A 70,757-nucleotide genomic window follows, 5' to 3' on the forward strand; every position below is an offset into this window, starting at 1 on the left:
TTCAATCATTTGGCACCTACAGGGCTATTTTCAGATGTAAATACTCCTAGAAATCATAAGCAACCTTTGGAGGGTGGTAGCCTACCATGTGCCCAAGATGGTGGCAAGGCCACTCCACATAAATGAGGGTGTCACAAACTCTATCTGTTAGCATTTTACCCAAGGAAGGAGGTATAATCCAAACAGCTAGAAACCTGAATGAGACATGACGAGAAGGGGCCAATGGACAGACAGTGCATTAAAGTACAGAAGACAGTGGGTAGATGTAATCAGGCTTCCTGCAAGGAGAGATGCTTGGTCCTATCTTGAAGGATAGAGAGGAATTGGAATGCCCCAAATGATAGTTATTTTCCCTTCTTGAGTAGATTAAATGTAGACTTGGGGGGAGAGGAAAGGGAGCTTGAAGGACATGAAAGCCTGCTACCCTAACCTCCCCCTGCCCCCAATAGCAACAGACGAGTTTGCCGAAAGGGTTGGATCATGAATTTGGTACTAAATTCTATGGCCCTAGCATTTCTAATTTGCAACTTTTCCATTTTGATCTGTGCTGTTATGCCCATTAAGCCTGCAGAGAATAAGTTGTTGTTGTTCATTTCCTAAGTCATGTCTAACTCTTTGCGACCCCACGGACTGCAGCAAGCCAGACCTCCATGTCCCTCACCATCTTCCAGAGTTGACCCAAGTTCACGTGCATTAAACTGGTGATGCCACCCAACCATCTCATCCTGTTTGCCAAAATTAGTAACGGAGAACAAACAGGAACTAACAGGTGACTGAACCTATCCAAACTCACTGGGCAACTTGATGATGAATGAATATGCAGACCCCATTCTCCAAACACCTCTGCACTTGAGTTTACGGAAGTTTATCTGTGTCAGGGGACAAAGATGTGCTTCAGGGAAGGGGTCTGGTGGGCAATAGAGTTAGAGAGGGGCACTGTGCAGAAAAAGCATTAAGTGAGATGCATGATGGAGGACAGGTCCTCAATGTTTTCCTGGACAAGCAGGGGGTGATTGCCTTAGGACAAAACCAATGAACTAGTCACTGTTGAGTGATTAGAGAAAAAGAAAGTTGAGAAAAATCTCTGGAATCACTTGTCAGAGAGAAGACTCTCATTTCCCCAGGGGTGTGCTAGGAACACACTGAAACAGCCTTTGCACCTGGTTATCTAGCTTCAAAGTGTGGAGTCAACCCACTCTGGAAATGGGTGGTGATTGCTACTCAAAGATGTGTACTGAGAGCCCCCCAGGGGATCTCATTTTGGCTTTACTGGGAGGATTGGTTCTAAGTAAACTGGCCTGCCATGGTTGATCAAGCATGATTGATCAGCAGCAGACAGTTTTAACATCCTTCTCTCAGTAACTGATAAAATAGGATGATATGTCTGCTCCCTCCTCCACAAAATCAGCAAAGAGACAGAATATTTGAGCAACATAAAGTGACTATTCGACTTATATCAAAAAGAATTCAGGACTTCCTTGGTGGTCCAGTGGTTAAGAATCCTCCTGCCAATGCAGGGAACATGAGTTCAATCCCTGGTCTAGGAAGATTCCACATGCTTCAGGGTAATTAAGTCCATGTGCCACAACTACTGAAGCCCCTGCACCTAGAGCCCGGGCTCTTCAACAAGAGAAGCCACCACAGTGAGAAGCCTGCTCAACACAACCAGAGGGGAGTCCCCACTCTCTGCAACTAGAGAAAGCCCCAGTGCAGCAACAAAGACCGAGTGCAGCCAAAAATAAATAAGTAAATAACAAAGAATTCAGCATTTCTGTGGAATATACTTTTTCCCCCCAGAGCACGCGCATGTGTACTCAGTCCCTTCAGTCATGTCCGACTCTTTGCGACCCTGCGGACTGTAGCCCACCAGGCTCCTCAGTCCATGGGACTTTCCAGGTAAGAGTACTGGAGTGAGTTGCCATGTCCTCCTCCAGGGGCTCTTGCCAACCCAGGGACTGGACCCGCCTCTACTGTGTCTATGGCATTGCAAGCAAGGTTCTTTACCACTGAGCCACCAGGAAAGCCACATGGGAACGTTAAAGGATGTCTCAGTGAATGTCAATAAATTGCAATCAAACTGACTACGGTGGAAATTCAAAGTGACCACTGTGGAAATAAACTAGAAAATAAAATGAAATAGCTAGAAAACTATCCATACATAATTAAAAATAAGGCAATTCTAAGGAACCATGGGTCAAAATGAAATCATGTTAGGAAATAGAAAATATTTTGAACTGAAAAATGAAAATATGACAGATCAAAACATATGGATACAGAATGATGTCAATAAAACAATGACCTAGGAGACCCCAGTCTCTGTCCTCCTACAAAGGACAATACTTAGACAGCTATCTGTGAACAAAAACAGCTCTGGGGGAGGGTTGGAGCCCACTTACAAAATCTGGGCAAGAAAACCTGAGCAACACATGGAATACCACCCGAGAGAACCACCTAAGAGGAGAAGAGAACTGTGAGCTTGTTTCCGTTTTGTGAATAAGCTCATTTGTGCCATATTTTAGATTCCATGTATAAGTGGTGCCATACATATAAACATGGATAAAACGGAGTCACGTTGCTGCACACCAGAAACTAACAGGACACTGTAAATGGACTATTCGTTGTTTCGTCTCTAACTCGTGTCTGACTCTTTGCGACCCTATGGTCTATAGCCCGTCAGGCTCCTCTGTCCATGGGATTTCCCAGGCACGAATACTGGAGTGGGTTGCCATTTCCTTCTGCAGGGGATCTTCCTGATCCAGGGATCAAACAGGAATCAAACCCAGTCTCTTGTGTCTCCTGCCTTGGCAGGCAGATTTTTTTTTTTTTTTTTTTTTTTACCACTGAGTCATGAGAGGAGCCCAATACTTCAACAAAAAAACAGAAAAAAAAATTTTTTTTTAAAGGAGAAGGGAGAATGGTTGCATTTTGCTTACAGCATCCCATCCCTGAAAGAATAATTGCTTAGGCATTGCTCAGTCCCCAGTATCGAGACGAATTTTTCCAGGTAGAAAGAATTCTCCTCCCTAGGAAAGAAAGGATTTTCCTAAGAATGAAAGAATTCTCCCCTAGGAAAGAAAGGAAACATGTCAGAACTTTGGTTATCATCCCTGAGGCTCTGTATACCTTTTTCAATATATTTTTCTCTGTTGTTCAAATTGGATCATTTCTATTGCTCTGTCTTCAAGTTCACTGCTCTTTTCTCTGTCATCTACATTCTGATATTAAGCCCATCTAGTGAGTTTTTTATTTCAGTTATCATATTCTTCTCTTAAAAAGTTTCTATTTCAGTCTTCTTTATCTCATCTATTTCTTTGCTGAGGCTTTTTACTTTTCCATCAGTTTCAAGGGTGTTCATAACTGCTTGCTGCAGAATTTCTATAGTAGCTGCTTTCAAGTCTTCATCAGTGACCTAAATGGGAAGCAAATCTAAAAAGGAGTGGATATATGCGTATATAACTGACTCACTTTGCTGTACAGCAGAAACTAACACAACTTTGTAAAATAACTATACTCCAGTGAAAAAATCAGAGAAGGCAATGACACCCCACTCCAGTACTCTTGCCTGGAAAATCCCATGGACGGAGGAGCCTGGTAGGCTGCAGTCCATGGGGTCGCTAAGAGTCGGACATGACTGAGCGACTTCACTTTCACTTTTCACTTTCATGCATTGGGGAAGGAAATGGCAACCCCTCCAGTGTTCTTGCCTGGAGAATCCCAGGGACGGGGGAGCCTGGTGGGCTGCTGTCTGTGGGGTCTCACAGAGTCGGACATGACTGAAGCAACTTAGCAGCAGTGAAAATATATTTTTAAAAAAGATAACAACAACAAAATCCCTCAATCATAATTATCTTGCCTCTCCCAACTTTATAGAAGAGGAAACAACTCTTATTGTAAGACCTTTGTCATTCAATACAAAGTAAGTTACAGAAATAGGAAAGATTAGGATGCCTATTACAAGCTGTTCATCAACTAAGAATGGATGTTTTTGGAACAGTTAAGGTGTGGTCAAGGTTTAAAAATTTTGAAAAAATATTAAATGATTTATTTACAGAGAGAAGTTTTTAGATGCATAGAGTAATCTTGGATCTTTACTATGTGAATCAACAGAATGCAAGAAAACTTCCACTCGTGTTTTTGCTCTTCTTCAAGAACATCAGTGAATTTGTGGAGAAAATATCACTGGTACGTCCATGTATACATGTGCATACTAAGTATTTTATATTTTTATTACTTGCTATCTTATGAAAAAATACCAAAGAAATGTAAAAAGAAAAAAGTCTTTGTCAGATAATTCCAACATTTATTTCATCTTAGAATTGGAGTCTCTGGATAGTCTTTTCCCTTATGAGTTGTTATTTTCCTTTTCCTTCATCCAATTTCTAGTTCACTCACTCAGTCATGTCCAACTTTTTGTGATCCCATGGACTGCAGCACTCCAGGCTTCCCTGTCCATCACCAACTCCTGGAGCCTGCTCAAACTCATGTCCATTGAATCGGTGATGCCATCCAACCATCTCATCCTCTGTGGTCTTCTCCTCCCGCATTCAGTCTTTACCAGCATCAGGGTTTTTTCCAATGAGTCAGATCTTCACATCAGGTGGCCAAAGTATTGGAGCTTTCAGCTTCAGCATCAGTCCTTCCAATGAATGTTCAGGACTGATTTCCTTTAGGACTGACTGGTTTGATCCCCTTGCAGTTCAAGGGACTCTCAAGAGTCTTCTCCAACACCACAGTTCAAAAGCATCAATTCTTTGTTGCTCAGCTTTCTTTATAGTCCAATTCTCACATCCATACATGACTACTGGACAAACCATAGCTTTGACTAGATGAGCCTTTGTTGGCAAAGTAACATCTCTGCTTTTTAATATGCTGTCTAGGTTGGTCATAACTTTCTTTCCAAGAAGCAAGCATCTTTTAATTTCATGGCTGCAGTCACCATCTGCAGTGATTTTGGAGCCCAAGAAAATAAAGTCTGTCACTGTTTCCATTGTTTCCCATCTATTTGCCAGGAAGGGATGGGACTGCATGCCATGATCTTTGTTTTTTGAATGTTGAGTTTTAAGCCAGCTTTTTTCACTCTCCTCTTGCACTTTCATCAAGAGGCTATTCGGTTGCTCTTCACTTTCTGCCATAAGGATGGTGTCATCTGCATATCTGAGGTTGTTTATATTTCTCCTGGCAATCTTAATTCCAGCTTGTGCTTCATCCAACGTGGCATTTTGCATGATGTACTCTGTGTAGAAGTTAAACAAGTAGGGTGACAATAAACAGCCTTGATGTACTCCTTTTCCAATTTGGATCCAGTCCTTGTTCCATGTCTGGTTTAACTGTTGCTTCTTGACCTGCATACAGATTTCTCAGGAGGCAGGTAAGGTGGTCTGGTATTCCCATCTCTTTCAGAATTTTCCATAGTTTGTTGTGATCTACACAGTCAAAGGCTTTGGTGTAATCAATAAAGTAGAAGTAGATGTTTTTTCTGGAATTTTCTTGCTTTTTCTATGATCCAACAGATGTTGGCAATTTGATCTCTGGTTCCTCTGCCTTTTCTAAATCCAGCTTGAACATCTGGAAGTTCATGGTTAATGAATTGTTGAAACCTGGCTAGGAGAATTTCGAACATTACTTTGCTAGTGTGTGAGATGCCAAATAATTTTGGATTATATACTGGGCATTTTGAATATTGTATTATGGAACTCTTGGGTCTTGTTTAAATCCACCAGAAAAAGCTGATATTTTGTTTTTAAAAGTCATTGAAATGGTTAGGTTCAGGTTTAAAAGTTCCATCTGTCTTCTGCGGGTGGTGGTTCCAATGTCAGTACGATTTCTAAAGCTTTGCAGTTCATTCAGTAACTTCCCTGCCTGTGTACCACCTAGTGGCTAGTCTGGGACCTAGACAATGTTTTTGTTCATTTCTCAAGGCAATGGCACCCCACTCCAATACTCTTGCCTGGAAAATCCCATGGACGGAGGAGCCTGGTGGGCTGCAGTCCATGGGGTCGCTGAGTCGGATACGACTGAGCGACTTCACTTTCACATTTCACTTCCATGCATTGGAGAAGGAAATGGCAACCCACTCCAGTGTTCTTGCCTGGAGAATCCCAGGGACGGGGGAGCCTGGTGGGCTGCCGTCTGTGGGGTTGCACAGAATTGGACACGACTGAAGCGACTTAGCAGCAGCAGCAGCAGGGTATGTTAAATAGGCTTCCATACATGCTTGGAGGTGAGCCTAGGAGTAACCAAGTAACTTTCTGAGTTATTTTCCCTGTGATCTCCCCAGTATCTTGTGTTTCTTCAAAACACCTAAAAGCATGGGCTTTGGTTACCCTGCTCCTCTAGGCACTTCCACAACTGCATCCATACTCAGGGCAAGTGGCAGAAGAACAAAGACAGAAGTGGAGGATGGCAGGGGCCCACCCACTCTCAAAAGTACAGTTGTACCCCATGAGGAAGATTTCCCTTCTTTCAGGGTCTTGGTTCCTTCTAATTCCTGTACTAACTGCAGTCGTCACCAGCATAGAATTTCTTAGGGGCCAGGGTGAAAAAGAACAAAAAAAAAAGAAAGGAAAAAATAAAAACAAAAAACCTGCACCGATGCTGAACATTGCAAGTTCCCTTTCACATGCATCAAGCCAAAATTAGAAGGTTTCTTCTGAAGCTCTGTCTCTCTGCACCTTAGTGCTTATTTCCTGGTTAACCAGGAATATTTGATGGAGGAAAAAAATGCCAGTAAACTCATGATTGGTAGTGTGGCCCTTGCAGTCTTTCCCAGTCTGCCGGCTATTACTTATTTTACAGCTTTTATACTCTATTCAGTGGGAGACACAAGGAACCAGAACCAGTAAGTAGCTTTTCTTACCCCTGGAAATAGGCTCACCTTTCCTTCTACTAGACTTTGAGTTTGTGTGAATCTATTTCAGAGCAGGGCTGCGTTTGGGGTGACTGGTTGATGGTTGCTGTGGTTGCCCTTGAGTGCACCGTGGATTTTAAATTTCATCCTCAAAACAGAAATAGTGTCTGTGTTTAGGGTGGAGCTGGGTTTATCAGGTTTTTCCACCCCCAACAACTGCTCTGATTTCAGCTTCGGGCTGGCTCTGAGAATGACACTCTTGCAAGTTGCTTATTATTCAGTGTTTTTAGCCAGGTGAGGCGGGAGGAGGTGTGGTTGGGGTCCATTCTCTGTCATTCTGGTTAAGCCTCAGTCTTAGGTAGATGCACTGTCCTGAGTCTCAGGGGAGTGGTCTTAGTGATCTTACCCTTCCCCCCACCCTCAGGGACAAAGTTCTGAAGCTGGCCAGTATTTGGACCCCTCCTCCGGCTGCACAGAGATTTCACTGGTATCCTTAGGGCAACAGTATTGCTTCATTCTCTCTAAATGAAAAGTCCCTTTGGAGGAAGGACAGGAAAGCTTTCAGGTGGAATTTCTTGCCTTTCCATAGTGGGGGCTGCCTTGTCTCCCCTCCCCAGTGTTGCCCTCCAAGAGACTTTATCAGAACTGTAAATTTTTTTCTATGAGGGCCCCGTGGGATTCCTGAGAGAAGGAGTGTGTGGACTTCCCGCTGTATTTGCAGCCTCAGGGACTGCGCTATCTTGCCAGTGCCCACTCAGCCTCCAGCCATTTGCCAGCCCTGGAGGTGTACTCCTTTTACCCGTCCTGCATGGTGACTGCTGCACGTCTCCAGGTAATCCAGCTCACAGTGTGTCTCTCTGAACAGGTGCCCATCTTTCTCTAGATCCTGGACGGGTTGATTGGTGAGTTCAAGAAAAGCTGTCCAGCTTTTTTTCAAGGTAAGTTTGGGAGGTTTATTCAGCTCTCTGCATCTCTGAGCATAAAGCAAGAGTCTCTTTCCTTTTATTATTAAAATTATTTGCAATTGTGGTAAAATATGCATATATAAAGTAGACATACACCTGTGTGTTAGTTGCTCGGTCTTATCCAACTCTTTGCGGCCTCATGGACAGGGGCCCCCCAGGTTCCTCCTCTGTCCATGGAATTTTCCAGGCAAGAATACTGGAGTGGGTGGCCAGTTCCTTCTTCAGAGGATCTTCCTGACCCAGGGATTGAACCTGGGTCTCCTGCATTGCAGGCAGACTCTTTACCATCTGAACCACCAGGGAAGCCCAACTACACAGTTCAATGGTTTTTTTTTTTTTTTTAGAATTTTTATTTTTTTATTTTTTAACTTTACAATATTGTATTGGTTTTGCCATATATCAACATGAATCCGCCACAGGCATACACGTGTTACATTCATCTTGTTGTGCAACCATCATCATCACCCATATCTATTACTTTTTCTGTTATTTATTTTCCATTATGGTTTATTAAGTCAAGTCGCTCGCTCAGTCGTGTCCGACTCTTTGCGACCCCGTGGACTGTAGCCCACCAGGCTTCTCCGTCTATGGGATTCTCCAAGCAAGAATACTGGAGTGGGGTGCCAGTTCCTTCTCCAGCTTCCATTAAATATAGGAGCTCACATACAAACACACATAGACATACATATTCACAACATAGGTTAGAAAACAAGAAAAGATGGGGGGGAAAGAGTAAAGAGAAACAACAGAGAACATGTTAAAACAAAGATTAGAACATTTATTCACACCACATACAAAAATAAACTCAAAATGGAATAAAGATCTAAATGCAAGATCTTAAACCATAAAACTCCTAGAAAGAGAATGTTGGCAGGACACTCTTTGGCATAACTCATAGCAATGCCTTTTCCTTTTTTTGGATCTGTGTCCTATGGGCATAAGAAATAGAACCAAAAATAAACAAATGGGACCTAATTAAACTTAAAAGATTTTGCACAGCAAAGGAAACCAGCAACAAAATAAAAAGGCAACCTATGGACTGGGAGAAAATATTTGCAAATAATATGACCAACAAGAGGTTACTATCAAAAATAAATAAACAGCTCACACAAATCAATGTCAGACAAACAAACAACAACCCAATAAAATATTGGGTTCAAGGCCTGAATAGACATTCTTCCAGAGAAGAAATACTTATGGCCAACAGGCACACAGAAACAAGCTTAGCATTGCTTATTACTAGGGAAGTGCAGATTAAAACAACTATGAGGTGTCATTTCACATCCGTCAGAAAGGCTATCATAAAGAAGTATACAAATCACAAATGCTGGAGAGGATGTGGAGAAAAGGGAACACCTGTGTGCTGTTGGTGGGAATGTACATTGGTGTAGCCACTGTGGAAAACAGTATGAAGGTTCCTCAAAAACTAAAATTAGCATACCATATGATCCAGCAATCCCGCTCTTGGACATAGAGCTGGAAAAAATGAAAACACTAATTTGAAAAGATACATGCACTCCAATGTTCATCAGATCAGATTAGTCGCTCAGTCGTGTCTGACTCTTTGCAACCCCATGAATCGCAGCACTCCAGGCCTCCCTGTCCATCACCAACTCCCAGAGTTCACTGAGACTCACGTCCATCAAGTCAGTGATGCCATTCAGCCATCTCATCCTCTGTCGTCCCCTTCTCCTCCTGCCCCCAATCCCTCCCAGCATCAGAGTCTTTTCCAATGAGTCAACTCTTCGCATGAGGTGGCCAAAGTACTGGAGTTTCAGCTTTAGCATCATTCCTTCCAAAGAAATCCCAGGGCTGATCTCCTTCAGAATGGACTGGTTGGATCTCCTTGCAGTCCAAGGGACTCTCAAGAGTCTTCTCCAACACCATAGTTCAAAAGCATCAATTCTTCGGTGCTCAGCCTTCTTCACAGTCCAACTCTCACATCCATACATGACCACAGGAAAAACCATAGCCTTGACTAGATGGACCTTTGTTGGCAAAGTAATGTCTCTGCTTTTGAATATGCTATCTAGGTTGGTCATAACTTTCCTTCCAAGGAGTAAGTGTCTTTTAATTTCATGGCTGCAGTCACCATCTGTAGTGATTTTGGAGCCCAGAAAAATAAAGTCTGACACTGTTTCCCATCTATTTCCCACGAAGTGGTGGGACCGGATGCCATGATCTTTGTTTTCTGAATGTTGAGCTTTAAGCCAACTTTTTCACTCTCCACTTTCACTTTCATCAAGAGGCTTTTTAGTTCCTCTTCACTTTCTGCCATAAGGGTGGTGTCATCTGCATATCTGAGGTTATTGATATTTCTCCCGGCAATCTTGATTCCAGCTTGTGTTTCTTCCAGTCCAGCATTTCTCATGATGCACTCTGCATATAAGTTAAATAAACAGGGTGACAATATACAGCCTTGACGAACTCCTTTTCCTATTTGGAACCAGTCTCTTGTTCCATGTCCAGTTCTAACTGTTGCTTCCTGACCTGCATACAAATTTCTCAAGAGGCAGATCAGGTGGTCTGGTATTCCCATCTCTTTCAGAATTTTCCACAGTTTATTGTGATCCACACAGTCAAAGGCTTTGGCATAGTAAATAAAGCAGAAATAGATGTTTTTCTGGAACTCTCTTGCTTTTTCCATGATCCAGTGGATGTTGGCAATTTGATCTCTGGTTCCTCTGCCTTTTCTAAAACCAGCTTGAACATCAGGAAGTTCACGGTTCACGTATTGCTGAAGCCTGGCTTGGAGAATTTTGAGCATTACTTTACCAGCGTGTGAGATGAGTGCAATTGTGCGGTAGTTTGAGCATTCTTTGGCATTGCCTTTCTTTGGGATTGGAATGAAAACTGACCTTTTCCAGTCCTGTGGCCACTGCTGAGTTTTCCAAATTTGCTGGCATATTGAGTGCAGCACTTTCACAGCATCATCTTTCAGGATTTGGAATAGCTCAACTGGAATTCCATCACCTCCACTAGCTTTGTTCGTAGTGATGCTTTCTAAGGCCCACTTGACTTCACATTCCAGGATGTCTTGCTCTAGGTCAGTGATCACACCATTGTGATTATCTGGGTCATAGATGTTCATAGCAGTATTATGTTCATAGCAGTATTATTTATAACTTCTAAGATGTGGAAGCAACCCATGTATCCATCAACAGATGAATGGATAAAGAGATGTGATATATATATGAATATTAGCCATAAAAAAGAATGAAATTCTGCCATTTGCAGAATGGATCTAGAGAATACTATGTTCAGTGAAGTAAGTCAGACAGAGAAAGACAAGTACTGTATGATATCACTTATGTGGAATCTTTAAAAAGTCAAACTAGTAAGTATAACACAAAAAAGACTCACTTGGGGAATTCCGTGGTGGTCCAGTTGATTAGGATTCAGCACGTTCACTGCTGTGGGCCAGGGTTTGATCTCTGGTCACGGACTAAGGTCCCATAAGCTGTGTGGTTGGGCCAAAACAAACAACAAAAGGCAGATATAGAGAACTAGTGGTAACCAGTGAGGAGAGGAAAGTGGTGGGGGTGGGGGGGAGCAGGCAAAATAGGGGTAGAGGATTAAGAGTTAGAAACTAATAGGTATAAAATAAATAAGCTACAAGGATATATTGTGCAGCACAGGGAATATAGCCAATATTTTATAACTATAAATGGAGCATAATCTATAAAAATTTGAATCACTATGTTGTACACTTGAAATTAATATAAAACATATAAGTAAATCAACTATACTTCAATTAAAAAAACACCTAAGTGCCTTGAAAGGTTGAAAGCAAGAAGATGGAAAAAAGTCATCTTCTGTGTCTGTGCTCAGTTGCTCAGGCGTGTCCAACTGTTTGCAATCCCATGGACTGTAGCCTGCTAGGCTCCTCTGCCCATGGAATTTTCCAGACAAGAATAGTGGAGTGGGTTTCCATTTCCTCTTCCAGGGTATCTTCCTGCCCCAGGGATTGAACCCGAGTTTCCTGCGGCTCCTGCATTGGCATGCAGATTCTTTACCACTGAGCTACCTGAGAAGCCCCAAAGTCTAGATAACTGTGAACAAAAGAAATGGTATAGTTTGGTTAATATCAGACAATCAAGAACTCTAAGGTGAACATTTATTTTAGCGATAGAGGGTAGGTCACTATATAATGACAGAAGATACAATTCACAAGGAATGCACTGTTTCCCTGGTGGGTCAGAGGTAAAGAATCCCCCTGCAGGTTCAGTTCCTGAGTCAGCAAGATCCCTGGAGAAGGGAACGGCAACTGACTCCAGTTTTCTCACCTGGAAAATGCCATGGACAAACGAGCCTGGCGGGCTACAGTCCATGGGGTTGCAAAGAGTCAAACACGACTAAGCGATTAAAACAGCAACAGCAACAATAAGTATATAGAATCAGGATATATTAAACAAACATTAGTGGAATTACAGGCATAAACTGAGACGCCTATGGCTATATTGATAGCCCTCAACACATCTTTTCCAATTACTGATAGGTTAAAGATCTTAACTGTGTTAAGGATCTTAACACAGTTTGGAGACACAAAGTGCTCTGCATTCCACCCTTAGAGACTGCCTTTCGTCAGTATCAGAGTGTAGATTGCTAAGTAGGTGTTATTTAGAAGGCTGTATCTTTGGAAGAGGCATCTACTTACTCTACCTGAGCTTAGGGCATGCTGTGTGTGTGCTCAGTTGCTTCAGTTGTGTCCAACTCTTTGTGATTCTATGGACTGTAGCCCTCCAGGCTCCTCTGACCGTGGGGATTCTCCAGGCAAGAATACTGGAGTGGGTTGCCATGCCCTTCTCTAGGGGATCTTCCTGACCCAGGGATCAAACCCACATCTCTTACATCTCCTGCATTGGCAGGTGGGTTCTTTACCACTAGCACTACCTGGGAAGCCCATCCACAGAGCTAACTGTCCTCCTCAAGGTCTCCTGCCCAGGGACGGAGGCTCAAGGCACATTACTGGTTGAGCCACACTACACCAGAAGAAGATGTGAGCAAGGAGCTCTCAGCCATGGAAACAGGGCTGGGTTTGCTCCCAGTAGGGGAGTTAGAACGTGGTGGGACATAGTGGAGACAAGGTGGAGCCTTTACCTGTGGTTCCAAAGGTTGTAACCTGGAAATTCACATGTTCCCCCAGCTCCTGGTCATCTGTAGACCTTTCAGTTGCAACATGTTCCTCAGTCTACTGCCAAGAGTAACCTCGGCCACGCGGGGAAGCTGGGCAAAGAGGTAGGTTCAATGACGAGGCTCTGGGGACACTCCTGACCAAGCAGGCTCAGGAACCAAGGAGGATGCTGGGCTTGAAAGTGCCCTAAGGAAAGTTGGAAAATAGGAGAAATCTCCCCGTCATCTTTCTCAGTGGCTTAGATTCTTAGGGTTCTAGAAATTTAAGCCAACTACTTTAATCTCTTAAAATGTTTTTCAGTCTTACCACTATGCATCTATGAGAATGATTAAAATAAAAGCATTTACATTAATACATATACATTACTGTATATATGATAGATACCCAACAAAGACCTACTGTATAGCATAGGGAAGGATACTCAATATTGTGTCCTAAACCACATATCTATATCTATATATCTGAATCACTGACTGTACACCTGAAACTGACATGGCATTGTAAATCAACTATACTTCAATTAAAAAGCAAAAAAATATTTACAATACTAAGTTCTAGCAATCATGTGGAGCAGGTGGAACTCTCATCGAATCCTTGTGGAAATGCAAAATAGTACGGCCATTTCGAAAAACATTTTGGTAGTTTCTTATAAATGTGTGTGCATGTGTCTCAGTCGTGTCCGACTCTTTGTGAACCCATGGATGACAGCCCCCCAGGCTCTTCTGCCCATGGGATTTGTCAGGCAAAAATACTGGACTGGGTTGCCATTTCCTACTGCAGGGAATCTTCCAGACCCAGGGATCGAATCTAGCAGGTTTGATCAACTTCAGTACTGACAGGCGGATTCTTTACCAATGAGCCACCAGGGAAGTAAAAAGATACCTTACATTCATGCAAAATCTTATATGCAAATGTTTGTAGGGAGTTTATTCATAATTGTCCCAAACTGGAAAAATCCAAATATCCTTTAGTGAATGGATAAACAACCTGTGAGACATCCATATAGTGGATTTAGGACTCATCAATAAAATGGTACAAACAACACACAGAAACATGAATGAATCTCAAATGCGTTATGCAAACATGTTGTAAACTTTATTTGGCCATGCCATGAGGCTTGTGGGATTTTAGTTTGCTGATGAGGGATTAGACCCTGTCTCTCAGCAGAGATAGCATGGTGTACCAACCACTGGACTGCCAGGGAATTCTCTGTTGTAAATATTAATACTTTACAAAAACCCTGCTACATAACAAATGAATCAGTTGGGGCCAAAATACCATAATAACTTGATATACAGCATCATTCATTTAAAAAATATGTGAAAAGCACTTGAAGAGTTGGAAAATTTAAAACACTTCTCCTTGAACTTCTCTTTCCATTGCTCTTACCCCACAGACTTTTAATCTGATGAAATACAATCTTACGCTCAAAAGCCTTTTATTCATGACTTTTTCATATTGCTATGCAGCAAGAACATGAGTTTAAATTAAAATTTAGCCTTTTCATTTACAGTGATCATAAGACTATAGGAATAAAATGTTTTCCTTTGGATTGATTTTCACTCCATTTGTTATTTAAATAACATAATAATAGTAATGACTATATAAGTAAATATATTGAAATTATTGATAAATAAAATTTTATTGATACATTCCATAGGTAATGCAACTCAATGATATGTAAGTTCATGGGAACAAATGGAGTTCGGTTATAGGTATGTCACTCGGTTCTTTGAACTTCTAGCAAGTTGCCCCCTAGTCACATAATTCTGTATAATAAAAATGTATTTTAATGATCTAGTTAAATGTTTAAGAAAGTTTTATTAAGCCCTCTTTCAATTTTTATTTAGACATACAATTGGAAAACCTACCCTTGAAAATAATTTGTTTCCAGTAGTTAGAATACTGATCACAAATCACAAGTGATTTTCTTAATTTCTGGAAAGTTTACCAAAAAGGTTTTAAGAGTATTTGCCAAATGATCAAAGATGTTTGATTACATCCATTACTCTTTTACTTAGACACCTTACATAATCTTATATGTTCTGTAAATGTTGGAAAGCTTAACCTGATTGAACTTTGATAGCATATTTTCATAAAATGCATTAATCTTATTGAAGTCCTTTAGTACATTTAAAAAAATCTTTGATGCTACAGATTTTCAGTTCAGTTCACTCACTCAGTCATGTCTGACTCTTTGCGACCCCATGAACCACAGCACGCCAGGCCTCCCTGTCCATCACCAACTCCTGGAGTCCACCCAAACCCCTGTCCATTGAGTCGGTGATGCCATCCAACCATCTCATCCTCTGTCATCCCCTTCTCCTCCTGCCCTCAGTCTTTCCCAGCATCAGGGTCTTTTCCAATGAGTCAGCTCTTCTCATCAGGTGGCCAAAGTATTGGAGTTTCAGCTTCAGCATCAGTCCTTCCAATGAATATTTAGGACTGATTTCCTTTAGGATGGACTGGTTGGATCTCCTTGCAGTCCAAGGGACTCTCAAGAGTCTTCTCAACACCATGGTTCAAAAGCATCAATTCCTTGGTGCTCAATTTTCTTTATAGTCCAACTCTCACATCCATACGTGACCACTGGAAAAACCATAGCCTTGACTGGGTGGACCTTTGTTGACAAAGTAACATCTCTGCTTTTGAATATGTTGACTAAGTTGGTCATAACTTTCCTTCCAAGGAGTAAGCATCTGTTAATTTCATGGCTGTAATCACCATCTGCAGTGATTTTGGAGCTCAGAAAAATAAAGTCAGCCACTGTTTCCACTGTTTCCCCATCTATTTGCCATGAAGTGATGGGACCGGATGCCATGATCTTAGTTTTCTGAATGTTGAGATTTAAGCAAACTTTTTCACTCTCCTCTTTAACTTTCATCAAGAGGCTCTTTAGTTCCTCTTCACTTTCTGCCATACGGGTGTTGTCATCTGCATATCTGAGGTTATTGATATTTCTCCCAGCAATCTTGATTCCAGCTTGTGCTTCTTCCAACCCAGCGTTTCTCATGATGTACTCTGGATATAAGTTAAACAAATAGGGTGACAATATACAGCCTTGACATACTCCTCTTTATTTGGAACCAGTCTGTTGTTCCATGTCCAGTTCTAACTGTTGCTTCCTGACCTGCATACAGATTTCTCAAGAGGTAGGTTATGCACTATATTTGTGGAAAAATGTTAACCAAATTGTCTAATTGGCAAAGTCAGTCCTCAGTCAACCAAATCAAATGACTTTCTTCCATAAAAAGATTGAATTAATTGTTCAATTTAAATGTTTTAATACACATTCCTGTAGCAACTATCATTCTTCTGAATTCTAATTCTATTGCCCAAACAAGTCCCCTTCCAATCAAAATGAATTGATTCTGTTTTAAAGTTTCCAGATTTAACAAGTACAAACACGTGATGACCAATTCAATTTGGGGGGTTCTTTTGGCTGTGCTATACAGCTGAGGGCCGAAGAATTGATGCTTTTGAATTGTGGTGTTGGAGAAGACTCTTGAGAGTCCCTTGGACTGCAAGGAGATCCAACCAGTCCATCCTAAAGGAAATCAGTCCTAAATATTCATTGGAAGGACTGATGCTGAAGCTGAAACTCCAATACTTTGGCCACCTGATGAGAAGAGCTGACTCATTGGAAAAGACCCTGATGCTGGGAAAGACTGAGGGCAGGAGGAGAAGGGGATGACAGAGGATGAGATGGTTGGATGGCATCACCGACTCAATGGACATGAGTTTGAGTAAACTTGAGGAGTTGGTGATGGGCAGGGAAGCCTGGCGTGCTGCAGTCCATGGAGTTGCAAAAAGTCAGATATAACTGAGCGACTGAACTGATTGACACAGCATGCAGGATCTTAGATCCCCAACCAGGGATGGAAACCATGCCCTCTGCAGTGGAAGTGCAGAGTCTTAGCCCTTTGACCTCCAGGGAAGTCCCAACCAACTCAGTTTGAATGAATAATTTTTGGTGTAACTACAGTCCTTACATTGCATGGGATATGCTTATACTAAAAATGATAACTGGACATCCTATATTATATTTGGTAATCTTATTTATCCGTATCCTTCCCTTTACCCCTTTTCAGGCGTTCTGCTTCCTACTAACTGACTATAGGCTAATCCGATCAACTAAATTTCAAGAGTTAATAGATGTTACTTCCCTGGTGGCTCAGTGGTAAAGAATCCACTTGCCAACTCAGGAGACTTGGGTTCGATCCCTGGGTTGGGAAGATTCTCTGGAGAAGGAGATGGCAACTCACTCCAGTATTCTTGCCTGGAAAATTTCAAGGACAAAGGAGCCTGGCAGGCTACAGTCCATGGAGTCACGAAAGAGTCAGACCTGACTTAGCAACTCAGCAACAACAACACACTTTGGCATAAAAACTTTCTTTCTTCCCTACCCTCTTCCTTTCTGTCTTCCTCCCTTTCTTCTTGCCTCCTTCTCTTGCTATTTTTGAAATTTACTCCGAGAGGCAATACAGTAAGACATTATCAGTTCTTCACATTATTAAAAAAAAAATAGATAAAGGCCAGGAAAATACATAGAAAATGGAGACTTAAGTGGGGGAAGATGTCCATTTATCTGGTTGTCTGGACATATCATAAGCTCCTAGGCTTGGATAACATCAGAAGGAATAAGAGGGATCCCTTTGTTAACCTCAGGCTTCCTTTGTGGCTCAGCTGGTAAAGAATCCGCCTGCAGTGTAGGATACCTGGGTTTGACCTCTGGGTTGAGAAGATCCCCTGGAGAAGGGAAAGACTACCACTCTAGTATTCTGGCCTGGAGAATTCCATGGACTGTATAGTCCATGGGGTCGCAAAGAGTCAGACATGACTGAGCAACTTTCACTTCACTTTGTTAACCTCAGATCAACTGGCATCTTTTTGGCTCTTGGGGCACTAAAACCCAGCAGGATATGGCCAGGCCTCCCTGCAAATCTCATATCATCATCAGTTTCTTGTTCGGTGGAGCAAAGAAAAGATTCTCAGTAGTGTCTGGGGTTGCCCCAGGACTGATTGTGGGCAAATCAACTTGGTGTTCCAGACAGATCCCTGTGATCACTCATGTGTGGCCTCTAGCCTGGGAGCAAGACAATGGGCAAGTGTCTGGGTAGGTAACGTACAATCCACAGCAGAGCGTGGGGCCCCTGGGAGGGTGTTGGGACTGAGAGACCTGCCCTGCTTGCCACGTGACTGACCTCACGTGATGCGCCTTGGTTTTCTGCTCTGTGAACTCAGGGAATTGGTGGGTCAGCTCCAAGGTTCATCTGCAGATGCTTGCATCTCTCTGGCTTGTGCCTAATCCCTGCCCTCTTCTCTTCCCCTTCCACAGGCATCTTCCTCTCCACAGCTCCACCTTCTCCTGGAGAAATGTTGCCCTCCTGCTGCTTCTCTCCCTCTCTTTGGAGCAGACATCTGCCTCGCCAAGCTACAGAGTCAAAAGTGGGTTCAGAAAAGCTGCAGCTGCTCTTCTTTAGAAGGAGATCTTGGGGACTGAGGATTAGACACGAGGACTTATGTCAGAGGAGGCCACTGCGATGGTGGCTTCAGAGAACTAGCCCCACTCACCTGTCCTGAGCCCTTTATATCCTCCCCTCACCTTCCTCCCCCCAAATTATTCCCCAACTTTTCCTGATACATGTCTTTTCCAAGTTTAATTTTTGAAAATTTGTCAGTTGCTAGGCAGGACTCTGAGGGCAGAAGACCGATGAGGAGCCTGGTGCAGTAGTTGAGGGGGGAGATGGGAGAAGGTTGGGCTTCCCTAGCAGCGAGAGTGGTGAAGAATCCACCTCCCAAAGCAGGAGGTGCAAGAGACACAGGTTCAATCCCTGGGTTGGGAAGATGCCCTGGAATAGGAAATGGCAGTCCACTCCAATTTTTTTGCCTGGAAGATTCCATGGACAGAGGAACCTGGCAGGCTCTAGTCCATGGGGTCGCAAAGTGCTAGACATGACTTGGTGACTGAGCACACAAAGCACGCCTGGGAGGAGGTCAGCTGCTGCCCTGAGGAAGTGGAGCAAAGAGGAAGAAGAGATGGGATTTAGAGAGCTGAACTGACCCAAGTCTATGACTGGTAAAATGCTGGGGTGGTGGCGAGCGAGGGAATTGAATCTCAGGATTCTAATAACAGATCAGGGGACTGTTGATGCCAAACATCAAGACGGAAACAGAGAGAAGGTGCTGTTTGGACGTGGGGAGATGCTAGCTCCATTGTCTTCTTCTTATTCTTTTAACTGAAGTATAGTTGATTTACAAAATTGTGCTGATCTCTGCTGTGCGGCAAGATGACTCATATATATACACACATATATACATTTTTAAATATTCTTTTCCATTATGGTTTATCCCAGCGTACTGAATATAGATCCCTGCGCTATATATCAGGATTTTGCTGTTTATCCACTCTAACCCCGCACTCCCGTCCATCTCCCTCGCTCCTCTCTCTTCCTTAGCAACCACGGGTCTGTCCTCTATGCCTGAGTCTGTTTCTGTTTTGTAGATAAGTTCATTTGTGCTGTATTTTAGATTCCATGTGTAAGTGATTAGTTCCATTTTAAACATGTTGGAGCAGAGGTGTTTATTAAATGCCCAAATGGTGTTTTCCATTGGCTATAAAGTGTCTTAGCTTGGAAGAGAGGCTAGGTCTGAAGGGAGCTATAGGAACCACAGTTGGGATTGTGGGAATGGATGTGATCTCCTGGGAAGTATGAGCCAAGGAATGACAGGAGAGGGCTGATACCATCTTCTTTTCTCAGCTTTAGGCCATCCTTGGAGAGTGCATTAAGGATAGCATGAAGAGGGGGCATCCCTGGTGGTCCAGTGGTTAAGACTTTGCACTTCTGATGCAGGGGGCACAGGTTTGATCCCTGTTAGGGGAGCTGAGATCCCACATGCTTTGAGGCTTGGCCAAGAAAATAATAAATAAATAAATAAATGTTTTTAAAAAGGGTAGTATGAAGGGCAAGAAATATATTTGGAAAGCACTAGAAATCTCAGTGGCCAGTCCTCACCAAAGAAGCGGGTCTTCTGGAAAAAGCCATGGACTGGAAGTCCCAGACCTGCCCCCAATTCACTATATTATTCTACGTGACCTCGCTCTTTCTTATTTTAACCTATTAGATTAAGAAGTTGATACCAATGATAAATATGTTTTTTTCTAATTCGAAACTTCTGTAATTTCAAGATTCAGTAGTATCCAAAAGAGTCACGTCTCTCCGGTCAGATTCCACCAGAGAGATGCTCAGTTTTGAGACGTGGAGCCACAATAAATATTGTATCAGTTATCTTGCTGTGTGACAAATTACCTGTAGGTTGGAAGTCTGGCATGGAGTGTTGAGGTTCTCTGCTCAGGTTCTCACCAGACTGAAATCAAGGTGTCCATCAAGGCCGCCATTCTTATATGGGCTCAAGGGTCTCCTCCTATCTCATTGGTTGTTAGCAGAATCATTCCTGGCAGCTGTAGCACTGAGGTTTCCTTACTGGTTGTCAACTTTTAGCAGCCACCCTCATTCCTAGGCAATTAGCTTCTTCCATCTTCAAAGCCACAAATAGCAGGCCAGATTCTTTTTTTAATATCTCTGACCTCTTCTCTACCAATCTGGAAAAAACCTTCTTTTAAAAAGACTTAACAGATTGGGCTGAACTCCAGTTACTCCTTGCCTCTCTGGGAGGCTCTCTACAATCAGCAGGGGGTTCTGACCTTGGCTCCTTTCAAATCACTGCTTCTGTCCTGGGTCCCAGAGCAGGTGAGATTTTGTGTGTGTCCTTCAACAGTGGAATCTTTTTCACAGCCCTCTGCCTCTCCTGAAAGTAAGCCCCTCTGGCCTTTGAAGTCAAGCATTCTGGGTCTTGTCTTCCTGATATAGGACTCCTGTGTTGGGGAGCCCAATGTGGGACTCAGACCCCCTCACTTCCTGGTGATAATCTCTTCAAATTGTAATTATCCTTCTGTTTGTGGGTTTCCCACCTGGGGTATAGGTCTTGAGTAGACATCTCTGCCCCTCCTACCCATCTTATTGTGGTTCCTTCTTTGTATCTTTCATTGTAAAAGATCTTTTCTGCTAGTCTTCTGGTCTTTCTCCTGCAGAGTTGCTCCATGAAGATTTGTAATTTTGGTGTGCCTATGGGAGGAGGTGAGCTCAGAGTCTTCCTACTCTGCTATCTTAATCTTTCTGAAGAGCCTATAGAGATTGTAATTCTCATTTCATAGATGGGAAATTTATAACTCAGACAAAGGAAGACATTTCCCCCAAGATTATTTAGCTGTTGTGTAGAGTCAAGCACCTAAGCCAGAGTTGTCTTATTTATAGTGATTCTTCCACTCCACCATTTCTTCCCCCTTAGAGACAACTGCAGAGTCATAGAGTGGAACTCAGATTGGTCTTGAATTCACAAGGAGTCAGGAACCAAAATCAGGGCTCCTGACTCCTATGTCCATGATATTTCCACCACTCCTCACTAATTAACTTCCCTTATCAACTAAGATACAGGAGGCAGAGGAATTAGGCATTAAAATAATTAGTTTTGAGAGGAGAAAGGAGATCCTGAATTTAAGACTAGGGTCTTGATCCCTATAAAACCCTCTGCCCTGGAATCTGAATGGGTAAAGAAAATGTGGTATATATTACTATTACTTGGCCATAAAAAGAATGAAATAATGCCATTTGTGGCAACATGGACAGACCTAGAGATGATCATGCTCTGTGAAGTAAGTCAGAGAAAGACAGATATGATTTCACTTATATGTGGAATCTAATTAAAAATAATGTAATGAACTTAGTCATGAAACAGAAACGGACTCACAGATTTTGAAAGCAAACTTATGGTTACTAAGATGCTTCCCCTTTGGTTCTACCTGGGTACAAATTCCTGATTCAGATCTACCTAAATGTGTGAAGAGTGGTGAGAGGTAGACCCTGAATACAGCAGAGTGACAGTTAAGAATTGAAGGTAGAGTATAGGACTGAAGGAATCTCACTATCCACTTTTTTCCATGGGCTGATAAGAGCTGAAACTCTCAAAAGATGTGAATTTGGACATTTTTTTCTTACAGTGAAGCCAGGAAAGTGCCCCCAGGAAAGGATCACCTGTAGTTCTAAAGCCCCAGACTTATGCAAAACAGATTTCAATTGCGGTGAATACCTCAAGTGCTGCCCTTTTGCCTGTGGGAAGAAGTGCATGGACCCGTATGAAGGTAGGGCCATCCAGGCTGAGAGCAAGGGTGTCTGTGAGGTGTCCTGCTTCCTGCTCTGTCAAGACCTGCTGGAATGACCCCCTTGAACGTTGGGATAGGGAGGCCAGGGTTCAAGCTTTTCGCCTTCTCTAATGAGCCTCCCAACCCTCAAGTACAAACAATGAGTCTAGGCATGGTGGACATCAATGGATACTCTTGATGTTATTTTTCTTTGGTCCAACATCCAATCGCTCCCAGTAACTAAAGCTTGCTGCTTGTTCACTGTGCGTCAAGAAACTATTGTTGGCACTGTGGCAAGTAGCAACCTCAGTTCAGAGGCTGGACTTGCTCTCTGATTCTTTGCCCTTCGAGGAGGTTTTCTGGTAATTCAAAGTATCTAATAGTAGGGAACTGTGCATTTTGTATAGATTCACTCTTCATTCATTCATTCCTTCAACAAATAAGTAGTGTCAATGCCCTTGGTTAAAGACCACCAGGAACAGATCTGCAGTTGAACAAGTTGAGCTTATCACTTGCTGCAGCGAGGGAGAAAGTTCACCGCAGACAATTTGAAGTGTCTCGAGAAGAAACTGTTAGGAAGTATCTACTACAGGATGAAGGCTTTGATTGGGGAATTTGGGGGAAGATCTAAGGAAGTGGGAATTCACCCTAGATTGGGTGCTGTCAGAAAGTGGGGGGAGTTGTATAACTATCCTGGTAAGTCTCTTCAATAGAGTGGGAAGGCTAGGAGGAGGGTAAAGCTGTAATTGGTAGAGAAGCATACATCACTCATAGGTGTTTGGTATTTTGTAGGTTTCACAGTGATCTTTTTTTTTGGTCCCACTCTATCACCTCAGAGTAACTTTGTTTGATGTGGATGTCCTATGGGATTAAGTCCAACAGGAGAACAATATGGCTTAGCTGTGAGCATCAGATCAATTTCCAGACAGAGAGGGACTGCTCTTTTTCTGTCTCAGTACCTCATTCTTTCTATGTGCCAGGTGCTTTGATAGGCAGTTTGGATACAGTTCTTGAACAAGTCTTTCCCTCTGAAAACTCAAAGCGGTGAAGAAGTAAGATCAGCTCTGAATCTTTCTTATATGCTCTTTGTGACCACCTTTGCAAGGTAGGAAGAATGCTCAGGGATGTTAAAGAGTGACCATATAGAGCTAGGACCGGAACTTTTATTGATCATGGCTCTTTCTACAACTTGGATAATAACACCTGGAGCTATACAAAAGCTGAGGGCCTAACCCCTATCTTTTTTGCTACTCTTATGTTCTTCCCTCTCTGTCTCCTGTCTCAGAACCCTGCTTGTTACCCTTAGACCAAGGACACTGCAAGAATACAGTTCAGCAGTGGTATTTTAACACCAAAGAGCGTGTATGCAAACCCTTTTTATATGGAGGCTGCCTTGGGAATGCCAACAACTTCTCCAAGAAGGAGGACTGCATGCAGGCTTGCTTATCAGCTGGTAAGACTCATACCCTTGGCAATCTGTGAGCCTAGTCTGATGAGAAATAGTATACCGTCCCAGTTGCAGATTCAGGCTTTGAGGTGAAATTGCCTTGGTTTAAATCTCTGCTGTGTCATTCACTGGCTGGGTAGTCTTAGTTTTGTGTCTTTCATGGGCTTTAGTTCTCCTGTCTATAAAATGGGAATAATAATAGTCTTTACCTAAAGGAGTTGTGCCAAAAAATGAGGTAGTGCATATCAATTGTTGGTAAACTTTGGCCAGTGGGACCTGAGAGTCATGTCTACACTTTGGAAACAGGTTATTTTCTCATGACATTGACCTGCTGAATATTACCTAAGGATTCACCCAAAAATGAAGCATAGACAGGTCAGCTCTGGAATCCCATGGAATAGGGATGGAGCAGGGAGAAGGTGAAGAGTAGAGCAAGGAAAGGGTTTCCCTGGTGGCTCAGAGGAATGGCAACCCACTCCAGTATTCTTGCCTGGAGAATTCCATGGACAGAGGAGCCCAGGGGGCTACAGTTCATGGGGTCAGAAAGAGGTGGGCATGACTTTCACTTTCAGAGTGGGCTAAAGGTAAAGTCTGTGGATTAATTCCTGTGCAATGACCAGTAAGGATACAGCAGGACAGCGTGATACAGAGCTTAGGAGTCAAAATACTGGCTAGAAATCTGTCTTTCTCACTGCAAATTTCTTCGCTTCTTTGAGTTTCAGTTCCTCCCCTTGTAATACTGGAATAATAGTATTGGAATACTGGAATAGTACCTCACTGAATTGTTGACAGGGTTATGTATTATCAAGGACACAAAGATTTGACAAGGTTACGGGGTCACTAAGGAGGAGGAGGAGGAGAGCAAGAAGGAGAATGACAGGGACAAGGAGAAAAAAACATTTCTTGCTGTCAGGGAATTTACAATCAGATGAGGGCAAACAGAGACATGCACATGCATCCTTGATATCTGTCTTTCTCAATCAACATCCTTTGTTAAGAAGTCATTTTAGACTTACCTGGAAAATAGATCCAGAATCAGATCAGTTCTTACCACAACCACAGCTGCCACCCTAACCTGAGGTGCCATCTTCTCATCTAGATTAATCGCAATGACCTCCTAACAGATCTCCTTGCTTCTCTCCTTCCCTTCTTACAAGTCTGTTATGAACACAGTAGCCACAATGATTCTTTCAAAATTGAGTCAGATCACATCACTCCTCCTGCAAAGTAAAGCACGTCCCCTAAAATAGCTTACATGGACTTGTGTGGATGTCACATAATTAATCCTACCTTGTAGAGAAGGAAACTGGAGTCATTCATTAACTGGCAGGACGGGGACTTTACCTTGGGCCTTCAAACACCAAGTTTAACTCTCTTCTATTGTATCTCCTGATACAGCGGAGCATTTCATCACTCCACAGCCTACTAGAGGTGCCCGTGGACAGGGTAGAATGAACCACATCCCAGAAAGAGATACTAGTTTTAAAGAAAAGGAGAAGCTGTTTGAAGGGTGATGGGAGAGGATGGGGTTTGAAGGAACTCACATCTGCTCTCATTTCAGTCAAGGATGGACAGTGCCCACTCTTCCCTTTTAAGAACCGTATGGAGTGTTCAGCTTCGTGTAAGAGTGACTACGATTGCCCCTTAAATGAAAAATGTTGCGAATCCATGTGTGGCTTTGATTGTGCCATGGCCTGGACAGGTAAGGACTGGGGATATACTTCCCAAAGTCTACTGGGCAAACCCTGAGAATGCCAAGCTGTCCCAGAGTGGTGGATGCCCCTTTGTTTAACTCAGAAGTCTCTCGGGAAATTTCCCTCACTTAATGGCCAACCAGGGCTCTCATGTTGCCTTCTTGACCTTGGGAGACTGTTGTGCTATTCTTCCAAGCCAATCTTGCATGGTAACCCTCTTCATATTTCTCAATGAAAATGTATTTATTTCAAGTCTCATTCTTCAGTGTCCTACAAGGTGACTGTATCCACTTATTCATATAGAAAATTCATAACCATTCATAGGTGTAATTCAGATGAATCCTATGTCTGCACAGAACTTCATGTAAAGTATGCAGGGGAAAAGATGGGTAGCAAAGTGCTGTTGGAGTAGAAGCGAACTCTTCCTCTATAGATGCTATTCATTCCCTCATGCAGTGCTAAGATACTGTGGTCTTGTCCCAGGGATTGTCAGTGTTTTGAGGAACAACATGGTATGGCGGAAGGAGTCAAAGGCTTTTCAACTGACTTCAACTTTCCTGCTTGTTTTCTGTGTGACCTTAGGCAACTCAATTCCCCCTTTATGGTCCTTAGTATCTACGGTTTATAAAACAAGGAAGTTCTTCGTGTTCTCTAACACTCCTACTTCTGGTACTCTGGGATTAGATAACCCAAATCTATTAATTTTGTAGAGTCAATAAGGAATCCTATCAGATTTTATAAATCAGAGATGGCAAAACTTTGTTTTCTGCCCATTAAAAAAATATTTATTTTTAAATGAAGGATAATTGCTCTACAGTATTGTATTCATATCTGCCAAACGTTAACATGAATCAGCCATAGGTATGCATATGTTCCCTACCTCTTGGCAAGACTTTCTGATTCTCCTCAAATAATTATTAAAATTATTTATCACATAGAAGTTGATACCCCACCTATTCCACCTTATTGTTACTCTAGGGGGGAGGGTAAGAAGCTTAATTAGAGGAAAACCTTATTTAAGGTTCCCAAGATTCCCCTAATTTGTCTCAAAGTATGGTCAAGTATTTCAAGGTCAAGTGTCTTGCTTTACCTCATAAAGTCAAAGCAGGTTTTTGCCCAAACAAGCCGCCAATATGTTCCACGATTGATAGACCCAAGTGCCTGCAGGATAATGATTGCCCATTGACAACGAAGTGCTGTTCACGCTGTGGACTAAAGTGCCTGGAATCCCTGAAATGAATAGTAAGTTTAAAATGTTATCATCAAAGTAATTAATGATGAGCAGTATAATAAAAGGGCTTCCCTTGTGGCTCATGTGGTAAAGAATCCACCTGCAATGTGGGAGACCTGGGTTCTATCCTTGGGTTGGGAAGATCCCCTAGAGAAGGGAAAGGCTACCCACTTCAATATTCTGGCCTGGAGAATTCCATGGACTGTATAGTCCATGGGGTTGCAAAGAGCTGGACACGATTGAGTGACTTTCACTTTCGGTATAATAAAGAGCTATCAATTTTGTCTTGCATCCGACTAGTTTGCTAAATGGCCTTATTAAGTATAACAATATTTATTGGGGTTACTTTGATTTTATATACAATCATATAATCTGAAAATGATGATAAATTTGACTCTTTTTTCCCCCAACTTTATGACTTACTTTTTAAAAATTTCAGGGCTTTTTATATTATATAGAACCTCTGAAATAATGTTGAGAATAAATTCAATAAGCTCTAGCCCTGTCCAGTTCTTTATTTTAAAGTCAGTGTCTCTGGCTGTATAAAATGACATTTGTTTTTGGGTTTGGGACATATAGGTTTTATTGCCCTTGGGTCATTTTCTCTTTAATCCATTTATAGCTGCTGCAGAAAATTACTACTAAATTTTGTCATATATTTTTTCAGCATCTAGTGATGCAATTATTTTTTTCTTCTAATTTGTTGGTATAAAAACGTATACAATTTTTTTCAATACCTTTAGACCATGAAATTTCTGCACCTGGTCTTATGCCTCTGGATATGTTCCAGTGTCTCCTACCTTATAGTCTATGGGAACTTAAATAGAATTTGTATCCTACTGTTGTGTGAAAATTGTATAAATCTTAATTACATCAAGTTGGTTCATAATGTTTTTCAGATCTACTATCTTCATCTACCGGAGAAGGCAGTGGCACCCCACTCCAGTACTCTTGCCTGGAAAATCCCATGGGTGGAGGAGCCTGGTAGGCTGCAGTCCATGGGGTCGCTAAGAGTCGGACATGACTGAGCGACTTAACTTTCACTTTTCACTTTTATGCACTGGAGAAGGAAATGGCAACCCACTCCAGTGTTCTTGCCTGGAGAATCCCAGGGACAGGGGAGCCTGGTGGGCTGCCGTCTATGGGGTCACACAGGGTCGGACACGACTGAAGCAAGTTAGCAGCAGCAGCAGCAGCAGCATCTTCATCTACTTTTCTGTACATTCATTTTATTAATTTCCAAGAGTTTGATATTGAAACTACAACTAAAAATCTTAATTTATCTACTTAAACAATGGTAAAATACAGTGGAATTACATGTAACTTTGTTCTGTATTTTCCAAGTCTCCTGTAAATGTGTTATCATATTTTCATAATTTAGAAAATAAAAAAGAAAGACAAAAAAACTTACACAAATTTTCATATGTTGAACCATCCTCATATTCCTAGAATGACTTTAATCATGTTGAAGGTATAATTGAATTAATACATTGTTGGTTCTTTTAGCAGATAGTTTATTTAGAATTCCCATATCTATAGTTAAAAGAAAAAACTAGGCCTATGATTTTTGAGTGCTTTGCTATTTGAGTCATATTACCTCAGAAAACTAGCTTGGAAGACTATTTGGGAAACTTGCCTATTTTCGGCTCCTTCTATAATAGTGTGTGTGTGTGTATATATATATATATTTTTTTAGGTTAGATAGGATTTTTTTCAATTGAGGTATATAATTGATTCACAATTTTAGTTTCAGTGATTCAGTTATATGTACATACACATGTAAATATCATAATGGTATATTTTTACTTATTTTTTGATACTTCATCTTAGGGTTTGTATAGGCTTTCTACTTCATCTGTAAATTTTGGCCTATTTTGCTAAAATTGATAAATTTTCTCCCTATTTATAAATGTATGACTTTATAGTAATATAAATTATTCTGTATACAGTCCCTTTCTTTTCTTCAACTTTAGTTAATATTTTCATTCATGTTTCCACCCCCACCTACCTATCCATCAACCATTCAGTCCATTTATTCACCCATCCATCCACTCACTTTGCCCTCCGTTGACACACGTTTCGACTAATTTATCTTTGCACCCATTCTTTCACCCATACATCCATCCAACTTACCCTTCTCACTCATCTTCCTTCTGCCTGTTCAGCTGCCCAATTTATATCCAATCTTTCATCCATCTACCTAGTTATCTACCTACTTATCTTTCACACTCACACACTTCTCTCATATCCATCAATGTACTTCTCCATCATTTCTACATCCGTCTTTCTTCCTTACACCCACCAATAACTCATATGCTTTCCATTCAAACAGCTTTCATCAATAGACCCATTCATTGCATCACTAACCTATCCATACTTTTATCCAAAGCAATTTACTTCTTGGCCCAGCCATTCATCCACCCATCCATATCCATGCATTCATGCACTTAAATATTCATGCTACCCTCACTCTTTCTTCTTCCTACTAATCCAACCACCTTCCCACTTATCACACCTTGGTCCATCTATCCATCCACATGTCCACTTACCAATCCTGCACCTCCATAGCTCATTCAACAGAATGTACTGAATATTTATTCTGGGCTTATTCATGTTCTAAATTTGAGGTTCTACAACAAGGACATACTGAATAGCACAGAGAACTCTACTCAATACACTCTAATGACCTAAATGGGAAAAAAATGTGAAAAAGAATAGATACATGCATATGTACTAGGAATCACTTTGCTATACACCTGAAATTGATACAACATTGTTAATCAACTATACTCTGATATAAAATAAAATTTAAAAAAATGTAAATCTCAGACTTCCCTGGAGGCACAGTGCATAAGACTGCCTACCAATGCAGGGGACATGGTTTAATCCCTGGTCTGGGAAGATTCCGCATGTTGTGGAGCAGGTAAGCCTGTGACCACAACTACTGAGCCCTCGGAGCTGCAACTACTGAAGCCCATGTGTCCAGACCCTGCACTCCCCAACAAGAGAAACCACCACAGTGAGAAGCCTGCATGCCACAGTGAAGAGTAGCCCCCACTCACCACAACCAGAGAAAAGCCCATGAGCAGCAATGAAGACCCAGTGCAACCAGAAATAAGATAAATAAATAAGATTGAAAAATGTCAACACCAGGATCTAGACACAGACCTGCTCAGGGAGCTCAGAGTCTCTTTGGGAAACCAACATGGCACTCAGTGGTTAAGTCAGAGGCACAGGAAACAATGCAGAAAGCCAGGGACTGGAAGTCAGCATGTGATACGTCCTGGTCTAGTGAAGAAGCCGAAGTTTCCAGGTAGAGGCCATCTACCTTGGTGTCCTTTGGAGTCCCTCATTCTGAGCCCAAGATTGGCCCTAGGACAGAAGTGTGGCTAAGGCAGAGGTAGGGCACACTGACCGTTGGGGAGATGCCAGAGGGAAGGAGGGACAAAAATCCAGGTGGATCCTTACTCAGCCTTCTCCGAGAAATTAGATGAAGGAATGGTCCCCAAGCAACATTAATCCAAGGCCCCCAAAATGTAAATTTCATTTCACCTGCTTCTAAAGTGGCTGAAAATTTAACAAGATAGAATGGGATAGAGCAACCAGAAATTCTGAGATTTCATTTAAGAAAATTTACAGAAAAATTCAGTCTTATTTGGGAACCCTGGGAACCACTTGGACACTTACAGACTCTGTTGGCCTTTAGTTTCTCTGTGTGTTTGCTCAGCCGCTCAGTCATGTCCGACTCTTTGCAGCCCTGTGACTGTAGTCCGCCAAGCTCGTCTGTCCATGGGATTCTCCAGGCAAGAATACTGGAGTGGGTTGCCATTCACTTTTGCAGGGGATCTTCCTGAACCTGCATCTCTTGCACCTCCCGAGTTGGCAGCAGATTCTTTACCGTTGCACTATTTGGGAAGCCCTGGTCTTTAGCCTGTGTTGCCTAAAATATCATTTTCTTCCTCTTTGAACTCACCATTCCTCTCTACCTTCAACTCTCTACTAAAATAGTATATCCACACCAATGCAGAAGATTCTCTCATGACCTCTGGCAAGGGCTTAGGAACCCAACTCCCTCCTAACTTTATTTCTGACACTCACTTGCTAGGTGAAGTTGGGTCAGCATCTTCACTTCTCTGGACCATATGATCTCTAGCTGTAATTTGAGGAAATGGGACTAGATGGGCCCCCAGAGTTTTTCCACTTAAGTATTTCAGCTTTCTATTCCCCACGGGCTGAGTTTGGGAGAATGCAAGTAGTAGAATAAGAAGGACGCTACTGCTTAAGACATCTTGGCAGTTCATTAAAAATTCTGTTCCCTAGTTTCTTTGTGGGATCTGGTGAGATCATGTAGTTGGTGGGAAAGTATTCTGTAGTGCCTGATGTTAAGCTTTTGATTGTCGGGACATCCATTTTGACGACATCCCTCTTGAGTAAGCATATTGCCAGTTATTTGACACAGCGAAACAACTTGGCAAGGAACCAGGCTGCCCCCATCTGTGAAGTTTCCCTCTTAGAAAGCCCAAGTACTGAAACTGTGTTCAAGCCCCTGTGTCCTTGTCTTTTGAAGTAAAATATTGACTCAAGAGTTAATAGTTGGGAAATGTGAAGATGCAGAAACAAAGAATAGCTGTTGACTGGGGAGCTGGTAACATTATCGACTATAATTCTGTCACATAGCAGAACTCCCGAATTCCTAGTTCCCTGAAAGATACAGATGAAGGCCTGGCACAAGTTCCTAAGTTGTTTTTACAGGAAGAAGACTCCCTTCAGATGAAAACTGCTCACTGCAAGAATATAGACCCTGCTGCTACTGCTAAGTCACTTTCAGTCGTGTCCGACTCTGTGACCCCACAGATGTCAGCCCACCAGGCTCCCCTGCCCCTGGGATTCTCCAGACAAGAACACTGGAGTGGGTTACCATTTCCTTCTCCAATGCAGGAAATTGAAAAGTGAAAGTGAAGTCGCTCAGTTGTGTCCGACTGTTAGCCACCCCCTGGACTGCAGCCTGCCAGGCTCCTCCGTCCATGGGATTTTCCAGGCAAGAGTACTGGAGTGGGGTGCCACTGCCTCTCTGAATATAGACCCTAAACTGGTTGAAATCAGGACATTGAAGATGCTTGAAACTTCACCTGGATGCCAGTCAATCTGAGAATTGTCCACAAGCTGATGAGGCCCTGCTCCTTGAACACTAGAGAGCTCCTGTCTAGCTCGCCCAGGGTGGGTTACACAATCTTGAGGGCATTAGCCCCCTGTGGACTCCTTCCCCTGGCAAAGCACTAAAAGCTACTTTTTCCTATTTTACCCCAAACTCTTGTCTCTGCCTTTTTATTTGGCACTGGTGAACAGAGGCTGAGTTTTGGCAACATAACCTAGATGACTAACCACTGGGTGACCCGGTTTCTCCCTTCCATGCCCTCATTCCTGCTTTCATGCTTTAAACTCATCAATAAAGAGTGAAGTCTTAGGATTTTCCTGTGGTCCAGTGGTTAAGAATCCACCTTCCAATGTAGGGGATGTGGGTTCAATCCCTGGCTGGGGAGCTAAGATTCCACATGCCATGGGGCAACTAAGCCCAATGCCACAACTAGAGAGCCCACTCGCTCTAGAATCCATGCTCCACAAGAGATTCCCAGCTACTGAGCCCGTGCAACGCAGAAAAGACCCAGCGTAGCAAAAAAAAAAAAAAAAAAAGGGTGGAGGGGAGAGGGGCAGAAATTGTTTCAAAAAAAAAAAAAGTGAAACCTTAGACACTCCATCTTGAACCCTAATAAAGGCAGAGCTCCAGGTCTACACTTTCTTCATCTTTCTCTGCTTGTGATCTTAACTATGTGGCCCTCGGGCCTGTCATGTACCCTCCAGAACTTGTGAGTAATAAAAACCTTGTTCTGCAAAGTTCCACTAAAAAAATACAATTCAACTGAGTAAATTTGAAGGTCAAACTGGCTTTCTTAGGTGACTGATGAATTGAGTAGCATCCATCGAACTGCTAGAAGGTGCTCCAATGGGTTGTACAAAACGGAGGGTTTTTATAGGAAGAGCTATGAGACAAGGGAGCTATAAGCAAAAGAAAAGAAAGGATTACTTTTAGACTGGGCTATGCTTTTGGAGGGAAGAGAATCACGGGTCCTTATCACACAGATTGCCTGTTCTTGGGGAGTGGGACGCATGGAGATGGCCCACACGACAGATTGCCTCATTGGTGCTGACCCAGGAATTCCAGACTGAGTAATGCTACATTTCTGGTGAAGGTCAAAACTGCAGTTAGGTTAGGTATTAAATCTAGGCTTGGTATCATAGACTTGAGCATAAATGATGCCATTTGTGGCCTGTGGTTTTTCCCTTTAACAGTTCCTTGAGGATTTTGCAGAGATGTGTCCTGCAACCACCCGAAGAACCACAAAGGTTAGTCCAGACCCAACCTCGGCCCTGGTGATGATGGAAGGAATGTCTGTGGGGCTCTACAAGAGTAAATACAGGCTGTCTGAGTGCCTCAGGCAGTCTTGGCCAAGAACATCACCATCAGTAGGCTCAGACCCACATGATAGATTCCATAGGGACTTTGTCATGATCCTAGATTTTGTGACCATAGAGTCAGTCATGGATAATAAGGTTGGTTTTTGTCTGGCTTCTCCAGCAGATAAGACAGTTGGAAAATAAAGCTATGCCCAAATGTGCAACATCTATTTAGGGAAGAAAACAGGGACCCTACTGATGACATTTGTCTCTTCCTCTACCAGGACTGATTGACGGGCTGGGGTTCTGGGTTCCGTAGCTGAAGGAAAGCTGACAAGTCCTACAGCACCACCCCCCACTCTCTCCCACAGCCTGTCTGTTAGTTAGAAGTCCGTTAATTAGTTAGAAACCAGAAACTCTGCTGTGTTATTGACATTTACTGAATTGTGGTCTCAGGCACGTCTCTTCCCTTCACAGTTCCCCATCAGACAACAGGGAGTTTGCACCAGATGGTAGATGGTCTGTACAAGCTCCAACCTTCCTGACCCTCCCTCCTGCTCTCAGGACAATGCAATCTGGACAAACGTTATCTGCAAACTCTGCTATCAGCCTGCTTCCTCCTCCCCACATCACTCTGGGGCAACATCTTTACTCTTTGGTCTTAGTCAGAGTTTGAGTGGAGTGAGCCAAAGAGAAAAAGGACGATAGGAGGCCAGTGTGGGAGAGGGAGCAAAGAAACATAGGGACCATGGGAGACTTACAGAAACAAAGAGATACTAAGAGCTTAATAGATGCACATGGATCAAACAAAACAAGAAGGGGTGTGCCAGTTGAAATGGAAAGTGAAAAGAGAATGAGGTCCTCCTACAACTCTCAAAGTTATCAAGATGAAGACCTCCGATGGTGGCATTCACTCCTAATCTAGCCTGGAAAATGAGAGCAGCTTTGCCCACTTTCTCTGGTTGACCAGAAGACCCACTGCAGTTGAGGGGGCTAACAATCAAGAGCCACCCGTAAGAGACCCTTGCCCAGGGCTGTGGGATGTGGATGCCAGCTAGTCACGTTGATGACCTCAGGAACCCAGTGTTCCCACCAGGAAAGGAGGTGGTTGGCTTGACTCCAGCTCTCAAGTATCCAAGACACTGACCACTGAAAGATTAGGCTGGACAAAGGCAGCCAGACATTTTTATGGTCTGGAACAACCAGCAGGACAGCTTTCCTTCAGAATGGAGTCTTCTGTTCTTCTGAGCCTCTTGGTGCTATCCCTCCTTCTGGTGAATGTCCAGGGACCTGCTCTGACTGATTGGTTCTTTCCCCGTAAGTACTGGGGCCTCAGCCCTTGCCCTGGAGAGAAAGAATATGGCTGGGAGGAAGAAACAAGCTTTCCACCACCTTAGCCCTGGGCCTGGGCTAGAGATGAGGGAGATACTTGGGTTATTTCTTCCCTTTTTCTTTTCTATGGAAGATCTCTTCAGTGAATGCAAGAATCCAGACCTGGGCAATTCGTATTTTCAGCCCCTTTGAAAGGGAAGGTCTTTTTGAGTTGAGGTGGGGTGGTGGGGTGTGTATCACAAAATCTAGCATTTAGGGGAGGGGCTGTAAGGATCTGGGATGCGTAAGGGACTTTTCCCTCACCCCATGACAAAAATAGCCCCCTTTCTTGAAACGCCACCTCTATTAACTCCTGAGTCTTTCAAATGTAGTTCTAGAAAGTGTTCCCACCTCCCCAGGGGTTCCTTGACTTTTTGAAATTCCTTTGAATTTAAGACAGTAATACTCCATGCCTGGCATGCTGCAGTCCATGGGGTCGCAAAGAGTCGGACACGACTGAGCGACTGAATAACGACAAATAGAGTAATATTGATAATTGCTACCATTTACTGAAAAATCTGAAAGTAGGGATTTAAAGAGAGGGAGTCAGACTTGGTGGGTACAAATTCTGCTTAAATTCCCTGTGCTTCAGTTTCCTCATCTGAAAAGTGGGGAATATTAATAGAATTAGCTTCATATAACAATTATGGCGATTATGTGAGATAACCTCTTTACAATGGTTGGAAGAGTGCTAGGCTTATGGTTAACTTAACCAGTGTTAGTTAATATTACTGGGCATCTGTGACGATGATTATAGCTTTACACGCTTTGTCTTAATTCTTCGTCACCTCTCTGTAAGGCTAAAAGGATTTTATAAATGAAGAAACCAAAGTTCAGAGACAGTAAGTGGTAAACCAAGGATGAGAATTAAAAAACCCAGCTGTCTGACTACCAGGGTGAACAATATTGCTGCACAATAGCGCCCCCCAGAGGAACTCCCAAACACTGTTTTCTCAACCAGCCCAAAGCGACTAGATTGGCTTAGTTACACCAGGGGCTTTCAATGGGCTATTTTGCCTTCCAGGGAACACTGACAATGTCTAGAGGCTTTTTTGGTTGTCACAACCCGGGAGTGCTACCGGCAGTCTAGTGGGTAGGGGCCAGGGGTGCTGCCAAACGTCCTACAGTGGACGCTCTACAAAAGGACAACCCTCCTCTACCCATCAAATAATTATCTGGCCCAAATGCCTCCAGTGCCTAGGTTGAGAAATCTTGCCTTAGCGGGCGGGGCTAGGGGAAAGGAGGCAGAGAGTGAGGGGTGGTCAGGAGAAAGGTCGCTGCAGGCAGCCCTGGGAAATAAATGAAAGTCCCCCAGGAAAAGGACCCCTGGGGATGAGCAAAGTGAAAGCAAACTCCCCTGACTCCCCAGAATTGCCTTGGGTCTGGACAAGTGTGGGCACTGTGACTGTAAGACTCATGGTTGTCGGTCCTTCCCTAGAGAGATGCCCCAGAATCCAGGGTAATTGTGAATTCAAAGAAAGGGATGAATGTTCGAAGAACAAAAAGTGCCCGAAGCATGAGAAGTGTTGCTTCTTCAGCTGCGGAAGAAAATGCTTAAACCTCCAACAAGGTAAACACATATTGAGAGCCTCAATAACCAACCCCTCTACCTGTATCCTCCCCTTCTGCTCCTCTGGGCTGGCCCTGTCCCTTGTTCACCAAGGGCTGGTCTCTGAGCAAGACTGCTGGACTTGGGAAACTTGAAATTTAGATATATCACCGCCCCTATTTTGATGTTTGACATTAGGGAGTATCTTTATCCTGTTGGGCTTCAGGTTCCGCAAGCAAAATCTAGGTATAAGGTTGGGATTGAACCACAAAGTCTCTTGGCTCCTTTCCACTCTTATTATTTTCTTACTATTTTTTTTTTAACCCTTATGATTTTCTTAGTCCCCAGGGGGCCTGGCAACCCACTCCAGTGTTCTTGCCTGGAGAATCCCATGGGCGGAGAAGCCTGGTAGGCTGCAGTCCATGGGGTCGCACAGAGTCGGACACGACTGAAGCGACGCGGCAACAGCAGCAAGGGGGCCACTATTGGTTCACTATATATCAACATTGTTGCTGCAAATGATAATTAAGATGTTTGTATTTCTTAAAAATACAAAAAAATAGCTTTTTGCTCCAGATTCACTGCCTGCCTATACAAATCCACTTTAGCATTAGGAAATCTTTGCTGACCACTCCAGACCAGAGGGCCTATCCTTGCTGATGTAGTCTTAACTCCATGCCCATCTACCTCAGCTCCAGAAAGACTATCAACAAATTTTTTTTAATTAAAGTGTAATGTATATGTATTACATTATACGTAGGGTCCCTTCGCTGTTCACCTGAAATTACCATAACATTGTTAATCGACTGTACTCCAATACAAAATAAAAAAGTTTAAATTTTGAAAAAAAAAAAAAGACAAAAGTTAAAGTATAGTTCCTTACAATGTTTCAGGTGTACAACAAAGTGATTCATATATATATATATTCTTTTCAATTTCCTTTCCATTGTTAATCATTACAAGATGCTGAATGTAGTTCTATATGTGCTATACAGTAGGTTTTTGTTGGTTATCTATTTTATATATAGTAGGATGTATCTATTAGTCCCAAACTCCTAATTTATCCCTTCTCCTTCCTTTCCCTTTTGGTGACCATAAGTTTGTTTTCTATGTCTGTTGAATCTATTAAGACTATCAGAGATTCTTTATTCACTCATTTAAGAAATGTTTGTTGAGTGTCTCTGAGACGTATAATAGGATTTGACCTATTATAAAGAGGTTGAGGAAGCCTTCCCTGAGAAAGTAAAACTAGAGTTGAGTTCAGAAGGATGGGCAGCAAATTTCGGGGAAAAGTGGGTGGAAGGGCTTTCCAGGCACAGGCAATGTACATGTACAAAGTCTTGATGGATTCTGGTGTCCCGCCATCAAGACTTTGTACATGAGTGTGAACATGGTGAAAGGGAGAAAGGGTCTCGGTAGGTAGGTTCTTGTCGGACGAGGGTCTCACCTTGATCTTAAGATCAATGGAAATTCACTGAGGTGGGTGGGCACATGGTGTGGCTTTTACTCTGCCTACGAGGCAGGAATGGAGTGACTTAAAGAACTTCAAGATGAAAAAAAAAATGGTTTCTTGGATTAAGTAGCTGAGAGGGTGGGGAAGAGTCAGATGTGTCTGAAAGGCATGTAGGAAGTGAAGTCAACAGGGCTCGACGGTGGAGTAGACTGGACAGGCAGGGGGACAGTGGGTTGTTCGTCTGCCTATAGTTGAGGAATTCTGGACGCAGACTTCCTGAGTTCAAATCTTAGCTCCAGTTCTCACCAGCCTATTTATCTTGGGCAAATTAACCACTTTCCCTTGTGATGCCTCAGTTTCTAGATAGCAAAAAGACTAATGTTAAAGGTTATTTGAAAGATCAAATATGTTTATGCAGGTGAAATGCTTAGGGCAATGCCTGGCATCTAATAGTCACGTGACACATGTTAGCTCACATTATTCAGTCATTCATGACTGGGAGCTCCTATATAACAGAGGCCATACTTTTGTCTCTTTAAGCACTGAGCACGTAGTAGGTGCTCAAGGAATGACTTATTCAGTTCCAGGCAGGATACATTTTGTTTTACCCTCAGCATTTGCAAAATCCTACACTGTGCATGACCACCTGCTAAGAATGGGGTTCCAAGATGAAATCAGACATGGTCTCTGCTCACTACCTCACAGAAGCTCACCACCTCATAGATGAGACTGAAGATGAAAAAAATGGCAAACGCACTCACATGACTCAGAAGCACAGTAGAAAAATGCAGGATCGAGTGAGGCACCTGTGGGGGTGCGGTGTGGAGAATGGAGTTCAAGATGCCATAGTGGAGTTGATGTCTGGGAAGGGTTTTGAAGGGAGAATAAGAGTGTGATTAATGAACAATGGAAGGCTGGCAGAGGGAATATGGAGTGAAAGGTGTGTGTGGGGGGCGGGTGTTGAAGATTGTGGAAGCCTGAAGCTCAAAAGGGGACTGTGGTAGGGGAGGAGGCCAGAGCGCCAAACAGGAGCCAGACGAAGTGTCTCTAGGCCACGGAAGACCTGCTCATGAAGTCAAGTCTTAGCTGTGGAATGACACAATTAGCTTGGTCTCGGATCCGTCAGGTCCTTCTCTCTGGTGGGCAGCAGGAAGGACTGATTGTAGGAGCCAAGGATAGAGGCTGGAAGATCAATATGAGGCTCTCTCAACAGCCTGAGACTTAAGGAGAGGGGCAGACAGGTGAGCTTTGAGAAGGTAAAAATCAACAGAACTCAACTGTTTAGCTGTGGGAATTGACTCTTGGGGAACTTACAGTTTAGCCCGGACCTGTGTTAGTTTGCTAGGACTGTTGTAACAAAGCAGCACCGACAAGATGGCTTAAACCGCAGAAGTGTATTGTCTCACCATTCTGCAGGCTAGAAGTTCAGGGTCACGTGTTGGCAAGTTGGTTGATTCTTTGTCAGGTGGGGAGGGAGGATCTGTTTCACACCTCTTCCTCTAACTTCTGGTGGTTTGCTGGCAATCTCCGGTGTTCTGTGCCATGAAGATCCTCGATCTTCATGTTCACATGCTGTCCTCCCTGTGTTTGTGTCCGTGTCAGAATTTACCCTTTTATTATTAATTTTTTTATTGGAGTATAATTAATTTACAATGCTATCTTACTTTCAGGTATACAGTACAGTGAATCGGTAATACGTTTATCCACTCTTTTTAAGATTCTTTTCCCATATAGGCCATTAGAAAATATAGAGTAGAGTTCCCTGCACTATACAGTGGGTCTTTGCTGCTGCTGCTAAGTCGCCTCAGTCGTGTCCAACTCTGTGCGACCCCACAGACGGCAGCCCACCAGGCTCTCCCGTCCCTGGGATTCTCCAGGCAAGAACACTGGAGTGGGTTGCCATTTCCTTCTCCAATGCATGAAAGTGAAAAGTGAAAGTGAAGTTGATCAGTCGTGTCTGATTCTTAGCGACCTCACGGACTGCAGCCTACCAGGCTCCTCCGTCCATAGGATTTTCCAGGCAAGAGTACTGGAGTGGGGTGCCATACTAGTTATCTATTAGAACTTGTCCTTTTTAAGGGACACCAGTCATTTTGGATTAGGGGCCCATCCCATCCCAGTATGGCCTCATCTTAACTAATGATATAGGCCCCAATTTTATTTCCAAACAGGGTCCTTCTGAGGTGCTGAGGGCTAGGTTTTCAGTGTATGAACTGGAATTGGAGGGGACTCAATCCATAACAGGACAGAAGCTAACTGCAGAGAAAAAAGGGGCTTGACAATCTGAAAAACTACCCCTTCCATTCCCTGCATGGACTTGTCCTTGACTCTGACCCCATATTCTCTTTCTTTGGCATGGATTGGAGGGCAGAGTAAGTGGCTTATAATTTGGCAGTTTTGAGGCACTCCTGTATCCATTCAGAACGAATTTATTGAGCACCTAGTCTTGCCAGGCACTGTGCTGGAAGCTGCACATTTAGATACAATCAAGGAGCTCAAAACGTAGCGGGCCTTGAGGGCGGTCTTATTTGCACCTCAGGACAGCCCGAGTGACGAGCAGGGTGGGATTTTGCATCCTCATTTAACTGAAGTCAAGGACAAGACTGGTAATGTGGGAGGTCAATGTGCGTGCCCCGAATTAAGTGCACAGCCCTGAAAACAGAGGCTCCTCACTCTCAGGGGAGACACTGAGTCCAGTGACCTGAAGGGAAAGTGGGGACCTGACCTGATGTTCCCTGGGGATGCAGATAGCCAAACAGCTCTGTTCTGGTCTACAAATAGGCAAATATATCAATGGAACTGGGCTCCCAAGGTGTGAAAAGGTAAAAGGAGCTTGTTTGGTTTCGTCTGTGCTAGTTACTAGGGGGACAATAACAGCTGCTTTTTTTTTTTTTTTGGTGTGGGCACTTTAAAATCTCAACTCTGGCATCTCCCTGCAGACATATGCAGCATGCCCAAAGAAGCTGGCCCCTGCATGGCTCTTTTCCATCGTTGGTGGTATGATAAGACAAATAATTCTTGCTCCAGCTTCATCTATGGTGGTTGTAGAGGAAACAATAACAATTTCCAATCCCAAGCCGTGTGCCAGAGCGCCTGCTCTGCAAAGGGTGAGTCCCAGGGGCCCCAGTCTCTCATCCTTGCCAGGGGGGGGGGAGTGTGGGTGTTGCTTGGCCCATACCAGAATAGTTGCATCCTTGACAGACCAAGTGAAGATCAGGAACTGACCAGCCACGATCAGCAGGTAAGAATGAACCTTGCAGAGGGTGGGACCATGGCTTGCTGGGAAACTGAGGTTGGGAGGGGGTGTGGTTGTGGATCAAAGCTGGCAAGTATTAGGAGTGGGAGAGGATGCAGACATGGTGAGATCTCAGAGACCAACTTCAGAGAGATCACAGGACATCCAGCCTAGTGCTGGAGAGGTGGACCAATCACCCCTTCCAGGCCATCAATTTCCCCTCATGAGTCTTCGCCAGCAACCCACTCCCAGCCACATCCCATTCAGAGTTTTCCAGAAAAACCCACTTCCTTTTAGTCTTCTGTGAAAAGATGTACAAACATAACTTCAAGATTAGTTTGGAAAATAAGCTGAGTCCTAGAAGCTCAGTTGGTCCTATCCTCCGTTCTCAACAGGCTCTAATTCCTGAATGTGAAAGGATACACTGCAGCTGCCACCGGGATTCAGTTTATGACCAAGCGCTGTCCACGTGGCTGCAGATGATCCAGGCTGGCCTCCACTGTTCCACTTCCAGTGTTCCAAGGCCTTAGAGCTCCCCTAAACTGAATCCTGGTGCCTGTCTCCCCTTTCTCCATCTCAGCCTCTTTTTAGACATAATCTTTCTCTTTTGATCCCATCTCTATGCTTCTTATCTTTATGTACAACTTCTAGAGCTGCTTGTTTATATCTGTGAAGCTCTCATTTTCCCCAATAAAGCACTTTATTTAGTCTTGTGCCTCTGAGGCTGAATAATTTACGTCTATTGGCATATTACACTTTGCAGGGAGTAAAGGGTCATTGAGGTTTCTGGTGACAGCATTAAAGGGAATGAAGATACTCAGAACCTTGAGAGTTGAGGATTCCAAGGGCATTACTATACTATTCCTCTGTTTTTTCAAAGCATCATATGGCCCTTTTAAGGCAAGAGCTCTTGGGTGCTACTCCTTTCTAGGAGAAGGGCATGGGTGAAAGTAAGTTTATTTGGGATCTTTCAAGAAATACAAGTTGAGGAGTGGGATAAGTGATACAAAGAAGAGAGGAGTTGATTATGTGTTCGTTACTGTGGTGGGAAAATGCAGCTTAATCCCATTAGGGACCTTCCAAAGAACTTTGTAAAACCTGCCTTTGAATTTCTTCATTCATGAGAAAGCTGAGGTGTTTAGTCATTGATTTTCATCCTCTACTGGATGCAATGTTGGTTGTTAAATCCCTCACTCTTCCAGACTCTTCTGCATGCAAGCTGACCAAGTTCCTAGGAAGTCAGAGAGAACTCCGAGCAGAGAAGCAGAGCTCTGATACTTGAAGTGGGAAGCTATTGGTGTGCATCGGATATAATTCAGCCACTGGAGCTTCCGCGGTCGCCCAGTAGTTGGGACTCCGCACTTCCACTGCAGGGGGTGTGCATTCAATTGCTTGTCAGGGAACAGAGATCCTGTGTGCTGTGGCCAAAAACAAAACAAAATTTAGCCATAAAAAGGAATGAAGCACTAATGCATGCTACACTGTGGATGAACCTCAAAAACATTCCACTAAGAAGTCACACAGGGGCGGTAGCTGAGAGGAGCTACCCCAGGTCCGAGGTAAGGAGCAGCGGCTGTGCTTTGTTAGAGCAGCGGTGAAGAGATACCCCACGTCCAAGGTAAGAGAAACCCAAGTAAGATGGTAGGCGCTGAGAGAGGGCATCAGAGGGCAGACAGACTGAAACCACAATCACAGACAACAGGCCAGTCTGATCACACGGACCACAGCCTTGTCTAACTCAATGAAACTAAGCCATGCCGTATGGGGCCACCCAAGATGGGCGGGTCATGGTGGAGAGGTCTGACAGAATGTGGTCCACTGGAGAAGGGAATGGCAAACCACTTCAGTATTCTTGTCTTGAGAACCCCATGAACAGTGTGAAAAGGTAAAAATATAGGACACTGAAAGATGAACCCCCTGGGTCGGTAGGCGCCCAGTATGCTACTGGAGATCAGTGGAGAAATAACTTCAGAAAGAATGAAGGGATGGAGCCAAAGCAAAAACAACACCTAGTTGTGGATGAGACTGGTGATAGAAGCGAGGTTCAATGCTGTAAAGAGCCATAAATGTAGCATTTTGAAGTAGCTGGGAAAAGTATTCATTTTTGCTTGCATATTTGTTAATATCTTTACTCCATAAATTGCTGTTACTAAAATCAACACTAAAAGAATGAAAATAAAGTGTTCATTTGCTTTTTTGCTAAAAAAAAAAAAAAGAGCAATATTGCATAGGGACCTGGAATGTCAGGTCCATGAATCAAGGCAAATTGGAAGTGGTCAAACAGGAGATGGCAAGAGTGAACATCTACATTTTGGGAATCACTGAACTAAAATGGACTGGAATGGGTGAATTTAGCTCAGATGACCTTTATATCTACTACTGTGGGCAGGAATCCCTTAGAAGAAATGGAGTAGCCATCATAGTCAACAAAAGAGTCCAAAATGCAGTATGTGGATGCAATCTCAAAAACAACACAATGATCTCTGTTCATTTCCAAGGCAAACCATTCAATATCATGGTAATCCAAGTCTATGCCCTGACCAGTAATGCTGAAGAAGCTGAAGTTGAACAGTTCTATGAAGACCTACAAGACCTTCTAGAACTAACACCCAAAAAAGATGTCCTTTTCGTTATAGGGGACTGGAATGTAAAAGTAGGAAGTCAAGAAACACCTGGAGTAACAGGCAAATTTGGCCTTGGAGTACAGAATGAAGCAGGGCAAAGGCTAATAGAGTTCTGCCAAGAGAAAGCACTAGTCATAGCAAACACCCTCTTCCAACAACACAAGAGAAGACTCTACACGTGGACATCACCAGATGGTCAACACTGAAATTAGATTGATTATATTCTTTGCAGCCAAATATAGAGAAGCTCTATACAGTCAGCAAAAACAAGACCAGGAGCTGACTGTAGCTCAGATCATGAACTCCTTGTTGCCAAATTCAGACTGAAATTGAAGAAAGTGGGAAAAACCACTAGACCATTCAGGTATGACCTAAATCAAATCCCTTATGACTATATAGTGGAAGTGAGAAATAGATTTAAGGGACTAAATCTGATAGACAGAGTGCCTGATGAACTATGGATGGAGGTTCGTGACATTGTACAGGAGACAGGGATCAAGACCATCCCCAAGAAAAAGAAATGCATAAAAGCAAAATGGCTGTCTGAGGAGGCCTTACAAATAGCTGTGAAAATAAGGGAAGCGAAAAGCAAAGGAGAAAAGGAAAGACCTACCATTTGAATGCAGAGTTCCAAAGAATAGCAAGGAGAGATAAAAAAGCCTTCCTCAGCAATCAATGCAAAGAAATAGAGGAAAACAACAGAATGGGAAAGACTAGAGATCTCTTTAAGAAAATTAGAGATACCAAGGAACATTCATGCCAAGATGGGCTCGATAAAGGACAGAAATGGTAGGGACCTAACAAAAGCAGAAGACATTAGAAGAGGTGGCAAGAATACACAGAAGAACTGTACAAAAAAGATCTTCACGACCCAGATAATCACGATGGTGTGATCACTCACCTAGAGCCAGACATCCTGGAATGTGAAGTCAAGTGGGCCTTAGAAAGCATCACTATGAACAAAGCTAGTGGAGATGATGGAATTCCAGTTGAGCTATTTCAAATCCTGAAAGATGATGCTGTGAAAGTGCTGCACTCAATATGCCAGCAAATTTGGAAAACTCAGCAGTGGCCACAGGACTAGAAAAGGTCAGTTTTCATTCCAATCCCAAAGAAAGGCAATGCCAAAGAAAGCTCAAACTACCGCAGAATTGCACTCATCTCACACGCTAGTAAAGTAATGCTTAAAATTCTCTAAGCCAGGCTTCAGCAATACGTGAACCGTGAACTTCCAGATGTTCAAGCTGGTTTTAGAAAAGGCAGAGGAACCAGAGATCAAATTGCCAACATCCGCTGGGTCATCAAAAAAGCAAAAGAGAGTTCCAGAAAAACATCTATTTCTGCTTTATTGACTATGCCAAAGCCTTTGACTGTGTGGCTCACAATAAACTGTGGAAAATTCTGAAAAAGATGGGAATACCAGACCACCTGATCTGCCTCTTGAGAAATTTGTATGCAGGTCAGGAAGCAACAGTTAGAACTGGACATGGAACAAGAGACTGGTTCCAAATAGGAAAAGGAGTACATCAAGGCTGTATATTGTCACCCTGCTTATTTAACTTACATACAGAGTACATCATGAGAGACGCTGGGCTGGAAGAAGCACAAGCTGGAATCAAGACTGCAGGGAGAGATATCAATAACCTCAGATATGCAGATGACACCACCCTTATGGCAGAAAGTGAAGAAGTACTAAAGAGCCTCTTGATGAAAGTGAAAGTGGAGAGTGAAAAAGTTGGCTTAAAGCTCAACATTCAGAAAACGAAGATCATGGCATCCAGTCCCATCTCTTCATGGCAAATAGATGGGGAAACAGTGGCTGACTTTATTTTTCTGGGCTTCAAAATCACTGCAGATAGTGATTGCAGCCATGAAATTAAAAGACGCTTACTCCTTGGAAGGAAAGTTACGACCAACCTAGACAGCATATTAAAAAGCAGGGACATGACTTTGCCAACAAAGGTCCATCTAGTCAAGTCAAGACAAGTCTAGTCAAGGCTATGGTTTTTCCAGTGGTCATGTATGGATGTGAGAGTTGGACTGTGAAGAAAGCTGAGTGCCGAAGAATAGATGCTTTTAAACTGTGGTGTTGGAGAAGACTCTTGAGAGTCCCTTGGACTGCAATGAGATCCAATCAGTCCATCCTAAAGGAGATCAGTCCTGGGTGTTCATTGGAAGGACTGATGTTGAAGCTGAAACTCCAATACTTTGGCCACCTGATGCTGAGAGCTGACTCATTGGAAAAGACCCTGATGCTGGAAAAGATTGAGGGCAGGAGAAGAAGGGGATGACAGAGGATGAGATGGCTGGATGGCATCACTGACTCAATGGACATGGGCTTGGGTGGACTCTGGGAGTTGGTGATGGACAGGGAGGCCTGGTGTGCTGCAGTTCGTGGGGTCTCAAAGAGTAGGACACGACTGAGTGACTGAACTGAACTGAATAAATCACACACAAAAAGTCATATACTGTGAGATTCTATTTACATGAACTATCCAGAACAGGTAAATCCATAAAGATAAAAAGAGAATAGTGGCTGCTAGGGGCTGGAATAGGCTGGAGAGGGTGTAGAGTGACTGCTAATGGTATGAGGTTTTCTTTAGGAGTGATGAAAATGTTTTGGAATTAATAAAGGTGAAAGGTGCAATATTATGAAGGTACTGAAAAGCTACTGCACTGTTACTTTAAAATTCTTGATGTTATGTAATATGAATTTCACCTCAGTTTACAAAATGGATTAGGAAAAAAAATAACGAACTAGAACTGTCTCCTACAGCTGCAAGTAAAATCAGAGACAAGCCAAGAATATGACCTACGGATGCTGCAAGCCTTAGATTGGAAAGTTCAACAGAACATTCTTCAGGCCCCACTGCTGCAGCTAGCTATGAGGTCATAACTGACATTTATTCCCCCCTCCTCCACTCCCTGCATCACTGATTCCAAAGTACACTCAGAGGTGATAGAAGCTCTCCGTTAGCTATAACCTCCTCTCCTGCTTTCAAAGCACCACAACTTTAACAGGCACTCTGAATATTTGGTTCATTCTGAAATCAGCCTGTTTCTTCCCCCACATGCTACTCATGACAATACCTTTACTCTTTGACAATGATTAAAGAACAGTGGTGCCTATCCAGTTAGGTGGTGCTGTGGTAAAGAATCCACCCATCAATGCAGGAGATGCAGGGATCTTTGATCCCTGAGTCAGGAAGATCCCCTGGAAAAGGAAATGGCAACCCACTCCAGGATTCTTGCCTGGAAAATCCCACTGACAGAGGAACCTGGCAGGTTACAGTCTGTAAGGTCATAAAGAATTGGACACAACTGAATGACTGAGCATGCACACACAATGAAAAGGGGTGGCCCAAAAAGAAGGAAGAGAAAGACAGAAGAGAGATGAATGGCAGGGAGAAAGAGAAACAGACAGAGGGAAATGCAAAGAAAAAGAGAGAAATAATAGGCAGTATAACAGAAAGGTGTCAAGAGAAGGAAAAACAAACAAAAAACAAAAGCAGTGTGAGAAAAATAAGCAGACCAAAATAGATATGTCAGGAGAAGAGTAAGATTAGAAAGAGACAAGAGAACTGGGATCTTCGTGATCTCCAAACTCCCCCTGGAAAACAGAAGATCCTGAAATCAAATATACCCTTCTGCTTAGGGGGTCTAGAAGCCCCTGACAAGCTTTGTTCTCCTCCCTGGTTGACCAGAAAGCCAGACAGCCTCAATGAGATGAGAAGAGGGAGCTGTCCATCAAAGAGCTCTTCCCCACAAGGGTTGATGTTGTGGGAGTCAGCTAGTCCCACTGACGGCCTCCGGGGCTTGTCGTTCTCCAGAAGAGGGAGTGTGGCTGGCTTGGCTCCAGTGATGTGTGGTTTCCTGGAGTGTCAAGGTAGGCCGGGGCAGCCAAAGTTCAGAAGCAGAAGCTGCAGAGCAGGAGTTCCTGGTTTTGGTGCTGCCAGCCAGGCGAGTCCCTCCTATAATGGGGTTCCTCAGAGTTTTGCCAATCCTGATACTATTCATTCTCTTGGGGGGTGTCCAGGAACCTGGGCTGGTGGAGGCATTCTTTCTAAGTAAGTATCAAAGTAAGTATCAAGGCAAGAATTGAAGACTCAGTCTTCCTAGTGGAGAAACTGAACTTGGCTGGGAGGAAGGAACAAAAATTTTTGCTGATGAGAAATGTGTTCCCCCACCTCTGTCTGGGATCCTGGGGGAGAAAGAACTGTATCCGGAGACCTCCTTTTAGCCCCTTTCCTCCTGGTTAAGATGTCCTTGGTGAATGCAGGAACCCGAGCCTGTGGCAACTGACTTCCCACCATAATTATGAAAGGGCTTCTTCCTGGAAGGGTTTGGATGAAACAGACTAAGGGAAGTTGGGAAAATTCCCCATAAGAAAGGCCACTCCCTGCCCCCAGCACCAGCTACATCAACTTCTAAGTCTTCTCACTGTAGCCTTCCAAAGTCTCCCCACCCCCACACCCGCACCTACAGGGGATCTTTGTCTTTGGGGTAAAGAAGGGTCTTTGAAGGTCCCCGGAAATGCTGACATAATGAAGACCCTTGCCATTAGCAGCAGAGAGAAAACTGAGCCCTCAGATAGCAGCGGAGCCACGCATGGCAGGGCCAAATCTTGTTCCACTCCCTGGTAGCCGTGTGAACTTGGCAAGTTTACAGCACCTCCTTTTTTACACAATGTGAATGGTGACAAAGCTTACCCAGAAGAGCTGTAAGGAGGGCTGAAGGGAAAAGAACAGGGACACAGCAAACACTCAGTCAGTACTGGTTATAATGATGAGCAGGAGGAGGATGGGGATGGCGGGTGGGGATGCTGCTGATGTCCCGGGCAGCTTGACAATGGCTTTACAAGGTTTGTCACATGAATCCTCAAAACAGCCCTCTCGGCAAAGGAAGAAAATCAAGGTTCAGGGACAGTTTCTGCCACACCGAGGGATGCACAGAATTCAAAAGCCCTGATTCCAGAAAGGGAGTTCGCAACCACTGAGAGCTGCAACCCCCCCTGCCCCCAGCCAGGGAACATCCAAATACGGAAAGGCCAAGTGACCAGAATAGTCCTGGGACGAGCATCTCTGTCCCTGGAACCTTATGGATGATGGGTTTAGAGATCAGATGTTGAGCGGTTATGTGGTTGGGAGTGGGGATATCGTTGGGGAAATTCTGAGCTCCCTGAAGGTGAGAGGTGAAGTGAAAACAGCTTCCCTCCTTTGGTGATGGTGTCCTGGCCCTGGGAAGGGAGGGCTCCAACCCCTTCAAGGTTCCAGATGAGTATATCCTTCTGTCCCTCAGGGCATTGTCCCCGAAACAGGGTAAGATGTGAAATACAAGAAAGAGACCTATGTACGAACAGCAGAGATTGCCCAAAGAAGATGAAATGTTGCCAGTTTAGCTGTGGAAAGAAATGTTTAGATATCGACAAAGGTAACTCACCAATCCCCTGGGTTACCTGACACCCTCACCCCTACGGCTACTTTCTGCCACCTGTGCTGGTATTGTCATACTCTTCCCCTAGCTTGTTGATGACTGGTCTCTGACCAAGAGACCAGATGCATCTTCAACTTGGCACAAATCCTGTCAATGCTGGGCTGGGGAGGGTGTTGACAGACGTGGGTTTCATCTCATTTCTGCCTCTATTTGGGTGTGTGATGTGAGTAATGTAATTTTTCCTCTAAGGGTCTTAGTTTTCCTGTTTCTAAGAAAGGTGTGAGTATTTTGTGATCCTCTGAGGTGCTAAGTAGCTATGGAAGTCTCATCAAATGCCAGCACGGTGGCAGGTGACATGATAGCTATAAAAAACGGGTATATGATCTGTATTTCCTAGCTTCTTTTCTGGTCTCTCTGTCTGTAGAAATTCTGGATGCCTCTCCTAGACATCTTTGATCTCTTACACTCTTTTCTCTCTGCCCTTATCATTGAGCTCTAAAGAAGACCTTGTTCATCAAGCATTATTCATTCATTAAACAAACATTTACTGTGGCCTTGACACCCGTGATGGGCTCCACTTGCTCAATGTAGCCTGGGGGACAGGAAAGGAATCCGTGATTTAAGATCTGAAAGATGGATAGAAGGTAGGAAAAATGGAAGGGAAGACGTTTCTGGCACAGGGAACAGCATGTGCAAAGGCCCTGTGTGAGAAGACACCATCCTCAAGCTAGGAAGCCCAGAGAGCAGAGAAGAGCATGAGTATGGTAAGAGATGAGCACGATAAAGCTAGAGTAGGTAGAGAAAGCTCTGACAAGGCAGGGCCTTGCCAGTCAGAGTAAAGGATCTTGTCTCAATGTTAAAAGCAACAGACTATCTACATTCAAATCCCTTACCATCTATATGTGACCTTAGGGAAGTGACTTAGCCTCTCTGAGTCTCAGTTTGTTCATCTGAAAAATGAAGATGATAAGAGGACCTACCTCATAAGACTATGTGTTAATATATATCAAGTACTGAGAACAATGCCTGACCCTTTAATAACTGTGTGCTCATCGTGCTTCAGACTCTGAGGTTCTAAAGAACTCTATTTGTACCTCCTAGGGCTGTGCACAAAACAGCTGCTCAGTAAATGCTTCCGTTCAGGATTTTTTACTGTAAACATTCCTGAAATATCCATGCAGGATGAGTTCTGTGCCGTGTGCTAAAATTTTCATGCCTTTGCATCCCACTGTCCTCCCATCCCATGCCTTTGCACATGCTTGGAATGTTCCTTAGGAGGCAGACATCCAAACAGCTCTGCCCCTCAATCTCCCTGCAGATGTGTGCACTTTGCCAAAGGTTCCTGGCCCCTGCAACGCCTACTTTGTGCGCTGGTGGTATGATCAGCAAAAAGAAATCTGCTCCTCATTTATCTATGGAGGTTGCCAAGGGAACAATAACAACTTCCAATCTGAAAGTGTCTGCCATGCTATCTGCCCCCAGAGAAGTAAGTCCCAGTCTCCATGCTAACCTGGGCCACCCTGGGAGGCCTGGTGTTGACTAGTCCATTCCAGAAGCCTGGCAGTCTTGGGGCTTATGATCCAGAGGTAAGAATGCAGCTCACAGAAGGGTAAGTAGAGGATGTTTTGGGAAAGAGAGGGTGGGAAAGGGAGCAGTGGTCCAAGGGATGTGGGTGAATATGAAATGAATGGTGGGTACAGACAGAGTAAGCAGAGGTGGTACAGTAGCTGAGATCAAGTCAGAAGAAGGCCCAGTGAACCGACCCAGAGCTGGGCGCCATGCACCAGCCAGTCGCTCCAGGCCTTAACTTCTATCAAACCTCGTCACTGATTCTTTTTATTTTCTTAAAGTGATTATAGCCAGGGCAACTACATGCTTTATTGACCAAATCAAGATACTTTTAAGAGCGAAAGGAGATGCCATTAATTATTACACTGGGAACAACAGGCATAAACTGGGACTATTGGAAAAACCAGAACACACGATCACTGTATGAGCCCCTGAAGACACTCCACTTCTGTTTTCTCTCCCTGTAAAATGATATAAAAATGACTCCATCTCCTTTCTTCCATTAATTGCAAGCTATGGTCCTGAAGGTGAGAAGGGCCCCAGCATCTCACCAGGACATCATTTTTCATCCTGTTGTCTTGCAGGGTCAGTCAGCTGGCTGGGATAAAGAAAGCTGGAACAACCTCCAGGATTTGGCTCTTATTCCAGGGATCTCTCCAGGTGTGTCTGACAGATGTTCCACGTTGGCTTCCACTGGTTGCATCTCAGCTGCGAAGACCTTGGCGGTTCCCTTGAGGAGCCCCATGATTTGCTTACATCCTTTACTCCAGCTCAGCTACTCTTCAAACACAATGACCTTTGCTCTTTGATCCCTTCTCAGTGTGTGACCCTATTTCTTCAACTTTCAGGGCCCCCATTTATCATTTGGAAACCTCCAGTTCACCCCAATAAAGCGCTCTGTGAGGTCTGAGTTCTCTGCGGCTGAATAATTCACATCTGTTCCCTCTGCAGAGAACACATCATTGGATCTCCCAGTGACACCAACGGAGTATGAAAGAAGAGTATGAAAATCCTGTAGAGGGCTGATGATATTTTTGTCCTGGTGCAATTGCCATAAATTTGCTTAAGAATGGAAACAGAGCAGGTCCAGGTTTTGTCTGGACTAAAGCTTGGAAGTTCCTTTAAAAAGGAATGCACACACAGCCCAGGGGGAGGCCGAGTCGGCTGGACCTGCCGGGGAGGCGGGGGCGCGAGAAGCAGGACAGGGAGGTTGGCAGGTGTGGGGTGTAGCGAGTGGCGTAGGGGACAGAGTTGCTCCCGGGTCCACGATGCAGCCCCCGGATGAGGCCGCAGTATTTACTTTATATGATCGGGCCCCATGGCTGGCGGCGCTGCTGGCCCGGAGCCTGAGACGATTATGAACACGTGTCAGGCGAAATGAGGCCAGGGACCCGGGGGCTGGGAGGTTAGGGGGAGGCAGTTAGGCTAAGATTTGGGTGACGTTAGGGTGGCCCCTGCAAGCCCTGGTCGATGATGACGTGACCACTGCGCAGTCTGAGTTCTGGGAACTAGGTGATGGAGCGTGTGCTGAGAACGGACTGAGACCGAGAAAAAGAAAAAAAAGGAATGCACATTAAATTTAAAAGTGAATATTATTTCAAGTGAGAAAGGAAATTGCACCAATTGCAAAGTTTAAAAAGCTAGCTAGTACTACTAATTGCACAAAATCCATTTAGATGAATTATCCATTTTTTAAAATGTAGGACATTATTTCTGTAAAAGTCAATGTCTATGGAAAGATAATTCAGTCTTTGATTTACTGTGGCTGATCAAAAGATGACTATCTTTCTATTTTGATTATGGTGGGGGTGCATAAATAACAGCCATATGTGATAGTTGTGGTTCTCCCGCAGGTTTGTGCCCTAAAGATACAGGAATTTTAGTAAATTCTCCTTGTATAATTCCATCAAAAAAGAATAAAATGTATGGTACATTTAAAATTGTACATAATGAATTATCAAGTATATTCTTGCTAGTAAAGAGCATCTGTTCTTGGGATGGGATGGGGGAGGGAGGTTCAAGAGAGAAGGAACATATGTACACCTGTGACTGATTTATGTTGATATATGACAGAAACTGAAGAGGAAAAGTTAAAATTTAACATAACCTCTTTCTCCCTCTGCCTCTGTAACTCAGCTTGCCCCTTGCAAATTGTAGATCATGTAGGTCACATAGTTTCAGAAAGTGGGGACTTGCAATACTAGGAACTGGAGTTTATTTCACTCACTCTTATCCTGCTCTTTGCAATTGCCCAACCCCTGCAAACCTGCTTAATCATGCCTGTCCAGGTCAGGCATCCCCCTACCCATCTTGACTGCTGTTCCCGCACACGCGAAACCCCTTTTTAGTTTAAACCAGCCTATTAACAGCTAGTGTTGCCCACTACAGTCTGTCTATAAAAATCTGTAATCCCTTTGTTCAGGGCTCAGAGCTTGGAGTGTTAACTCTTCTGGGCCCACCGGCGTAATAAACCTGAGTTTTCCGACTCTCTGAGTGTGGTGCTTGGTTTCTCGAATACTGGTTTCTGCAACAAACTAATGCAATATTGTAAAGTAATTATCCTCCAATTAAAAAAAAAAAGAACACCTGCTCTGAACAGGCTTCTGTAAGAACTAATTTTTTTCTCTTTATAGATTTATTTTTCTGATATTTGGAAGAATTGTTTGCAGAATGATTTTTCTTGCTCCATACATTTTAAACCTTATTTTCCCTCCACTATCCCATCCTTCTAGGTGCGTTTTGTACATTTTATTACAACACAACCTCTAGCCCCATTCCTTAGTGTCATGTGGGTGGTAGGAATGTTGCTTAGCACCCTTTTTGCACCAAGACAGATGGCAGCAACTTATGATACATAGAAATGTCATGGGAGTGTGTAATTTCCTTGGTCCTGTCTCCTCACAACAAAAATTTGAAGCAATGGATGTTAAAGCTCTCGGACAGACCGTGTCACAGCATCTTGTTACAGCTCAGTTTTATTTAGAAAATTAAAGGAAAATACATCCTCGGAGTGTGAAGGCATGCTGACCCAAAAGACGTGAAGAGAAGAGAGCGAGAGAGCCGGGGAGAGAGAGAGCGAGCGAGCGAGAGAGAGACCCCTGGCCCTTTGGCTCCTCTTTATTTGTTTTTTCTCCTCCCCCTGGGCCTGCCCTGTGTAGATTGGGCTAGCAGGAATGTTGTTGGTTCTACCTGAGGACCTCACTCCGGTCCTCGGACATTCCTTTGTTCTATTTTCATGGACTTTTCCCTTCCTTGTCTTTTAGCCACTGCCATTCTGGACTCCTTTTTCCTATTCTAACTACCTAACAGAAATAACTGATGCACAGTACATAGATGTATCATACATACATGAATGACTACTTAAACACAGGGGCTTCCCAGGTGGCCCTAGTAGTAAAGAACCAGTCTGCCAATGCAAGAGACATAAGAGATGGGGATTCGATCCCTAGGTTGGGAAGATCCCCTGGAGGAAGGCATGGCAACCCACTCCAGGATTCATGTCTAGAGAATCCCATGGACAGAGGAGCCTGGAGGGCTACAGCCCAGAGTGTCTCAAAGAGTCAGACATGACTGAAGCGACTTAGCATGCACACATCTAAATATATCCCACTAATTCCAAACTCAGGTGCTTCCCCAACTCAACTTCCTTTTAGCTGGATGCCATAAATATCACGGAGCAGGAGAGGGAAAGATGGAGTGGAAAGAGAAAGCAGGCTGGCTGGTTAAAAGATCTTGCTTTCAGAGATGATATGGAGCATACTACCTGGGCCACTCTCAGAGTCTTACAAGGGGTCTGTTCGAGTGAGGAGCCCTAAGGCTTGAGGCTTAATAGAGGGCAGCTCCATCTTGGAAAGGGCTCATGCATCTGCCACAGAGAGGGAGGGGACCAACTACACTGAGATGATCACGCTAAAGAGGCTCCTGTAGGTGATCTGGTCCACAGCCCCAGAGAAGCTCTGCCTAAGGAGCAGCATCAGTCTCCAGCCACATGAATGAGCTCGCAACCCATCAGAGCCTCCAGCAAGCATCAACTCTATGAAGACCCCAAGAGAGGACCACCTGGCTGATTCCTTCCCATTTCCTCACCCACAAAAAATAAAATGTTTGTTTTAAACTACCAAGTTTGGGGAATTAAAAAAGTGCTTTATTTGGCTGCACGGGGTCTTAGTTGCATCATGCGGGATCTTGGTTGTGGCCCCTGGACTCTCTAGTTGTGACTGGTACACTCTGGAGCCCATGGGCTTTAGCCATTGTAGTGTGTGGGCTTAGCTGCTCGTGGCTTGCGGGGTCTTAGTTCCCTGACTAGGGATGGAATCTGCGTCCCCTGCATTGCAAGGCAGAATCTTAACTATTGGACCACCAGGGAAGTCCCTGGGGAAAGTTTATTTGCAGCAATTGGTAGATAATTGAAACAGATGAAATAAGGAAGTGAATAGAATGGAAGCAGGAAGCGGGGAGGGGAGAGGAAGAGGAAAGACATGGAGAAGCCCGGGTGAACAAAAAAAGGGGTCCCCAAAAGACAGGGCAAGGTAAGAGAAGGCAAGGCTTGAGAAGGGAGCCCCACAGCACACATCTTGCATGTCATTTTTGAATAAACGCCTTGTTTGCTTTGACTTGCACCAAGAGCTTCTAAAGAGAGTCTGGGGTACACTTACTGGTCAAGTAAGACCTATCATCTTCTCAACTCTCAGTTTCTCCCTCTTTAAAAAGGGCTGCTTAAATTTATGACTATTTCTGAAAATGATGTTAGCAAACACTTACATTAGGGTCACTTAGGGTCACTTACGGGGCTTCCCTGGTAGCTCAGTGTTAAAGAATTTGTTTGCCAATGCAGGAGCCACAGGACATGCAGGTTCAATTGCTGGGTCTGGAAGATCTGGAGGAGGGCATGGCAACACACTCCAGTATTCTTGCCCGGAGGCTCCCCATGGACAGAAGAGCCTGGCTCGTCACTTAGGTAGGAAGGACTTGTCTAAAGTGTGGGTCCTCCAGAAATTGTCTTCTAAGAAATTGTCATCTCAAGAAGGAGAGTCCAGGAATCTTCAAGATCTAAGTGATTTTATCAGAACCTGTGGATGGAATGATACTTAAGGGGCAATCCATCAGTGAGAAAAAAAAAAAAATAGAGGTTTAACATGTTTATTGGTGTCTGCTCCTGGTACAGAAGGACATTAGGAGAAAATACTAGAATCTTTGAAAGTTGGGGAGGATCAGGCAGGGTTGCGCTGCAGACCTCCAAAACACTGCTCATTTGGCGGTTTTGCAGAGTGACCACCTGGCCAAGTGGTCTTTGTGTGTGGTGTCTCCTACATTTACATTACTCTTGCCTTCACACCTCTGTTCTCCTGGGAAGCCTGTTCCAGTCCTGTGCATCTTTGTAATGCAGGCCAAATTACCAAAAAGTCATCATTAATCTGCATCCTACGGGGAGAGCACTTCTCTGGGAATAAAGACGTGGAAATGAGTCTGAACTTTGCCCCTCATTGAATGTATGGCCCGTTGGGATAGGGTAGGGTGGAGAGGTACTCCTCTCAGAATCTCAGTTTCCAATCTGTTAGATGAAAGTGGTGGACTAATATTCAGAGTATTTCTAAAGTTGAGAAAATATGGAAGCTCAGGAACCCTGCCAAATCTGAGAGGCAACTGATGTTTGTCCATCCCATAGGTAACTCTCAGTTCTTGATTGAAATTTACATGCATGAGCAATTGGAACAGAATCGTTCTGCCCTCATGGACCACAGAGGTCCTTGTAAATGGCCCAGTGTGCTTTGCGGATGACAGTGTCTGTACTCTGTGCTCAGACACTCCTGTGCAGAGCCCTCAGGGTTGAGCATAGGTCCTTATATGGAAGGTGCTGTGTCTCCTTGTTGTCAACTGTTTGCTCATTACTCTGCCCCTTAGAGCCCTACTCAAGAGGATACCTTGAGTAGGATTTTTAGGTGTTACTTGTGGTGGCAGGCAGACCCAGGACTCCTTATTTCCCTTCTCCTTCTCATTCTCTTTTCAAAACTACCTCCAGAGCCAGAAATGCCCAGAGGAAGCTGTGGATGGCTTGGAACCTCTGGGAATGAGCCGATAAAGGAGACTAGAGAGTTCTCACAGCCCAATAACTTTCCCCTCTTTTTTTTTTTTTTAACACATGTACAAATAGAAGCTTCTAGCAGGAAGCAGACTTGTCCAAAGTCATATAGCAAATCAATAACACATCTGGATCTAAAGTCCAGGTTTGAAGGGTAGCAAGGTGTTGCTCGGTGGCTCAGACTGTAGAGTCTGCATGCAACACAGGAGATTCAGGTTCGATTCCTGGGTCAGGAAGATCCTCTAGACAAGGGAATGGCTACCCACTCCAGTATTCTTGCCTGGAGAATTCCATCAACAGAGGAGCCTGGCAAGCCATAGTCCACAGGGTCACGAAGAGTTGAGTACAACTGAATGACTAACACGAGGTGTTGCCAGCTCCCACAGCCTAATGGGAAATCAAGGTGGACATAATGGCTATTTGTCATTTTTTTTTAATATTCAGCATCTTAATCTCATCCCTACAGATGAATCCTACAGATGAAGAATTCCCTATTCAGGGGAGTCTTGGAATGAGGTAAAACCAGCATTCCAATGTAAAGCTGAGAGGGTCAGACACTATCAGTCAGGGTTCATTAAAGGACACTGAAACCACCATATTTTGTATTTCAAACAGAGAGAATTAAAAAATATGAATTGGTTACATGAGTATTGGGAGGATGAAAGGCCAAAAGGAGGCGGGGCTGAGGCATCCATCACTCCTAGATTTGGGAGAATAAAAGATTTGGGGTTATCAGATCTAAAAGTTCATAGAAGGGGCCCAGGCATAGCTGGGGCTCACACTTTTGGAAGGACAGAGCTGGGGGCTGTGTGGTGGGCACTCAATCTTCTAAAATGCCCTGCGGCTGGTATTCGGCCCTCTGAAATGAGGGGAAGTTGGCTCCAGTGGTACTTGATCTACTGTGTCAGCAGGCAGAGCCAGCTGGTGCTGGATTTCCAAGGAGGTGCAAATGTGTCTGGCTTGAAAAGTGATCTAGAGAGTGGAGCTCTAACTCTTTTCTGCTGCTGGAAAGATGCCGACGGGAGACAGAAAAAATCTTCTCCCTTCATCTCATCTGTCAGTTTTCTTTCAGAGTCTCCCATTCACAGAGTCTAACTGAAGGCAAACTTGCAAAAGAATAAGGGAGAACTTTGTTTGTAGAGAGCCCGTCCCCTGCAGAGCGAGGATGGACTTGGGGCTAGAAGGGAGGAGGTTATTGCTAGCATACTCTCTCTCCCAGCCTGTCTTGCAGCTTGTAAACAGGCACTAGTCTTGGGTTCAATCAGACGCCTCACTTAAAACACTGAGTTGGGAGCTAGGAAGCAAGAAGCAAGGATAAGAGGGAATCCATTCTGAGGGCAGCAGCAAGAGCAGAGAGCCTCATCCTGTTTCTGGGGGGCAGTGGGCATGATGGTAAAGGTGTTGGTACAAGATGGGTCTCTTCAGGGCTCTGATGATGTGGCCCTGGCTTTGTCGCCTTCCTTGTTCCCATCCATTCCCCTAATCTTATTTTCCTGTCCAGTTGGGCATCCTGCGAACCACCCAGAATTTGAAAAATAGATTTCCATCATGTTTAAAATAACCTGGATTGCATTTGTGTCTGGAGACCCTGACTGATATATGAGGATGGCACCTGGAAGAGTCTAGAAGTCCCAACGATCGTAAAGCTCAGTCACTCAGTTGTGTCCAACTCTTTGTGACTCCATGGACTGAAGCCCGCCAGGCTCCTCTGTCTATGGAATTTTATAGGCGAGAACACTCGAGTGGGTTCTCCAGGGGATGGAATGTAACTTGAGTCTCTTTCATTTCCTGCATTGGCAGGCAGATTCTTTACCACTAGCACCACCTGGAAATCTCAGTGAGCACAGAGGACTTTTTTTCTCGTGACAGGTTGTCGGCCTAACGTGATGTGGTCCAATGAAGTCCTTCCACAACCGGTTCCTGAAGTTTGTCGTTGTGCTATGGGGCCCATATTCCTCTGGGTTAGGTTTTTCTTTGGAATGGGTGTCCTTTAGAGCATGAATACCCAGAAGTGAGTAACATTGAGGTCATTTACCCTCTTACTCTCTCGTTGCAAGGATATGGATATGATGAAAGAACTGGGGCTTGAGTGGAAATCAGAAAGAATATTCTCTTCAAAATAGCAGGGTAAAGCGAGACCACTTCCATGAATGGTAGAAAGAGCTGTGGGCTTAGGGAACTGGTCTCTAATGCTGGCCCCAGCCCTTGAACTATGTGACAGTGAATAAGTTGCTCTTCTCTCTGGGCGCTGGTATTACCACACCTGCACCGCTGGGAAAAGACAAAGGACCTTCCTCTGTAGACTCACCTGGGGCACTGCCTTGGCTCGAATCCTTCCCACCCCTAGTGAGGTTCAAAGCGATATCAATAGAGGTAGTGATGGGGGAAGAGTGGGCCTGGCAGAGCAACAGGAGGTCCAGAAAAACCCTGTAGACCACACACCTTCCAGGGAGGCCTGGGGCTCCAAACCCTTGTTCTACCTCCGCCTCTTGTCAGGTGAGCTGCACCCCAATGCAGTGTCATATTGGGAGGGGAGAATTGAGCCCTTATAACTGTCATCAAGACCTGGGTTTTGCATTTGGAGGGCAGTTTTCACTCTCGATCAACAGGATGTATACTTCAGTATCCACAAGTACTGACATCTGAGCTGCTCTAAGACATCGCAGACACAACTTCAGCAGGCTCTGTCAAGAAGATGAACAAACATTTTTAATGCCTTTTAAATACCTTATCTGCCTTTGAGTAGGTAAAGGGTTTTTTTTTCCTTCCCTTTTTAAGCCACATACCTAAGGCAGTGGCTCACCAACACTAGTACATTGAGAACTCAGAGATTCTAGACTTTTCCAAACAAAACAAACAAACAAACAAAAAACAAGCTTAAAAGAAAGGTCCCAAGGTAATTCTGATATGTTACAAGTTTGGAACTACTGGCCTAACACCTTCTCCATTTAATATCACAATTCCTGATAAATATCATAAAATGCAGAGCGTATCATTTCTAATTCATCATATTTATACTACTGTACTCCTTCTGCTATTAATTTTGAGACTAAAGATTCTTCCTTCTTGATCTGCCATTCCTGATAAGTATTGTCCAGTGGAGAACATCTCATACCTGTTTCATCATATTTATCTATTGCACTACTTTCCCTCCCTTTTCTCTTTACCACCTACTTTTGGCATATTAATTCATCAAGCAAAATGAAGACAGACTTACTCAGTGTTCTTTCAAGATCACTGAGCAAGTGAAAAGAGGACATCAGAAGAAGGCTAAGCTTCAGTGAACTTTATTTTTCATGGCTGGAGAAGCTCCCTATCTTCCTCTCAACCCCCTGCTGCTGCTGCTAAGTCACTTCAGTCGTGTCCGACTCTGTGTGACCCCATAGACGGCAGCCACCAGGCTCCCCTATCCCTGGGATTCTCCAGGCAAGAACACTGGAGTGGGTCTCAACCCCCTACCCAAAGCTAATACATTGGTGAACCTGGTTGAGTCAGGCTCCTCTCTCCCTCATTTCCTGAGCTATAGCCTTATTGGTCTTATTTCAGTTTCTCAAATGTGCAGAGCTCCTTTCCATCCCAACGCATCCATGTAAGCTGGTCCACATTATGTGGATTCCTCTCTCTCTGAGTCTTCAGGCATCCTATACTTCTCTGTGATGGCCCTTACCATGGTATGAAGCTAAATATTTTTAAAAATTGAACCATAGTTTATTTGGGTTTCCTTGGTGGCTCAGATGGTAAAGAATCTGCCTGCAATGCAGGAGACCTGGGTTTGAACCCTGGGTCAGGAAGATCCCCTGGAGAAGGGAACGGCCACCCACTTCAGTGTTCTTGCCTGGAGAATTCCATGAATGGAGGAGCCTGGCTGGGTATACAGTCCATGGGGCTCAAAGAGTTGGACACGACTGAGTGACTGACACTTCGGGATTTCCCAAGCGGCACTAGTGGTAAAGAACCCATCTGCCAATGCAGGAGATAGAAGAAACTCAGCTTTGATCCCTGGGTTGGGAAAATCCCTTGGAGGAGGGCATGCCAACCTACTCCAGTATTCTTGCCTGGAGAACCCCCACAGACAGAGGAGCCTGGCGGGCAATAGGCATAGGGTTGGAAAGAGCTGGACATGACTGAAGTGACTCAGCATGCACTTAGGTTTGATTTACAATGTTGTGTTACTTTCAGGTGTACAGCAAAATGATTAATATATACAAATATTATTATATATTACATATATATTATACATGTATATAATACATATATTCTTTTTAAGATTCTTTTCCCTTACAGGTTATTACAACATATTGAGTATAGTTACATGTGCTATACAATAGGTCCTTGTTGGTTATCTATTTCGTGTATTGTAGTGAACGTATGTTGATCCCAACCTCTTAATTCATCCCTCCCTGCCCTTTCCGCTTTGGTAACCATACATTTATTTTCTACATCTGTTGGCCTATTTATGTTTTGCAGATAAATTCATTTGTATGGTTTTCTCAGATTCCACACACAAGCCAGGTCATGGTATTTGTCTTTCTCTGTCTGACTTACATCACTAAGTGTGACAATCTCTAGGTCCACCCATGTTGTGGCAAAAGGCATCATTTCATTCTTTTTATGGCTGAGTAATATTCCGCTGTTACTGAGCTATTAAATCAGCCATATAACTATGACTGATTTGCACAGTTGTGCCTCCCTCTTGAGTCTCCCTCTCCTCCCCGCGGCCCCCGATCCCACCCCTCCAGGTCATCACAGAGCACCAGGCTGGGCTCTTATTGTTATATGGCAACTCCTTATTAGCTATCTGTTTCACGCACGATAGTGTATGTATGTCAATGCGACTTTCTCCATTCGTCCCACTCTTTCCTTCCCTTACTGTATCCACAATCTGTTCTCTATATCTGCGTCTCCATTCCTTCCCTGCAAAGAGGTCATCAATACCATTTTCCAGATCCTGTATTTATGAATTAATATACTATACTTGTTTTTCTCTTTCTGACTTACTTCACTCAAATAACACACTCTAGGTTCATCCTCCTCACTATAACTGACTCAAATTTTATCAGCATTAGGTCAATAGATGTACACGCAATCCTATGTACATCCTAAACTCAGGATCTCTAAAATCTCTCTGCCATCCCAAACATGACTCTATGAGTTCCTCTACTCCATGACTTCATTTCCCCAAGAATAAAGCCCTGAAGTGGATAGACATTGAGTTCATGGAGAAGTGATGGTCTCTCTGGGGTATGAAAATGATGGAGGGGAATGTCCTTTCTGCAGGACAGAGGTCCTTGGCAGGGTAGTGGTAGAATGACACAGTATAATGGTTTAACAAAGGCTTGGGTCATAGAAACATAAGTTACCCCCCAGACGGATCAATTATGAACTAAATAAACTTGGGCATGTCTCACAATGTCTGTGGGTCATGGTTTCCTCATCTGTGAAAAACGCAAAATGATAAAACCTGAGCCACAGAGTTTTTGTGAAGGTCACACAAGATGATTTATGTGAGGTGCATAGCATACTCCCTGGTATGCTGGAGATATTTCATGACCGAAAAAGGACTAGTATGAGAACAAACAGTGCAAAATGCAGGCATTGCTTCACGGGGTCAACCACTCAGATGCAAACTGTATAGAGTCACAACTCCCAGGAAAATGGCCAGGCTGGAGCTGTGGGAACTCACTGTGTCTCAGGGAGAATTTCAACCTCCTGAGTTTTAGGGACATTTTCTTCCCTCCACTGAAGACCCTAGTCATATGCAAGCCATTTGGCATGGAATGCTAAAAATTATCCCCTGCTAAAATTCTCACTTGTCTTTCTGAAGACATAAATTGATTTCCCTGGTGGCACAGTGGATGGGAATCCACCTGCTCATGCAGGGGACACAAGTTTGGCTTGGTCCTGAAGGATCCCACATGCCACAGAGCAACTAAGCTTGTGACCACAACTGCTGAGCCTGTGTGCCAGAGAGCCAGTGCTCTGCAACAAGAGACACCCCCACACCACAACTAGAGAAAAGCCTGCACAGCAATGAAGACCCAACACTATCAAATAAATAAATAAATAAATAAATTGACTCTGCTTTTAAAGTAATCAAGCTTATTTCCCCCTTCTGGACATTTATTTTGAACATAAATAAGGTTGAAACAAAAATAAAATCTCCTGGTATGTGTGCGTGTGTGGTAAACGTATTTGTTATATGTACAAGCAAGTCGTCTCTCTAAGTCTTCATTTCTCTGTTGTGTTCATTATCTTGGGATGATAATAGTATCTGTCCCAAGGTCTTTTCATGAGAATGAGAAGAGTCAAGGCAGAAAATTCCCTGACATGTAGCTGGTACTCAGATGATGTTGGTCTCCTTCCCCCTTCTAGAAAAGATAAAGATAAACTTTACATGGAGGTTTTAGTCTGAATGGGAAGATTTTACTTTTCCAATATTCCACCCTTATTTACTTCCCCTGTCCCTACACTGGACTTCCCTGGTGGCTCAGCGGTATAAAGAATCTGTCTGCCAATGCAGGAGATGTAGGTTTGATCCCTGGGTCAGGAAGATCCATACCCTGGGAGAAAGATATAACAATCCCTTTCTTTCTTGGGAAATCCCAAGGACAGAGGAGCCTGGCAGGCTACAGTCCATGGGTTCACAAAAGAGTCAGACATCACTTAGTAATTAAACAACAGCAAAAGTCCCTACACTACCCAAAAGCATCAGGTCTCAATTAATTGTAATTTAATTAATTCTTTATATATGTGTACACACACACACAAACCATGTATACATGGTTGACATGGGGTTAGTAAAGGTCACTTTTTTTTTTTAAAGATAGACAGTACCAAATATTTATTCAAAATAGTTGTAGAAATCATTGAAACTATATAGGTAACCCTGAAATGATAGGAAATTAATATAAAGATTTATTATGTCATCAGAAATAATCAATTTTCTTATTTTATTGAAGTATAGTTGATTAGTAAGACTCCTTTGATGAGTATAAGTACTAGTAACTAGAAAGAACTTCCTGCTAGCTTCTCCAATGAGCTTTTAATAAATCTTGCACTAGCCCTCCAGCTTCTGGAATTATAGTCATCAGTTACCTGAAGAAAGGCCGAGTCACTGAGTCATCGCCAGAGATCGCCCAGGGCAACTGGGTATAGAGTGCCTGGTTTGAAAAGGTCAGTCCCTCCCACACCCACCTACAAAGCTTGTTCAGTTGGTAAGTACAAACACAGCTCATCAAGCACTGCATTTACTTTGTGGAATCCATATCACGCTGCCAATGTAAGGTCCAGTGGTTAGGACTCTGCACCTTTATTGTCAAGGGGGCCCCGGGTTAGATCTCTGGTCAGGAAGTGTTTATATCCATAACTTTTATGCAGGTTGCTTAACCTGAGCAATATTTGACATTTGAGGGCAGATAATTCTTTATGCTGAGGCTGTCCTATGTCTTGTAGAGTGTTTAGCAGCATCCTTGGCCTTAACCAGGTGCCCCTCGCCCCTAAGTTGTGTCACTCAAAAACATCTCTAGATATTGTCCCTGGGAGGCCAGAATTATCCCCTCCCCAGATGAAAACTGCTTTTCTGGGAAAGCAGAAACTTTTCTGAAAAACATTTTTCTTTTGTAGCTTGTGGGACCTGACCCGAGATGGAAACTGGGCCCATGGCAGAGAAGACCCGGAGTCCTAACCACTGGACTAGCGGGGAATTCCTGAAAACTGCTTTTCTGAATTTAGAGGCCAATTCTCACTCTAGAAGAGGGAACATTGTGGTAAAGCTCTCAGCCGAGGGAACCTCTAGGCAATCCTGCCTTTCCTTTGTTTGAATGGAATGTCGTTTACTTCCTGGGAGCCTCCTTCTGCCCTTATTTTGGTTTCTAATGAACTGATTTGACCACCTAAGAGAGCTAAGAAAAGAGATACCAGCAATAATACTGCTAGAGCCACCAAGGTGCAAAAGAGGATGCACGCTTGGATATGCGGAAATGCAGGCTTTCGAGAAGCCTTCAAGGGAATACAGTGAAGCTCTGAAGGTGATGAGACGGTTGACCAGTCACTGTGTGAACTATAGTTGCGAGAAGCAATGCCAGTGAATGAGGATCATGGCTTCAGGGAATTTAAAGAGAAGGAAGGAAGAGTTACCACTACTGTGTAAAGATGGTAACAAGTTTCTATAGAGACCAAGTGTGACGCTGATCCAGCTGGCACTCTCATTTCCAGTTTGGGGCAATTATGAATAAACCCCTTACAAACATTTGCATATAGGATTTTGCAAGAACATAAGGTATCCTTTGGCTTCCTGATGGCTCAGTGGTAAAGAATCCGCCTGCCAATGCAGGAGAAAGTGAAAGTGAAAGTCTCTCAGTCATGTCCGACTCTGTGACCCCATGGACTATACAGTCCATGAAATTCTCCAGGCAAGAATACTGGAGTGGGTAGCTGTTCCCTTCTCCATGGGATCTTCCCAACCCAGGAATCCAACCAGGGTCTCCTGCATTGCAGGCACATTCTTTACCAGCTGAGCCACAAGAGAAGCCCAAGTATACTGCAGTGGGTAGCCTAACCCTTCTGCAGGGGATCTTCCTGACCCAGGAATCCACCTGGGGTTTCCTGCACTGCAGACAGATTCTTTACCAGCTGAGCTACCAGGGAAGCAAGGGTTCAGTCTCTGGGTCAGGGAGATCTCTTGGAGAAGGAAATGGCAATACATTCTAGTATTCTTGCCTGGGAATCCTATGAACAGAAGGTGCTTGGTAGGCTATAGTCTATGGAGTCCCAAAAAGAGTTGGACATGACTTAGTGACTAAACAACAACAAGCCTTGCCGGGATCTTGTGTGGATTCAAGGGAGCTAATGAATGAAGAGTATTTTATTGGGTGCTTGGAAAGTTAAAGGCACTCAACAAATGGTAGCTGTTGATTTATTAATTGTTTAAGGGGCTTGCACCATGAAGTGTAGTAAAGCAGCCTTTGATAAATTCAGATCAGGTAAAGTCAAAGGAGAAAGGCAGAACTGTGCTTTGGATGGACACTCTGTTCCAAGAGTGGACCAGCCTTCTGAACTGCAGAAGTTAGGGATGAATGATTTGGATGTAGGATCAGACTCCTCCTTGGTCACCCTTCTCTCTAAAATACCAACCCCAAGCTGGGCTGCTGACTAGGAGGCAACCATGCAGGTTGCAATCATGCAATTGCAATCATTGCAATCTGCAATCATGCAGATCTGGGTCTCTCTCTTACTTCTCCAGCTCTTCGACTCCTGCCAAGGGCAAAGTTAGTACAGAACATGGGAACTCCAAGAATAACCTGGGAATAGGATGGGTGTGTATGTGTGTGTGTGTTGGGGGGCGGGGAGTGGCGAGCAGCAACACAAAGTCTCGGACCAACACTTTCTAGCATGACATCAGGAAAGACACTTCATCTCTTTGACTTTTAGCTTTTTTCATGTAAAGTTGAAAGTCCCAATATCTACCTTGAAGAGTAATTGCAAGGATAAAGTTGTTCACTTACAAGGAACATAAAAGGAAATTTATGCTTTTTTAACATAAAAGGAGTTTTATATTTTCTTGTTTTTTTTTTTTTACAAGAAACTTGTAACACTGCCTTAGATTCATGGTTGTCCCCCGCCGACCACAACCCCATTAACAAATATTTCCTGACAACTCAGAGCCAGGTGTGTGTTAGGTGTGTAGCTGCAGAAGGAGTATTATGAGGTCCCTGCTTTCAGAGGCTTCTTGGTCAAGGAAGGAAAAGAGTGATTGAGAGCATCTTCCCTGATAGCTCAGTTGGTAAAGAATCCGCCTGCAATGTGGGAGACCTGGGTTCGATCCCTGGGTTGGGAAGATCCCCTGGAGAATGGGAAGGCTACCCGCTCCAGTACTGTGGCCTAGAGAATTCCAAGGACTGTATAGTCCATGGGGTTACAAAGAGTCAGACACGAGTGAACGATTTTCATTCTTCAGGGTTTACTGATGCTTTTCTATTTATCAAGCTTCCCATTGGTCATCTGTCACCCTACAGATCAGATCAGATCAGATCAGTCGCTCAGTCGTGTCCGACTCTTTGCGACCCCATGAATCACAGCACGCCAGGCCTCCCTGTCCATCACCAACTCCCAGAGTTCACTCAGACTCATGCCCATCGAGTCAGTGATGCCATCCAGCCATCTCATCCTCTGTCGTCCCCTTCTCCTCCTGCCCCAAATCCCTCCCAGCATCAGGGTCTTTTCCAATGAGTCAACTCTTCGCATGAGGTGGCCAAAGTATTGGAGTTTCAACTTTAGCATCATTCTTTCCAAAGAAATCCCAGGGCTGATCTCCTTTAGAATGGACTGGTTGGATCTCCTTGCAGTCCAAGGGACTCTCAAGAGTCTTCTCCAACACCACAGTTCAAAAGCATCAATTCTTCGGTGCTCAGCTTTCTTCACAGTCCAACTCTCACAGCCATACATGACCACAGGAAAAACCATAGCCTTGACTAGACGCACCTTTGTTGGCAAAGTAATGTCTCTGCTTTTGAATGTGCTATCTAGGTTGGTCATAACTTTCCTTCCAAGGAGTAAGCATCTTTTAATTTCATGGCTGCAGTCACCATCTGCAGTGATTTTGGAGCCCAGAAAAATAAAGTCTGACACTGTTTCCACTGTTTCCCCATCTATTTCCCATGAAGTGATGGGACCAGATGCCATGATCTTAGTTTTCTGAATGTTGAGCTTTAAGCCAACTTTTTCACTCTCCTCTTTCACTTTCATCAGGAGGCTTTTGAGTTCCTCTTCACTTTCTGCCATAAGGGTGGTGTCATCTGCATATCTGAGGTTATTGATATTTCTCCCGGCAATCTTGATTCCAGCTTGTGTTTCTTCCAGCCCAGCGTTTCTCATGATGTACTCTGCATATAAGTTAAATAAGCAGGGTGACAATATACAGCCTTGACGAACTCCTTTTCCTATTTGGAACCAGTCTGTCACCCTTCAGTAAGTATAAAATGTGCCTATTTTGTTATTTTAGTTGCTAAGTTGTGTCTGATTCTTTGGCTAGTCTAGGTAGCCCACCAGGCTCCTCTGTCCATGGGATTTCTCAGGCAAGAATACAGGAGTGGGTTGCCATTTTCTTCTCTAGGGGATCTTCCCGACCCAAGGATTGAACCCACGTCTCTTGTGTCTCCTGCATTGGCAGGCGGGTTCTTTACTGCTGAGTCACCAGGGAAGCCCAAAATGTGCATATACACCCATTTTACAGTATATATTTGTATATTTGAGTGTCAAAAAGATAGGTGATTTATCCAAGCTAGGAAATGATTGAGTCAAGTTCAATCCTGCTCTCAGATTCAAGTTGGTCCTTGTCTCATGATCAGATATCTTTTCTAGAAAGACAGTGAGATGGGGGTGGATACCTGAGAGATCTTTCTCATCAAATCCTAGAAAATCAGATCTGGAAGGATGCTCAGAGATGGTGGAGTTCAGCTCTTTAATTTTACAAATGAAGAGATGGCAATTTGAAGACACTGCTGCTGCTGCTGCTAAGTTGCTTCAGTCGTGTCCAACTCTGTGTGACCCCAGAGACGCAGCCCACCCCAGGCAAGAACACTGGAGTGGGTTGCCATTTCCTTCTCCAGTGTATGAAGGTGAAAGGTGAAAGTGAAGTCTCTCAGTCGTGTCTGACTCTTGGCGACCCCATGGACTGCAGCCTACTAGGCTCCTCCGCCCATGGGATTTTCCAGGCAAGAGTACTGGAGTGGGGTGCCATTGCCTTACTACGTTGATATAATATCACATGGTATTAACAGCAAGTGGCAGGGCTAGGACTTGCAGCCGCTTGAGTGGAAGTCTCAAGTCTTGGGTTTTCACCACATCAGGCTACTCCCAGAAGTGAAAATCTCGACTAGGCGGACTAGGTGGGTTGAGTGGGAAGAAACAGAACTCAGCTATTACAGACAGCCAGGGGCTTGTGGCCAGGGTCATTCCCTGCCCCCACCCGCCTCTGCATATGGAAATAAGAAGTGAGCCTCTCTCAATCACTTTCTCTCTTTAGTCAGAATGGGCATCGCAAATGTTTGCAAATATCCTATAAACACTGGCCCCTGTGCAGAATGGACCCAGCACTGGTTTTACAACTGGAAAACTTCTGAATGTGAGTCTTTAAATTTTGGAGGTTGTTATGGCAATGGCAACAACTTTGAGAAGAAAACAGAATGTGAAGAAACCTGCAAGAAACCTGATTTTCTAACAAGTCAGCCCTCCCTGGAGCCAGGCTTGCTCTAGGGCAGTAGAAGTTATTTTTGTGAATAAGAAGTGCATTCCTTCACCTCCTTCTCTCTGCCATGCTCTTTTTTAAAAAAAAAAAATAATTAATTAGGCTTCACCAAGTTTTAGTTTTGGCATGTGGGACTTAGTTCTCTAACTAAGGATAGAAATCAGGCCCCTTGGGAGCCACAGTCTTAGCCACTGGACCTCCAGGGAAGTCCCCCTAGTGTGTTCTTAATTTTCAAAAAATTTATTTATTTTTAATTAGAGGATAGTTGCTTTACAATATTGCATTGGTTTCTGCTGTGAATCAAAATGAATCAGCCATAGGTATACATATGTCTCCTCCCTCTTGAACCTTCCGCCCACTTCCCACCCCTTCCCCCTCTTCTAGGTTGTTACAGAGCCCCGGTTTGAGTTTCCTGGTCATACAGCAAATTCCCATAGGCTATCTAGTTTACCTCTGGTATCATGTTTCCATGCTACTCTCTCCATCCATCCCCCTCTCTCCCTCCTCCCCCGTACCCCTGTCCATAAGGCTGTTTTCTGTCTGTGTCTCCATTGCTGCTCTGCATACAGATTCATCAGTACCATATTTTTAGATTCCATCAGTCAGTTCAGTTCAGTTCAATCGCTCAGTCGTGTCCGACTCTTTGCGACCCCATGAGTCGCAGCACGCCAGGCCTCCCTGTCCGTCACCAACTCCCAGAGTTCACTCAGACTCACGTCCATTGAGTCAGTGATGCCATCCAGCCATCTCATCCTCTGTCGTCCCCTTCTCCTCCTGCCCCCAATCCCTCCCAGCATCAGAGTCTTTTCCAGTGAATCAACTCTTTGCATGAGGTGGCCAAAGTACTGGAGTTTCAGCTTTACCATCATTCCTTCCAAAGAAATCCCAGGACTGATCTCCTTCAGAATGGACTGGTTGGATCTCCTTGTAGTCCAAGGGACTCTCAAGAGTCTTCTCCAACACCACAGTTCAAAAGCATTAATTCTTCAGCGCTCAGCCTTCTTCACAGTCCAACTCTCACATCCATACATGACCACAGGAAAAACCATAGCCTTGACTAGATGGACCTTTGTTGGCAAAGTAATGTCTCTGCTTTTGAATGTGCTATCTAGGTTGGTCATAACTTTCCTTCCAAGGAGTAATATATACATGTTAATATACAATATTCGTCTTCCTCTTTCTGAATTATTTCACCGTGTATAATAGGCTCTAGGTTCATCCGCCTCATTAGAACGGACTCAAATGCTTTCCTTTTTATGACTGAGTAACATTCCACAGATGTGTGTGCCACAGCTTCTTCTCCATTCATCTGCTGATGCGTGTCTAGGTTGCTTCCGTGTCCTAGCTGTTGTAAATAGTGCTGCACTGAACACTAGGGTACACGTGCCTTTTTCAACTTTGGTTTCCTCAGGGTGTATGCTGCCAAGTGGGATTGCTAGGTTGTATGGTAGTTAGTTTTATTCCTAGTTTTTAAAGGACTTTCCATACTGTCTCCCATAATGACTGTATCAATTTACATTTCCATCAACAGTGCAAGAGAGTTTGGTGTGTCTTTAAACTACCCACCTCTGTGCCTGAAATTCTACAAATATTGCCAAAATGTTTAAAATCGAAAGACTTTATTTAAAAAATATATACATATAAATATTAATATACTGTGGGGATTAAGAGTCATTCACACTTAGTACTGGAGAAGGAAATGGCAACCCACTCCAGTATTTTTCCCTGGAGAATCCCATGGACAGAGGAGCCTGGTGGGCTATGGTCCATGGGGTTGCAAAGAGTCGGACATGACTGAGCAACTAATACACACGCACACACACACACACACACACGTAGTATTAGTTATTGCTTAGTGATTTGGAGGATAAAGGTTTTGGGGGATGGAAAGTGAATTTGAAAACTTGGGGCATACACAGGAAGTATATTTTTGGGGTAAAGATTAAATTAAATTAAATTTTATGCACAGGGACAACATTCAATTATCATCTTAAAATAACATTCCTCTGTGTATGCCTTTACTTTCTCTCTTTCTCTCCTCCCCATTTCTCTCTCTCTCTGTGCATGAATTACGTAGTATTTTCTACCGGGATTTTTATGTAGCATTTTACTATAAACATTTAAATATTTTTTCAGACCAGTGAATATTCTTCAGTATCACTGTTAATGGCTACATAATATTCTAACCTACAAAGCACTGTAATTTACTTAGCTAATCATCTGTGGTTAA

At 43.7% G+C, this 70,757-nt stretch overlaps 3 protein-coding genes and 2 non-coding genes across 6 annotated transcripts; all 5 read left to right on the forward strand.

Moving 5' to 3' along the window:
• Positions 1-18,046: 18,046 nt before the first annotated feature.
• On the forward strand, positions 18,047-26,525 carry WFDC8 (WAP four-disulfide core domain 8). The gene is made up of 6 exons (XM_070382005.1): positions 18,047-18,066; positions 18,285-18,394; positions 22,005-22,145; positions 23,431-23,598; positions 25,154-25,294; positions 26,386-26,525. Exons 1-6 carry the CDS (start codon positions 18,047-18,049, stop codon positions 26,523-26,525), a joined length of 720 nt encoding a protein of 239 aa, XP_070238106.1.
• A 7,612-nt stretch (positions 26,526-34,137) lies between these two features.
• On the forward strand, positions 34,138-41,152 carry LOC102269270 (eppin). Of its 2 annotated transcripts, none has more exons than XM_070382062.1 (4): positions 34,138-34,287; positions 35,780-35,911; positions 40,272-40,450; positions 40,974-41,152. In XM_070382062.1, exons 1-4 carry the CDS (start codon positions 34,197-34,199, stop codon positions 41,106-41,108), a joined length of 537 nt encoding a protein of 178 aa, XP_070238163.1. In that variant the 5' UTR covers positions 34,138-34,196; the 3' UTR covers positions 41,109-41,152. The 2 variants fall into 2 exon arrangements, with proteins under 2 accessions (XP_070238163.1, XP_005897602.1); XM_005897540.3 differs by having other exon boundaries at positions 40,283-40,450; positions 40,974-41,092.
• A 6,026-nt stretch (positions 41,153-47,178) lies between these two features.
• On the forward strand, positions 47,179-51,211 carry LOC102277206 (WAP four-disulfide core domain protein 6A). Its single transcript, XM_070382006.1, has 4 exons — positions 47,179-47,281; positions 48,501-48,632; positions 49,954-50,121; positions 51,156-51,211. Exons 1-4 carry the CDS (start codon positions 47,179-47,181, stop codon positions 51,209-51,211), a joined length of 459 nt encoding a protein of 152 aa, XP_070238107.1.
• A 247-nt stretch (positions 51,212-51,458) lies between these two features.
• Positions 51,459-51,601, forward strand: LOC138990562 (small Cajal body-specific RNA 17). The gene has a single exon (XR_011466693.1). It is a non-coding gene; the product is annotated as a small Cajal body-specific RNA 17 (non-coding RNA).
• A 67-nt stretch (positions 51,602-51,668) lies between these two features.
• Positions 51,669-51,751, forward strand: LOC138990622 (small Cajal body-specific RNA 18). The gene has a single exon (XR_011466743.1). It is a non-coding gene; the product is annotated as a small Cajal body-specific RNA 18 (non-coding RNA).
• The last annotated feature ends 19,006 nt before the right edge of the window (positions 51,752-70,757 follow it).

Source organism: Bos mutus, chromosome 13, assembly GCF_027580195.1.
Source record: "Bos mutus isolate GX-2022 chromosome 13, NWIPB_WYAK_1.1, whole genome shotgun sequence".
Lineage (NCBI taxonomy): Eukaryota > Metazoa > Chordata > Mammalia > Artiodactyla > Bovidae > Bos > Bos mutus.

Excerpts from the sequence above, each read along its gene's own strand:
- LOC102277206 (XM_070382006.1), top strand. The coding sequence starts at position 47,179 with ATGGGGTTCCTCAGAGTTTTGCCAATCCTGATACTATTCATTCTCTTG. Across the intron at positions 47,282-48,500 it reads CTTTCTAAGTAAGTATCAAA|GGCATTGTCCCCGAAACAGG; the intron begins GTAAGTATCAAG and ends TCTGTCCCTCAG. Across the intron at positions 48,633-49,953 it reads ATGTTTAGATATCGACAAAG|ATGTGTGCACTTTGCCAAAG; the intron begins GTAACTCACCAA and ends ATCTCCCTGCAG.
- WFDC8 (XM_070382005.1), top strand. The coding sequence starts at position 18,047 with ATGGGCAAGTGTCTGGGTAG. Across the intron at positions 23,599-25,153 it reads GCAGGCTTGCTTATCAGCTG|TCAAGGATGGACAGTGCCCA; the intron begins GTAAGACTCATA and ends CTCTCATTTCAG. Across the intron at positions 25,295-26,385 it reads TTGTGCCATGGCCTGGACAG|TCAAAGCAGGTTTTTGCCCA; the intron begins GTAAGGACTGGG and ends TACCTCATAAAG.
- LOC102269270 (XM_070382062.1), top strand. The coding sequence starts at position 34,197 with ATGGAGTCTTCTGTTCTTCTGAGCCTCTTGGTGCTATCCCTCCTTCTG. Across the intron at positions 34,288-35,779 it reads GACTGATTGGTTCTTTCCCC|AGAGATGCCCCAGAATCCAG; the intron begins GTAAGTACTGGG and ends GTCCTTCCCTAG. Across the intron at positions 40,451-40,973 it reads GAGCGCCTGCTCTGCAAAGG|GCTCTAATTCCTGAATGTGA; the intron begins GTGAGTCCCAGG and ends CGTTCTCAACAG.